General features: G+C 42.4%; 2 protein-coding genes across 2 annotated transcripts; both read left to right on the forward strand.

Annotated features, from left to right (window-relative positions):
• The first annotated feature begins 17,665 nt into the window (after window positions 1-17,665).
• On the forward strand, window positions 17,666-22,032 carry LOC147619656 (uncharacterized). Its single transcript, XM_086773475.1, has 5 exons — window positions 17,666-17,782; window positions 19,588-19,872; window positions 20,069-20,428; window positions 20,488-20,999; window positions 21,504-22,032. The coding sequence occupies exons 1-5, from the start codon at window positions 17,666-17,668 to the stop codon at window positions 22,030-22,032; spliced, it is 1,803 nt and encodes a 600-aa protein (XP_086629601.1).
• A 9,524-nt stretch (window positions 22,033-31,556) lies between these two features.
• Window positions 31,557-35,333, forward strand: LOC147619657 (ADP/ATP translocase 1, mitochondrial-like). The gene is made up of 4 exons (XM_086773340.1): window positions 31,557-31,758; window positions 32,997-33,498; window positions 33,669-34,040; window positions 34,720-35,333. Exons 2-4 carry the CDS (start codon window positions 33,007-33,009, stop codon window positions 35,014-35,016), a joined length of 1,161 nt encoding a protein of 386 aa, XP_086629466.1. The 5' UTR covers window positions 31,557-31,758; window positions 32,997-33,006; the 3' UTR covers window positions 35,017-35,333.
• Window positions 35,334-53,862: the final 18,529 nt, after the last annotated feature.

Genomic DNA, 53,862 nt, shown 5'->3' on the forward strand with positions numbered 1-53,862 from the left:
GATCCTAATCTTTATGTGCTTATTGTGGATGATGATATATGCATTCTTGTGCTTTATGTGGATGATTTGACACTCACTGGCTCTAATTTGGACCTACTCAAATGGGTTCAAACTCAACTCACAACATCATTTGCCCCCATGACTGATCTTGGACTACTCCACTATTTTCTTGGTTTAGAAGTGTGGCAATTTGCTTCTGGCATCTTTCTTTGTCAAAAGAAGTATACTTTAAGGTTGCTTGAGAAATATGGCATGCATGATTGTGCATCACTCACTTGTCCCATGGATCCTAATTCAAAATTATCCAAAGATGATGATTCCCCTGAGGTTGATTCTACAGAGTATCGCCAACTTATTGGTTCTCTACTTTATTTGGTTAAGAGATCTCTCCTATGCTATGAGTATTCTCAGCCAATTCTCTTCACAGCCTCGTCGATCTCAAGCACTTTGGCTTCAGCAAATTTTGAATCACCTTGGATGCTCATCTACTCCGACACTCATCTACTCAGATTCACAGAGTGCTATTCCACGCCCGTGTCATTCTCTTTTTCCCCAGATCCAGAAAGCGTACGGCCGTTCCACTTATGCCATGCTCATACCAGTTGTCCTATTTAAAGCGTATGCCCATGGCAAACTTGCCATGCCCATACCATTCACTTTCCACGCCTGTGCCTTCTCCATCCAAAATCATATGCCCATACCATCTCAAAACGTACACTCGTGCCATCTGCTCCTTGAGAAGCATACGCCCGTTTCATTCTGAAGCGTATGGCCATACCATTCCCAAAAAAAAAACATGTTATTCACAGGGGGTGTCTGCACAGTAGTTCCACACTTCCATGCACCTACGTTTAGGTAAATTGGTACAAAAAACTCTCTTTTTGACGACGTAAACCCTCTTAAAGCTCCCTCGCTCATAAGGTCAGACCCATCCGTCATCTTGATACAGAGTGAAGCTAAATGGTGTTCGTATTTGATAGCACTAGTGAGAGCAAAGACCATCACAACACGGGATGAGAAACTCCTGACCTCGAGACAGGAGAACCTGAAGCTAAGTGTATGAACAGACCACCTGTCCAAGAGCAAGATCCTACCTCTCACACATATTCACAAAGAAGTCTTACTTCGAGGCTCCACAACTTTATCCTAGGAAACACATAGTTAGAAGAGCCACAGCCCAAGGTGAGAGGTATGGAACATCCACAAGAAAGTGAGCCCACACCATCTCTAGATCCTAGAGCAAAAATTAAGCAGAGCGAAAGTCATCAGACCCAGACCCAACCACCATTCAGGAGAGCCATACATGTCTCAGGAGTGGCTGATTCATTTAGGCCCAAAGACATACAAAACCTAGGGCCAAGTCCATCTTCCCAAGGACTAGAAACATCATACCAGAGAGAAGCCCTGCTCCTCCTCCAATCATTCCTCAACCAACACCTGCTCTAGCCATGGCAGGACTAACATGAGAATTGTTAAGATTAGCCATGGAAATAGGGAGGGGGTGTGGCTATGGGCATCACGCCCCTAGCTCTAGTGCAACCTACACCAAGACCTAGATTAGAGCAGAATAAACCCCCCGCAAACATCTCAAAGCTAATCACTAAATTTGATGGGATTGGAGACCCCATCCCACATTTGGAGATGTTCAACCAAATTTGTGAAGCCTTTGGCCACATGGAAGATCAAGTTAAGGTGAGTGCCTTTGACCACGTGGAAGATCAAGTTAAGGTGAGTGCCTTTGGCCTTACCTTAGGCGATAAATCAAGCCAATGGTTTAGGTCCTTGAAAGCTGAGTACAAGGCCACCTTTGAAGCCTTGAAAGAGACCTTCAAGGTCAGATATTCTCACCAAGGTACTAGATGGAGTCCGTCGGTGGGAGCAGCTGCACAATGTTAGACAAAGGGATCGTGAAACCATCCGAGACTATCTCAACAGAGTCAGATATCTCCACTCTTGCTGTAGTGCTAAAGACAAGTTCTCTGATGAAAGATTAATAAGAAGATTTTTGGAAGGTCTAGATGACAAACTCTTACACAAATCATTGTATGTCTTGGCCCATACCTCCTTTGTCTAATGTTGTAGGAGTGCTATAGACTTTGAGGACAACTTCAAGGAGCACGTTCCCGAGAACTCCATAAGGGAACATCAAAAGCATCATTCAAGACCATTAGCAAAATCTGACAAAAAGAGCAAAGAGTCCACTATAGACAAGTTCTCTAATGCAAGATTAATAAGAAGATTTCTGGAAGGTCTAGATGACAAACTCTTACACAAATCATTGTATGTCTTGGCCCATACCTCTTTGTGTAATGTTGTAGGAGTGCTATAGACTTTGAGGACAACTTTAGGGGAAGCACGTTCCCGAGAACTCCATGAGGGAACATCAGAAGCCTCATTCAAGAAACCACTAGCAAAATCTGACAAAAAGAGCAAAGAGTCCACATCTGGACAACAAGTTGAGTAGTTGGCCATTGCATTGATGGAGAACCAGACAAGGCCAGGATCGGCGGGTCGGCCAACCCCATCTTTATTCAAAGAGGGAGCTTGTATGGTACCCGATCTATTAATCTAACCATACCAGAATGGAATGTCCACATTTGCAACCCCATCATCCCACCCTTTATTGCACATATTGCCAAAGATGGGGCAATCACGAAGTTACGAACTACTATCAAGAAAGGGCTGCTCAAGCCCACTCTCTACCTCAAGCCCTTCCTGCAAACCTCAGACAACCGCTGGCTTTGCTAGCACCTGCTCTCCACAATGCACCTCAACCACAAAGAGGAATTCTTAGGGTACCTGAAATGCCCTTACCATACCTAGTTCTCCCACCTTAGCCCAATCACACCAGTTCATTAGCTAACCCTGATAGAAATCTTTGAAGAAGGAGATGAGGGGGAAATTCCTAAAGTTCCTAACTACGAAACCCTTGAGCCAACCATTCCACCCTCTCAAATTCTAAGCCACTACATAATGGAGGGTGACCAAATGTACCTAGTGTACTTAGCCGCCCCAATGCCACGGGGCCAAGACACAAATACAATGGCAAAACGACCACCTACACAATGCTATCATTGCGCATGACCTCACCCAGTGGTTGAGCGTCCTATCAAGAAAGGGATGGCAAGTACCTCTGTAGGTGCTCCCACATTAAACCCTTTATGCATTGGGTGTGGAATTGACCATATGTATAAGGATTGTCTGCTAAGACCTGGAACAACAGGGAAGGCTCGTGAAGCTAATCCCAGCACCAGCATTAACTTGTTGAGTGTAAGAGGTGGCTTCATCCACATGGTCCCTCTCAACGTCGTAACAAAATTACAAAATAGACATAGGGCCATAAAGCTCGTGCTACAGCAGAGGCACCAACCTCGCGAGACCAAGGACAAGCAAATATCTTATCCTCAAAGAATGTCCCTAAACAAGCATGGGCAACTAGACGCTCAAGAAAGAAAACCATGAAGATCGGTAAGGGAGACAATCGAGTAGTTATCAAAAGTGGTTCGGAAGATGGCACGACAACACATTCATCAATCTCTTCATTAGAAGAGGAAGATCTGCTATGCTTAGCTACGTGAGCTGCTTGGGAACCAATTAATGCTAACCAACTCTCAAAAAAGCTTGCCGAATATCCTAACCCCATAGAGGAGAAAGAAAAACTCTTGGTAGCCCAAGAATTAGTTAGGGACTGCGGAGCACAAATAGAAGACGAGCCTCCTACTGCTTACCTTGAGCCATGTCCATCGGTCTCCAATATGAGACGACCCACTAAAGATGCTCAGGTATATTCTAGAGAGATCCTTGACCAGTCACCCCCACGGAGGCCAACACAAACAGCAGCACCCACTGCAGCAACTACCCCCACCAAGGAAGCCGGCTAGCCAAATATCTCAGAAATTTGGGGGATGACCATCTTAAAATAACGGACACAGAGATCCCCATCCACATCCCGTATACACATCACCGTGGACATACTTCCTAAGATGCACGGAACAAGGTTTGCTATGGCAGATGGATAGGAGATCACATCTCTCTACATGTCACGACCCAAGAACGTGAACAAGCCATTAAAGCGGAACCATCTAGGGAAACTATTGAAAGAACGGTAGAGGGGGAGGAGACATGTTGAAATATACAAGTGAATAGGGTGTGTGTGGGAACAAGCTCTTGGATAGAGGAGGAGATGTAATTGTGAAAGAACCTGTGAAAAGGTTAGAAGAATCTACTGGGAGAGAATAATGGGTAGCATGAGGGAATTTAGGAGTGTGGAGTTATTCTGGGAGATAATCAGGGAAAAGAGAAGAGGTGGAGAGAATCAGGCAAAAGGTGGAGATATTCTGGGAGTAAATCATGGAGAAATCAATGGGATTTGATGCTTGATGTAAACTCTATAAATTGAGGCATAGCCCTAATGAGAATTTGCTGGTTTTTGAGTATCCATGCCTACATTAATCTATGTGCTAATTATTCACTAATTACGTCTTAATCTCTTGCTAATCACTTTGTTAATTATGTTGATTCTAGTGTTTGATCCACCATAGCTCATCATTTTGCTCAAATTTCAACATGGTATCAGAGCCATGCCTAGAATCAACCAGATTTATGAGCCCATTAGTGAATTAATTAGGATTAGTAGGTAATTAGCAAAAAAAATCAGTTTTTAGTGAGTTTTCACTCTTCCCCTTCACCCCCAGCCAGTGGAGGGTCTCTAGCATCTAGCACACATCAAATTAGGGCAAAAGCTTCTAACCATAGCTAGCTAAGCTCCTTGGCTTCAAGCCCATCAAGAAAACGCAACAAACCGCCGAGGGTTGAGGAGAAATCGATGTTTTCTTCAGCGCTGATTTTTCTGAGTATTCTGCAGATCTTGAGCTCATCAAATCAAATTGAGCTAATTCCTCTTAGCCCCGGGGGTTTTCAAGCATGCTCTACAAGCTGGTGAAGACAGAAATCAATTTCATCAAGTCTACAGAGAGATCCAAGCTCTTCATCAAATCTGCAGGTGAATTTGGTAAAACAGAGATTAAGCTTTCATTATTTGGTCAAATCTTGTGTTTCTTGGCTTAATCCTCTACTAGACTCATTGCTATTGATGCCTTTGAAAGCATTTGAGCTCATTTGAAGTGGAAGGCACCAGATCTGGGCTCCCCGCATACTCTGTTTTCTGCACACAAACCAGAGCATTAATTTGCTAATCAGTGATTAATCAATGCTAATCACTGTACTTTGGTGCAATTGAGGGTTCAAATTAACCATTAGGTATCTGATACAGATCCCTAAAGCTTCATATTGCAAATCGGAGTTGGTTTGATACTCCAACCATCCCGTACAAATTGGTTACTCTCAATTTAATGTAATTTCTAGTGATTTTATGCTGATAAAATTATTGTAATCATCTATTAAACACCAGATTGAGTTGTAAAAGGGTAGACACTGCCCTTGAATCTTGAATTTGGATCAAGAGGTAATACCCCCTTCACATCACCATGAATTTAGCACAGGAAATAGCCAAATTTAATGGAGAACAGTTTTATACATGGCAAACAAAAACCATGTATTTGCTGATGAGGAAAAATCTGTGGGGATTAGTTGAAGGGAGAGATGAATGCCCAGAGAGAGGGAAAAATGAGTGGAAGAGTAGGAATGAAAAAGCATTGGGGCTTATTGCACTCAGTTTAAATGATGAGATCATTCATCATATCACAGGGATACAGTGGGCAAAAGATGCATGGGATGAACTCAATAAATTATTTGGTACACAAGCAAAAAATTCCAAGATAAATCTATTAATGCAATTCTACAAACTGGACATGAAGGAAAGTGAACCTTTAATCACACACTTGAACAAATATAAAAGCATTAAGCAACAGCTGGCAGCTATTGGCAAAAAGGTAGAAGATGATGAAGCATTAGCTGTACTTTTGAAAAGTGTGGACAAAGGAGATTATGAAAACATTGTAGCAACACTAAAAAATGTACCTGAACTGAAGATACACGAGATAGAAGCAGCTCTACTGGAGCAAGAGAGCAGAGGCAAAGAGAAGAAAGAGCTCGACTCAACAGCAGGAGAGGAAAAAGCATTCTTCACCCGAGGAGGATTCTCTCGAGGACGAGGACGAGGAAGAGGCAGAGTAGGAGGGAGGACCTTCACTTGCCACAAATGTGGAAAGCCAGGACACATGGCAAGAGACTGCTACAGCAAACCCAGTGAAGAAGGAACGACATCGGCAAACTTCATGGAGGCTCCAAGGGAAGTGGAGTCGGATCATCTTTTCTTAGAGAGAGAGAGAGAGAGAGCCCACAACCCAATGTAACCTGCCCCAACAAAGTAAAACCACCTCTGAGCCACCGATGATGTAGGCCAAGTGGTAGATGTATGTGTGAGCACTTTAGTCAAGGTCGCGGGCACTTATAGTAGCCTTGGACACATAGAGAGAGAGAGTGTCAAGGACTATGGAGTTTAGGGACTTGAGGCACTGGTCGCGGGCTATCAAGTAAGAGGGAAACTTGATACAGGGTCCAGGTGTGTTAGGATTATTCACTTGAGGGGAGGTGTTGAAATATACAAGTGAATAGGGTGTGTGTGGGAACAAGCTCTTGGATAGAGGCTGTAAAAGAGGAGATGTAATTGTGAAAGAACCTGTGAAAAGGTTAGAAGAATCTACTGGGAGAGAATAATGGGTAGCATGAGGGAATTTAGGAGTGTGGAGTTATTCTGGGAGATAATCAGGGAAAAGAGAAGAGGTGGAGAGAATCAGGCAAAAGGTGGAGATATTCTGGGAGTGAATCATGGAGAAATCAATGGGATTTGATGCTTGATGTAAACTCTATAAATTGAGGCATAGCCCTAATGAGAATTTGCTGGTTTTTGAGTATCCATGCCTACATTAATCTGTGCTAATTATTCACTAATTACGTCTTAATCTTTTGCTAATCACTTTGTTAATTATGTTGATTCTAGTGTTTGATCCACCATAGCTCATCATTTTGCTCAAATTTCAACAAGACACACACACAGGAACAAACCCTAATGTATATTGCAAACCCTAACCATAGAGGGAAGCCATCTCCTCTCTCACACAAAGCATAATGCACTAATCCATAATCCACACAACACACAATGAGTTGTGTCCACACTCATCTAACCCTAGCTAATGTCCACACACTATGACCAGCTGGACACGCAGTCATTTATGTCTCACACATGTTCCTACCTTCTGCCAGCACATAGCATAGCTGGCTCATACTGACATCGAGCTTGAATCTCAACAGCCCCTCTCAAGCTTATGATGTACTGCCGATGAAGATGTAGATGAGCTTGGGATATCAAGACTCTCAACACTCCCCCCAAGCTCATCCCATGTACTCCCAACATAGTATGGAAGTACTAAACTTTTCCCTGCTAAGTGGCTTTGTGAAGATATCAGCCACCTGCTCATCAGTCTTCACATACTGAAGATCAACTGTACCATCCAGCACCTTTTCTCTGACAAAGTGATAATGGACCTCTATGTGTTTGGTCCTCGCATGAAACACTGGATTCTTTGCCAACTGTATAGTGCTCATGTTGTCACAATGAATGACAACTTTGCCATCAATAGGCTCACATAAATCTGCCAAGAGACTCTTTAACCATATAGCCTCACAAGTAGCAATGGTGGCTGCACCCCTGTATTCAGCCTCTGTACTGGATAAAGCAACTGTAGGTTACTTCTTGCTACTCCAACTCACCACGGCACTTCCAAGTGTAAAAGCATATCCACTAGTAGACCTCTTGTCATATGTGCCACCTGCCCAATCAGCATCTGTGTAGCCATGTATGTCCAAGCTTTTACCACTCTCATAAAGTAAACCATAATGTGCTGTGGTCTTCACATATCTCATGATGCGTCTCACTGCATCCAAATGTGGTTTCTTGGGGCTCTGCATAAACTGGCTTACTAGCCCCACAGCATAACTCAAATCCGCGCGTGTGATATTCATGTATATGAGACTACCAACCATCTTCCTGTACATAGAAGGATCATACAAATTCCTCACCATAATCAGCCCGCAACTTCACATTTTGCTCCAAAGGTATACTCATAGGCTTACACCCTATCATGCCATACTTTGCCAACATATCCAATGCATATTAGCGCTGTACTAACCATGTACCTGCATGATCTTTTACCACTTCAATTCCAAGGAAGTATCTCAACTCACCAAGATCTTTCATGTCACATTGCCCACTCAAAGCTTTCTTGACATGCATCACATCTACACCATGATCACCTGTGATAATCAAGTCATCCACATAGATGACTAGTAAAACGATCCCATGCTCTGTCTTCTTCACATAGAGTGAAGAATCTGCTGTAGAAATCTGAAAACCAAGTGAGATAAGATATCTGCTCATCTTATCACTCCAAGCACGAGGTGCTTACTTTAGACCATACAATGCCTTTTTCAATCTGCATACATGAGTGGGATATCTTGGGTGTACATACCCTTCTGGCTGTGCCATGTACACTTCCTCTTGTAGATCTCCATTCAGAAATGCATTTTTGACATCCATCTGATGCATTTCCCAGCCATTAGCTGCAGCCATAACAATGACTGCTCTCACTGTGCCCATCTTATCCACTGGACTAAACGTTTCATCATAGTCCAATCCTTGGGTTTGTGCATAACCCTTTGCTACCAGTCTTGCTTTATGTCTCTCAATAGAACCATCAGATTTGCACTTCACTTTGTAAACCCATTCACATCCAATAACATTCTTGTCCTTTGGTAATGCAACCAAATCCCATGTGTCATTACGGACCAATGCGTCCATCTCACCATCCATTGCTTTCTCCCATACATGCTCTCCAATAGCCTCTGTATAGCATGTAGGTTCCACATGCTTCACCATAGATGTCATATATGCATAGTGCATAGCAAAATCTCGATATGTCAATCTGTCAACTGGATATCTGACTCCCTGGGATCTCCGCAATGCATGCGGGTCACTCTGTACACCTGTAACTCTAGCATGCGGGTCACTCTGTACACCTGTAACTCTAGCATGTGGTGGCACATATCTATCCTGCCTAGCACCAGCAGGTGTGCGTAAAACAGGTATGCCAAGCTCCTCATCCAAACTCTCTGAACTAGATGACTCATAACCTGTGATTCCAATTCCTTCGACCTTCTTCTTTCCTTTGTCCATAGCACTACTCCCAGTGCTCACACTCTCATGCCTCAAACGTCCTGACCATGGACGTACACTGCTACTCTCAGCTTTCGCTTCTGCTGGCCCAAACATAGAAGTAGAACTAGAACTTGCTTATGGTGGCAAGTTCACAAGCACATCAGCCTCAAGTGACTCAATGACTCCCTCATCTTTTGCTTTGTACCAACTAGCAAGCTCATCAAACACCACATCACGTGAGATGAATACTTGTCTAGTTTGTGGATTATAACATTTGTATGCCTTTCGATCCTGTGCATATCCAACAAATACACATTTCTCTGCCTTAGGATCCAACTTCCTTCTTCTTTCATCAGGCACATGTACATAAGCTATGCATCCAAAAACTTTGAGGTGTCCAATGTCTGGCCTGTAACCTGTAAGCCACATCTCTAGCGTACTTCCATGAATGGCTGCTGTAGGTGTTTTGTTCAATATATACACTGTAGTAGCACATGCTTCTGCCCAATAGTAATCTGGCATGCTCTTTTCATTGAGCATCGCCTAGCCACTTCACATATAACTCTATTCTTTCTCTCAGCCACACCATTCTGCTGAGGTGTATACCTGCAAGTCAATTGTCTTCTTATTCCATGCTTCCTCAAGAAATGCTCAAAAGCCTTTGAGGTGTATTCACCACCTCCATCTGTCCTCAAACATTTAATCCAACAGCCATATTGCTTTTCTGCAAAAGCTTTGAAATCCATGAACTTTTCCAACACTTCACTCTTCTCTCTGAGAAAGTATATCCATGTCATCTTGCTGAAATCATCTATGAATGTCACATAGTATAAACTGCCTTTGATAGATGGGTTTTGTGCAGGACCCCATATATCACTATGTACGATCTCAAGTGGCCTGCAACTCATATTTCCTTCTCTAGGAAACCTCAACCTTGCCTGCTTTCCAAACTGACAGGCTTCACAAACATGCATATGTCCATCATATTTGAACCTAGGCAATCCATTCACAATGCCTCTTGTTTGCATGTTCTTTAATCTCTGTATATTGACATGTCCAATCCTCTTATGCCACATATCAATGTCCTGTACCACATTTTTACTTTTGGAAAACATGGCTGATTTTAGCTCAGGAATTCCAGCATCCAGCTTAAACAATCTGCCTTCTTTCTTGCCTTTAGCAATAACTCTACATCCATGTTTAAAATCTTCAACGAAGCATCCATGCTCGTTGAAACGAACCTGTAATCCCTGTTCCACCATTTGACCAACTGAGGCCAAGCTCTTTGTGATCGAAGGCACATACAGCACATCTGACATAGACTTTGTCTGACCATTGTGCATGACCAATGGTACACTTCCAACATGTGTAATGACATGCTGGGTATCATCACCTGTTTCCACATAGCCTTTCACTTCCATAGGCTTCATATGCTCAAACCATTCACCATGACATGTCATATGGTTTAATGCTCCTGAGTCCATATACCATGTGTCATCATTCTCAGCATTTGTTGTCATAGGACCCACAACATGCTTCATGGCAAAAACAAATGATTTGCAGTGCCATCATTACTGCTTGATGCATAGTTTCCACTATGTTGTACATAATTTCCACCATAATGACCACCACATTGTGCTCTACCCCCTCTCAAATCATGCTGTTTGCGGAAACAATCTTTCGCCATATGTCCAAATTTGCCACAATAATGGCATTCCACATCTTGCATAGAATTTTGTTGGCCTTGCCAACGTCCTCGACCATGGGGGTTACCTCTGCCTCTTTGAGGTGCATATCCATGAGCACCTCGAGCACCATATGAAGGCTAAAAATTCTGTTATGGAGGCATGTCCTGCCATCCACGACCATTACCACCACGTCCACGTGATGCGAATCTCTCCCTGCCTCTAAAGCCTCTCTGCGAGTAGAAGGCCTGATTTCTGCCATCATCATGGCTAGTAGATGCATCCAGAAATGAATCACTGAGTTTGATTTCCTCAACCAACAAGAGTGAAACCAACTCATCGAAGTCGGGTAAACCTGTACTCCTCACTGAGATAGATGTATCAAATGATTTATATTCCTTGCCAAGACCACGCAAGGTAATATCCACCAAATCATCATCAGGCATGGGGGCATTTATTGTGGCCAATGCATCTGCAAACTTCTTGATTTCTTGCACATAATCATGTATGCTCCTTTTATTCCTTTTCACATTATGTATCTGCTGTCCCAACAACTGAGACTTGCGAGCACTCGTATCTGTATCAAACATCTTGACCAAAGTATCCCATGCATCTTTGGGATTCTCAGCATCCTGTATGTGTATGAGCATAGCATCAGAACTACATATAGACAGATAATGCAGCACTTTGAATGCTCTCTCTAACCATTGCTTATGAGCAATAAGCTGCTGCTGTGTAGGTTGTCGAGGTAGCTCAGGCTCTGGCTCAGCACCTGTAATGAGATTCCAAAATCCTTTTCCTTTCAAGAAACTCTTTATCCTGTACTTCCATGCCTGGAAGTTCTTCCTATCCAGCTTTTCACCAACAATCTGAACTAGATTATCCGACATGTTTGCTCAATGCATACACCTTCTGCACACTTCAAATTTGTAAATGAGCCTTCCTCATCTCAACCACACTCCAATGAATGTTCCAGATACTTCAAGGTGGCCAACAAACTCCAAATTTGATGTAGAAAATCAACCTGTATGCATCCAAGATGAACTGTCTCACACAGTCCGAGATACCCTGTTTTGATGCGCTTCCACGGCTCCAAATCACAATGTAGTGGTGCAATCAAGTATGGGCAACTTGCATTGACACCTAAACAACCTCAATGTAGAGTATCAACACCATCTGACATGTGTACATATCAATTTTTGAAAACCCCTTTCTCTGTTTTGGGAAAAACCAGAAAAACCAATAGTAATTTGGCTCTAATTTCTTCAATATTTGTCCAAATTGAGCAACCAGGCATTCATTAGCTTAGCAATAGTGTCCATCAACTCCATGTAAGAGGAATTTGTCCAATTGTATAAGACCAAGGATTAATTGCTCAATTAAAATGACCCTGTTTCTTTGCAACCAGTGGATAGCCTGTTTTAATCAGCTCATTCCCAACTCAATTAGGCATAATTGACCAAACAAATCACATAGCCCTCTTCTCCAAAGTATAAAGCAACCAATTGCTAAAGAAATTGTGAAAGGAACCAAGCAACCAATGAGTAATGGATCTCCTCGTAGGCAAAAAATCAAAAAACTACTCTGTTTCCTCTGTTCTGGCTGCGCCGCCTGCATATGAGGGGTTTGGGAAGGTTTAAAGTATTAATTGAAGATGGGTTTGAGTCCCCAACACACCTAGGCACATGTGCAATCCATCAATGGTTGGATTTTAGCAAAAAACTCACTCCAAATGCATCAATTTTGGGCTTCCTTCTCTCTGTTTTGTGAGAGCTCAAAAACCAGAGATTTTCATACATCCCAAAATGCTCCAAAATCATAGTAGGGCTTGCATAGAAGTTTCGAATACATCTCTCATTGTCAAATACATGTTTGCTTTGCCAGATTTACATGTATTTCCACCATACATCAATGTTTCCAAGCTTTAATGGAAAGCTTTCAAAAACCAGAATTTTGCTTTGCTTTGATTTGCTCTAACTTGCTTTGTTTTTGCCTGTATCACCTGCAATCCGCTCAAGGATGTTTAGAAGACCTTACCCGGTAGGCCAAGCTCTCAGATCTGATAGTAGTTGGTGTGCTCCAAGCTTCACAGCTCCAGTGGCAAGCTTCACAGCTTCTCTTCACAGCTTCTTCTCCTTCTTCACTCACTCACTCATAAACCCTAATAAACAGCACAAGGCTTTGATACCATGTTGAAAGAACGGTAGAGGGGGAGGAGACACACACACAGGAGCAAACCCTAACCATAGAGGGAAGCCATCTCCTCTCTCACACAAAGCATAATGCACTAACCCATAATCCACACAACACACAATGAGTTGTGTCCACACTCATCTAACCCTAGCTAATGTCCACACACTATGACCAACTGGACATGCGGTCATTTATGTCTCACACATGTTCCTACCTAATCTGCCAGCACATAGCATAGCTGGCTCATACTGACATCGAGCTTGAATCTCAACAGAAACATGCTCCCACAGGACTCGTAAGCTCGATGGATTCCTTGGGCCAGAATGATATGTCTTCCTTGATGATTCAGACACCCACTGGCTAAGGTATGTTGGGGTAGTTGAAGCACATGACCACTTCAACCAAATATGGCAAAAGAAATTCACCAATAGCTCCCTTCTGGTCCATATGACCACTCAAAATCCAATGGAACCTATTGATCCCAAACTTGAACCAAAAAAGCTTTGTCGCTCTGCGTGTAAAGCACGCAATAAGAAGTTAGCATTGGCAGAAAAAAGCCAAAATGCTAGTGGAAGAAGAAAGTGCTAGGGTGGAAGAGACCAAACAAGTGCCCAAACACTTCAAGACCTTTCAGATGGCTGATAGATTCATGCAATATGACTTAGCCCAAAGGTCCCACAATGGACAACCAGGGACCTCGTATGATGGTCCAGCTAAGGTAAAAGAAATTAACATGGCAAGCCCGGACGAAGACCTAAGGCCAGTATACATTGGAGAAGACCTCTCTATAGAGGAAGAGACCGAGCTCATCGCTCTGCTTATAGAATTCCAGGATTGCTTTGCCTGGAAGTACACGGATATGAAATGTGTACCTTCCAAAGTAGTCAAGCGCACACCATCCCGATGGTTGATGGCGCAAGGTCGGTCAAACAAAGGGCTTATCCTATGAACTTGAAATATTCCAAGATGGGCCAAGAAGAGATCGACATACTCATTAACGCAGGTTTCATCTATGAAATATAGCATACGGAATGGGTATCACCCATTGTGGATAGTGCCCAAAAAGAATGGGAAGGTAAGAGTATGTGTGGACCTCAAGAAGGTCAATGTTGCGACCATAAGGGATCATTATCCCTTACACTTCACCGAACATGTGCAGCAGGAAAGGAAGCCCATAGCTTCCTTGATGGATTCTTCGGCTACAACCAGGTGTTGATTGACCCCAAGGATCAGCACAAAATAGCCTTCACCACCACATGGGGCACTTACGCATATCAATGCCCCCGGCACCTTCCAGCATCTAATGTGCAAGGCCTATAAGGAATATCTTCGAAAATTCCTTGAGGTCTTTATGGATGACCTATGCACCATGTGAAACTAAGTCTGCAGATGTGCCTTCTACATCATGTTTGTCAGAGGAACCAAGATGTTTCTCAATACCAACCACAACATTCCATAGCCCTTTGGCTATCAATACATGATGCATCATATAGGATCATAATGGGTAGTTGGTCCCGTCAAGCTTATCCTCAGCGGATAACATCCAAAATACATCACTGTGCCAGTTGGTCTTTAACGAAGAGTCCGGATGATATATTTTGTAAAATAATGGACTCAATATTTTGGAGGATTATGATCAGTAATACTATGATTTCATTGAGAAAGATTGTTTTAAAGACAGCCGAATCTGTTAAAATGGCAATTTCAAATTGGGTGTGTAAGTGGTATGACTATCTTGAATTTTGCTTGAAACGCCGACTAGGGGACCTGGGAACGCTTTTCCTCGTCGGTACCCGGGCAAAACATAACCAAATTTTTATAAAGGAATCCTACCAATACAATGCATAAGCTTCGGACCAAGAACTCCATTGGCATAACTGCTTCAGTACCATAGGTCAAACTGAAGGGTGTGGCATTGGTAGCAATTCTTCCCGTACCATCTTGGAATACTTCGGATTCATAGGGTAAGCACTTTGTTTGACCGATCTCACTCCATCGACCATGGGAATGGTGTGTTTGACTACTTCGGGAGGTACACCCTTCATATCCATGTACTTCCAAGTGAAGCAATCCTGGAATTCTATGAGTAGAGCAATGAGCTCAGTCTCTTCCATGGTAGAGAGGTCATCTCCAATGTATATTCGCTTCGGGCCTTTGCCCGGGCCTGCTAGGTTAGTTTCCTTCACCTTGGCTGGACCATCATATGAGGTCCTTGGTTGTCCATTGTGGGACCTTTTGGGTTGAGTCATATTGCACAAATTTGTCGGCCATATGGAAGATTTTGAAGTTTTTGGGCACTTGTTTGATCTCTTCTGCGCCCTAGCGCTGTCTTCTTCTATCAAATTTTTGGCTTCTTTTTCCACGAGCACACCAACTTCTTATGCGTGCATAGCGGCAAAGCTTTTTGGGATCAATGGGTTCCACTGGCTTTGGGGTGGTCGTGTGGACTAAAAGGGAGTTATTTATGAACTCCTTTTGCCATATTTGGTTGAAGTGGTCATGTGCTTCAACCGACCCTACATATTTTAGCTAGTGGGTATCATGATTAGTAGGGAAAACATAACGTTATGGCCTAGGGAATCCATTAAGCTTGCAAGTTCTGTGTGAGCATGTTCCCTGTGATAGTTCCGTTGTATTGACCTGTTCAGGTACCTGAGTGGTGACATCAGGTAGGTATGCAATGCTAAGTATGTAGAGAGACGTGATCTCCTACCTGTCGGCTGTAGCAAACTTGGTTCCCATGTGTCTTGGAAGTATGTCGAAGGTAGCAAGGATATGCATCCAATTCTCAGAGTCTTCTAGCTCCGAAAGAGGTGCACACTCCTCGCTATCCTTTTCGTCATTTATTGTTTTATGACACGTTTGACATAGGTGGGCTACAGTGGATCTGGTAGTTATTATTGAGTCCTCTACAAAGGGTCTACCGCTCATAAGACATACCTTCCACGTGCGTAGGTTGATCTTAACTGTATGATCTTTCCTTCGAATGTAAATGTGGTCGGTATCCCAATCGTGGGATCGTTTTAGTTTCTCTCATGAATGGTCGCCCAAGGATGTAGTCCTATGAAACTAGACTTCCAATGTTCATCACCACAAAGGTGTGGTGGAAGGTGGTTCCAAGGATCTTTATTTTCAAATCCTTTAATAGACCAATGGGTCTAGTGGTGACTCCATCAACAAGTTTTACCAGCAATGTTGTGTCATCCATGGCGGGTGCTCCCCATTTTTCCCAACATTGTTTGGTAACAATGCTCACTTCTGCTCCCCCATCCAAGATTGCTATGACCTAGAGGACGTTGAAGGTTATCGACAATGCAGCATTAAGTTCATCGCCTTTAAAGTATTATCGAAGCTTATTGACTCGAACTGTGGGAGTGGAGTGCTAGGTGACCTCGTGGGGTTCAATGAGTTTGTCTTCCTATGACTCATTAGAGATGTCTAGCTCTATGGATTCTTGCATGCCTACCCCGAGGCGTCCCTTCATCCAATCTTTTAGATCTTTCCATAAGCTTAGACTACCTTGAAGCAAGGTGCCAATGGGGATCTGGATCTGAGAAGAGAGGAAGGAAAAGAGACCAGCAATGTCTCTAGGAGTGGAGGCTATTCCTTAAGGAAGGTCGCCTTGGCTTGTTCTCGAGCTCTTATTTGTACAAGGTATTTGGATGGGGATCTTTGTGTCTATTCTTTTAAGATGGTCATCCCCCAGGTTTTTGAGATATTTAGCTACCCAGTTTCCTTGGTGGTTGGGGGATGGTTGTCTCACAGTGAATGCTATTGCTTGTGTTGGCCTATGAGGGGGTGACTAGTTTGGGAACTCTCTATTATATACCTAAGCTTCTTCAGTGGGTCTCATGTTGGAGACTGAAGAGCATGGCTCATGTTGGAGACTGAAGAGCATGGCTCAAGGTAAGCAGTTGGAGGCTCATCTACTATTTGAGCTTGGCAATCCCTGACCAATTCTTGGGCTGTCAAGAGCCTTTCCTTCTCCTCAATGATGGGGTTGGGTATTCAGCAAGTTTTTTAGCGAGCTGGTTTTAGTGTCAATCGGTTCCCTAGCTCGAGTGGATGAGTGTAGCAGATGTTCCTCTTCTGATGAAGAGGTTGATGCATGTGTGGTCATGTCATCTTCCAAACCACTCTTAATAACTACTCGGCTATCCCCTTTGCCAATTTTTGTGGTTTTCTTTCTCGAGCATCTAGTTGCTTGTGCTTGTTCAAGGACATTATTTAAAGATAAGACCTTTGCGTGTTCGTGGTCTCGCGAGGTCGATGCCTCTATTACAGCATGAGCTGCAACCCTCTATCTGTTCTACAATTTGGTCACGGCATATTGAGAGGGACCGTATGGATGAAGCCATCTCTTACACTCAACATGTTAATGCTATTGCTGGGATTAGCTTCATGAGCTTTTCCTATTGTTCCTAGTCTCAGGGACAATCCTTATACATATGGTCTATCCCACACCCAACCCATAAAGGGGTTAATGCAAAAGCGCCTGCAGAGGTACTTGCCATCCCTTTCTTTATTGGACACTCACCCACTCGATGAGGTCCTACGCAATAGTAGCATTGCATGGGTGGTCGTTTAGCCATTGTATTCATGTCCCAGCCCCATGGGATTGAGGCAGCTAAGTACAGTGGGAACATTTGATCGCCCTTCATCACGTAGTGTCTTAGAATTTGGGAGGGTGGATTGGCTAGCTCCAGAGGTTTGTGGGTGGGACCTTCAGGTACTTCCCCTTCTTCAAACATCAGGGTTAGCTGACGAACAGGTGTGACTTGTGGCAATGGGGGTTGAGGTGGGAGAATTGGGGGTGGTAAGGGCATTTCAGGTACCCTCAGAATTCCTATTTTTGCCACTTCTTGGCCTAGTTGAGGTACATTGTGAAGCGTATATACAATGGTTGCCTTGGATTTGTAAGCAAGGCTTGTGGTAGAGCACGGGCTTAAGCACCCTTTACTAATAGCAATTTGTGATTTCATGATTGCCCATCTTTGGCAATATGTGCAATAGAGGGTGGAATGAGGTCACTGATGTAGACACTCTATGCTGGTACCATACTAGCTCCCTCTTAGGATAGAGATGGGGTTGGCCAACCCGATCCTGGCCTTGGTCAGTTCTCCAATGTTGGGTCATTTGTTGTATTAATGCTGCGGCCAATTGCTTGACTTGTTGTCTAGAGGTGGACTCCTTGCTCTTTCCACATCAGGTGTTGGTGGTCTAGAATGAGGCTTCTGATGTACCCTCATGGAGTTCTCAGGAACGTGTTCCCTTGAAGTTATCCTCGAAGTCTATAGCACTCCTGCAACATTGCCCGAAGAAGGTATGGGACAAGGCATACAAGGAATTGTGTAGGGGTACGTCCTCTAGACCTTCCAAAAATCTCCCTATTATAACCTTTCATCAGAGAACTTGTCTCTAGCACTACAATGGGAGTGGAGATATCTGACTCTGTTGATGTAATCTTTGATGGTATCACCATCCTTTTGTTTAACATTACGTAACTGCTCACAACAGGACTCCATCTGGTTCCTTGACGAGAGTATCCAACCTTGAAGGTCTCTTTCAAGGCTTCGAAGGTGGCCTTATCTTTTGTTTTCAATGACCTAAACCATTGGTCGAATTTACCATCTAGGGTAAGGCCAAAGGCACTCACCTTAAATTAATCGTCCACATGGACAAAGGCTTCACAGATCTGGTTGAACATCTCTAAGTGTGGGATGGGATCTCCAGTCCCATCAAACTTAGCGATTAGCTTCGAGATGTTTGCGGGTTTGTTCCACTCTAGTCTAGGTCCTGGTACTAGGGGTGTGATGCTAGTAGCCACCCCCTCACTATTTCCATGGCTATTCTCAACATTTTCGATGTTAGACCTACCATGGTTGGAGCAGATGTTGGTCGGGGGAACGATGGGTGGAGGACATAGTAGCAATGAAACGCGTTTCGCATCCCCACTGAAGTACGAAACGTTTCGAAACGTTTCGTTAAATTTGAAACGAGTTTTTTATGCTTATTTTTTTTTAATGTCAAAATTGGGGATTTTTGCCGTTTGAAAACGTACGGCTCAAAATTTGGGCCTTTTTTAGCCTTGCGCACGCGTTTCACAGAGAGAGAGAGCTTACGTGCGAGTTTCACAGAGAGAGAGAGCGTGCGTGCGTGTTTGCTACAGCCTTGCAACTAGCAGGTTTTACCTCTCTCTCTCTCTCTCTCTCTCTCTCTCTCCTCTAGCTTTCTCTCTCTCTCAAGACTCTCTCTCTCTCTCTCTCTCTCTCACACACACACACACACGCACACACACACACACCTCAAATTTCAATTTTCAATTGAGAGATGTGTGTGTGTGTGTGCGTGTTTGTGTGCGTGTGTGTGTGAGAGAGAGAGAGAGAGAGAGAGAGATTGAAATTGAGAGAGAAATTGCATTGTGTAATTGAGAGAGAGTTTGTGCATGCAGCATAATGTGATTAACTTTCAACAGGAATCTTTTTTTACTTTCAACTTTCAACAGGGAGTTTTTTTTTGTTTCTTTTGCCATAGATGGGTCGCAATCGTGATGCTGTGTGGACACACGTCACCTCTCTTGGAAGATATGGTGGGTCTGGAGCTGAAAAATGGAGATGCAATTTCTGCCTGTTAGTGACTGGCGGGAGTGTAACCCGCATCAAAGCCCACTTGTCTGGCTTGAAGGGTGAGGGGATTTCTGCTTGTCCCAAGGTGCCAAAGGTTGTGCAGGACAGTCTACAAGATTGGAAGAAAATCCAAGAAGGGGTTATTGACTCCAACACAGGTACAGGAATCGAGGAAGAGGAGAATTCAGAGGCAGTGAGTGACAAAGAGGGGAAAAACACAGGTGGCCGAGAGCCAAGACTCATATGCAGGTGGTGTTTATGTAAGATCGAGCTCTATGCCAATAGCGGCTCGTTCTAAATTGCCGATTGTGGGGTCTCTCAAGAGAGGCAGCATAAAAGCAGGTATTCAAAAACAGGCAACTCGGGAGCTAACTAAGCTTTTCATACAGTGTGCCTTGTCTTTCAACATACTACGCACAAATCGTTGGAAATGTGCCATGCGTGCAATTAGCCGAATTGGATATGAGTGGGAGGGGCCCAGCTATGAGACTATGCGTACTAGAGAGCTCCGTAGAGAGCGTGCACAGGTGCATCATGAAATTCAGCCATTAAGGAAGACATGGGAAAAGTACGGCTGTTCATTGCTTTGTGATGGGTGGTCGGATGTACGCAAGAGGAGTGTGTACAACATCTTGGTGTCCTCCTGCAAGGGCACAATGTTTTTGCGTGCCATTGATGCATCCCAACCAGGGACAGTGGTGATGACAGGAGAGTTCATTCGGCGCCATTTGCGTGAGGCTGTGTTGGAAGTTGGGCCAAAAAACATTGTGCATGTTCAAACTATGTTAGTATGGGCCGCATGCTTCAGGATGAGTTCCCACGTATTGTTTGGACACCATGTGCCAGTCATAGTCTAGATCTTATGATGGAGGATATGGGCAAGCTAGGTTGGTTGCAGGATATATTGAATACAGCTCGCTTCATTGTCAAATTTGTCACAAAGAGGCCCAAGATACTTTCTATCTACAGGGCACAGGGTGAGTTGGAGTTGTGTAAACCCTCGACCACCAGGTTTGCATATATGTTCATAGTGCTTGACAGAGTAGTAAGAGTCCGAAAGGGACTCTTACGACTAGTGGTGTCCAAGGAGTGGTATGATTGGGAGGCTGAAAATAAGTGTCCAAAGTCAGATAAGTTTGCAAGCACTATTATGGGTGGTGGGTGGTGGGCAACAGCAGAGGGATTGATGAGAGTTTTACAGCCTTTCTACAGTGTATTGCGTATCACCGACATGGAGGGCAGCACCATGGGCCTCTTGTATGAGTACATGGACAAACTCGGGGAGTGCCTTATAAAGGCAACTGGTATTTCTGCTATTGAGTAAGTATTATATTTTGTCTTGACTCTTAACTCTTCAATTTCAGCTCTAAACTTGGTGCATCTAGATTCTAAATTGTAATGTTTAAAAAACTAGGAAGGACAGCCTTCGTGCTATTTGGCAAGATCGTTGAGATTGGTTTCATAGACCAATCCATGCGGTGGCCCACATTCTTCATCCTTTGTGGAGACACGAAGACTAGGCATGTTGTGAGGAGTTGGAGGATGGTTGGACCGAGTATGTGACAACATGGGTGGGTGGAGATGTGGGGGAGTTGGCTGCCTTGGAGGAGCAGCGGCTTGCCTTCCGCAACAAGACAGGAAAGCATTTTGGGTCACCAACTGCGGAATTGCATTCAGGGATGTTGCACCCCGTATCTTGGTGGGAGAAATATGGTATAAGTGCCCCGCAGCTAGTATTCATTACAATTTTGTGCTCATGTCACATGTGTCATGAATAATGAATCATGACTCATGTGTGATTTTTCATATTTGAATTTTGCAAAGGAGGCTTGCTATGAGAGTGCTCTCACAGGACTGCAGCTCAGGTCCTTGTGAGAGAAATTGGAGTACATGGGCCCTTTTCCACACAAAGAAAAGGAACAAGTTTACCACTGCACAATTAGAGCGGTTGGTTTATTGTCATTGCAACCTCCATCTACTTGAGCAAAGAGGCAATTCCATAGAGCCAATACAAGTAAATGTCGACAAAATCGACATCGAGAAAGTGAAAGACATCCCAGAGATCCCACCTGATGAGCAGGACATTTACACCATGTTATATGAGGAGGCGATGCAGGGAACCAGGCAAACCCGTAGCCGCTCTCGAGCCAGGGTTGGAGTTGTTGTGGGTACACATGGTGCTAGCACGAGTGCTGCACCTTGCACAGATGGTGCTAGCACGAGTGCTGGACCTGAGGCAGCGGTGGCAGAGGGTGCACATGACTCTTCCGATTGGGTCACAGCTTCTGAGGCATCTGATGTTCAGGATGAGGACGAGGATATTGAGTTGGATGATGCAGAGGAGGATGACTAAGCTTCTAGAGTCTAGTATCTACTTAGTCATTCTCGTTTTTTTACAGCTTCATTTATGATTTATGGTCATGACTCATGTCTCATGTTGACATTAGACATTGTTGACAGTTGTAGCTATTATCTTTTATGTCGGTTTTTTTATGTATCACATGTGTCACATGTGCCAGACTCTCAGCTGCTTTGGCCATGGCCCATGGCTCATGTCACATTTATGATTTTATGGATTGCCACTCTTTGGTCTTTACTATTTAGACAATCTTATTGTCATTTGGTTACTTGTAAGTTGTTAAATTCGGTATCCAGGGGCCAAGGTTGGCATGTCATGAATCATGATGTCAAATATTGATATGATATTGTGATTCGTAAATCAAATTTCAAATTGCAATGTCTTGCTTTTATTTACACATTTTTAAGTCTATAAGATCAAGGTGACATGTTGTTTGTTTGCAGTCTTAGAAACTGATATGAAACTTGTTGAGGGTCCCTATTGTTGGGTCTCCTCCCCCCCCCAGGTACCCCTCCTGTTTCATACTTTTGGGTCGGGCAATGAAATGTTTCGAAACGTTTCGAAACGCGTTTCAAAAACCTTTTTTATGAAACTCCTTGGCTACTATGGTGGAGGAGGTAGGCCAAGCAGATAATGGAGGTCCTTGCTTCATGGGTGAATTGGGATGTGCCTCATGTGGCCCCATGTGGTACCCTGGCTATGCCCCCCGAGTAGGACCGGGTAGGCCCTTTCTCTTTGATATGACGTTTTAGGCCCTTGGGGAGTTGGATCTAGCCCCGGGTTTTGTATGGGTCTCTGGGCTCGAAATGAATCAGCCACCCCTGAGACGGGCATGGATCTCTAGACTGGTGGATGAGTTTGGGTCCGATGGCTCTCACTTTGCCCTATTTTCGCTCTAGGATCTTGAGGCAACGTGGGCTCTCTTTCTTGTTGGTGTTCCATACCTCTTACCACCCTGGGATGTGGCTCTTCCAACTATGCGTTTCCCAGGATAAAGTTGCAGAGCCTCAAAGAAAGACTTCTTTGTGAATATGTAGGAGAGGTATGGTCTTGCTCCTAGACAGGTGGTCTACCCATACACTGAGCCTCGAGTTCTCATGTTTCAAGGTCAGGAGTATCTCATCCCATGCTGGGATGATCTTTGCATCACTGGTGCTATCAAAGACGAGCATTATTTGGCTCCAAGCTATATTGGCCGATGGGTCTGACCTTATGAGCGAGGGAGCTTCAGGAGAGTTTATATTGTCAAAGAGAGGGTTGTTTCACACCAATTTTCCCAAACATACGTGCATGAATGTGTGGAATTACTGTGCAAGCCCCCTATGAGCAACCTTTTTTGAATGGTATGGTTGTATGCTTTAAGATGGTACGAGCATACGTTTCCTTGAGAACACGAGCGTACACTTCTCATAAAGAAGATGGCACGAGCGTACGTTTCCTAGAAGACACAGACATGGCTTCAAGAAGGAACGGACATGGCTTCAAGAAGGAACGGGCGTGTGCTTTTGGATGAGGAAGGTACGGGTGTGGTAAAAATGACACGAGCATGGCAAGGTTGCCACGGGCATACGCTTCAAAAAGGAGAGATGGTACGAGCATGGCAAAAATGGCACGAACGTACACTTGCAATAGTCGGAGCAAAAAATGATCAAATGGGCATGGCAAGGGAAAGGGAACGGGTGTACGCTTCTTAGAAAGGAACAGCCGTGCACTTCAAATGGTACGGGTGTACACTGTAAATGGTACAGGCGTTTACTTATAGTTTTCAAAGATTTTAATGTTGTAGATCTGACTCCTACCTACAAATATTCTCTGACAGTGCAGCTATACCCCTTGTTTAAATGCAATTTATGCTTAATGCCATTATTCCCTTTTTAATGTCCAAATTAATGGCTAGAGATCTCACAAGATTTTCCCACCAAGAGAGATGGAACGGTCGTGGCAGAATAGAACGGGCATTCACCTCTCAGAGGTTCATCTTGAATACAATTTTCACCTACTTTCCTCCTCTGCTTTTTTTGTAGATTCATGTCTTCCAAATATTTTTTTGAATTTTTGTTTTTACGAGAGACTAGAGCTAGTCTCTAGTTACCTATTGATACCTAGAATGCGTAAAGAAACCTAATAAATTAAGATTAATTTGATGATTAAACTATTGTGCAAAATTAACAAAAGTTGAGCAAAAAATCAAAAATTGTATGAATGTCAAGAGCAAAAATTGATCACCTACTTGTGTATTCCGCCTTTGGTGAAGACTTCAATGCTCTAGTTGACCTCTATAGCTCCATTGAACATAATCAATCAAACAAGAAACAAACTCAAACAATATGCAACCAATCGGGCAAAATGAAGACTCTAGTACATGAAATATGTGAAGGACCCTAAGCTAAGTGGTGCTATCCCCCAGCAGCGACGCCAAAGATGTTAAAGCTAAACATACAACCTTGTACACAAGAGAGGGAAGAAGAAGAGAAACAACCATGCAAGGTTCAAGTCAGAGATTGGCACTTAGTCAATCCTAATAAGGGTTAACTCCTCTTTGTGATGCTGCTAGGGGCTCACTCCACCACCACTTATATAACCTAAGTGGAGATTCACAAGCTAGGTGAAGAGCACAGAAGGAGGGAGCTATGGAAATCTCAACCTTCAATCCATACCAACATGAATGCAAAAGGAATCTTGGTAGAAAGACAAGAAAGGGGAGAGGAGAAGAGAAGCTAGATTAACACCATCCTTAACATGCACACACAACAACAATCAAGCATGCAAGTATCTATAATACAAGTAAGCATCCACAAGGGAGAGAGAGAGAGAGAGAGAGAGAGAGAGCAAAACTCAATTGAGACTAATGGGATTATCCTTTTTCTATTCCATAAAATGCCTTATATACAAGAGCTCTCTTTCCGGCCACCCATTTATAGTTGGGGGGCTAAAACTAGCTTCCTAGCTCTATGTACATCTCATTCCTATGATCGGCATTACACAAGCCATAAGGTCGGTCATCCCATAACTCTTTTACCATTTTAACGCTTTGCACAGTTACAAAAAGATAAGTTACAAGAAGCATGACCACACTTGGAAAATGATGTTAACCGGAGTGGTTAACACCAAGTATATATACAAAAGGATTCACAAATTTTGAAGATCGATCTCCATATGTGGAAGGCACATCCCATGAAAGGGCAATTGTTTGGAGATGATTCGGTCACAATAGAATGAACCACATCCTTACAAGCCTGCCAACCAGTTAAAGAACACTCATGCGAAGAGGAAGAGAACAAGATGTACGCATCACTTTCACCTCCAGACTTTAGTGAAAACTAGATGCATGTACTTGCCACCATAGATGTATTGCCCCCCCAGAAGAGCAAAGTATGTTGAATCGGCAACCATTCCCACTACCTCTGTGCGCATGGTGAATGTGCAACTCATGGAAGAGCAAACAAAGGATGAAGCCTCGAGCATAGAAGTGCCTGGGCCACAAGGTTGTAACAACACTAAACGCCTTAGGAAGTGGTGAAAACAAGAGGTATATCGCTCGACGCAATGCCCTGTTGCAAAGTAAACCCGCGAATGCCCAATGGCTAAGATATCTCAAGGTCACTAAGGTGCACGATGAGTTCTCTAAGAACTGGGATGAGGAGTTGAGTATGATCATTTTGGAATGGAAACGAGAAGAGAAATCTACTCTTCAAGAGCCTAATCCACCTAAACTTACTAAGGTTGGAAGAAGTAAACAAAATAAGGCTCTAGCTGAAGCCAATCGAGAGGCAAGGAAGGCGATGGCTTGAAAAGAGGATGATCATGAGACGACAAGCTAGACTTGCACCCAGTGCTAGACCATTTCAAAACTTACACCATTGATGAGCGAAAAGTAGTCCAATTGATGGCTAAAAGAGTGACGGAGAATGGCCATCCATGTCTTACGATGGACCAACCGAAGTTAAAGAGGTAGACATTGCGGAGCTAGGGGAGGATTCCAAACTTGTCTAGATTGCTAAATGACTTGACTGTTGCTGAAGAAAAGGAGCTCATTGCTCTCTTAAAAGAGTTCAAGGATTGTTTTGCTTGGAAGTATACTGAAATAAAGGGTGTACCACCCGAGGTGGTTCAACACACTATTACTATCATGAAGGGATCGAGACCATCTAGGCAGAAAATTTACGAGATAAATTCTAAATACATAGCTATTGTAAAGGATGAAATTGATAAACTCATAGCTGCGGATTTCATCTACAAGATTGAGCACACAGATTGGCTATCACCAATCGTGATCGTGCCAAAAAATAATGGGAAGCTAAGAGTGTGTGTGTTGATCTCAAAAAGGTCAATGCAGCTACCAGGAAAGACCACTATCCATTACCATATATGGAGCATGTATTAGAATGGGTAGCATATGAAGCCTACAGCTTTTTAGACGGTTTCTCAGGCTAAAAACAAGTGTCCATTGCACTAGAGGACCAACACAAGACGGCCTTTAACACAATGTGGGGAACCTATGCTTATAAGGTTATGCCTTTTGGTCTCACTAATGTTCTTGCTACATTCCAACGACGATTGATGTGCATGACTTTCAAGGACTACTTCCAAAAGTGGCTTTAGGTATTCATTGATGATCTTTATGCATACTCTCAATGGATTGAATATCTGGCTTGCTTAAAGCAGGTGTTTGAGAGATGTTGATTATATCGCATATCCTTAAACCCTCTAAAATGCCAATTTGGGTCAAGCACGGTGTTATATTAGGACTCATTATGTCTAAGAATGGTATCTCTACCAATGAGAGCAAAGTGAAGTTGATTCTAGAATTACCCCCACCAACAAACTACAAGAGTGTACAACGGTTTATGGGACATGTTGGGTACTATCAAATATTCATCGTATTCTATGCTGAAATCATTAGACCATTGTATAGACTGCTCATAGTCTTTGAATAGAAGAGTGCCAACAAGCATATGATCAGTTGAAAAAAGCACTGGCTAGTGCACCAATTTTGAGACCACCCAGCTAGGACCTTGTATTCCATGTGCACATTGATGCATCAAATTTTGCTATAGGGTACTTATTGACGCAACCTAGGGAATTCAAATTGGATTACCCAGTTTGCTTTGCCAGTTGTTAATTAACTGATACAAAAATCAACTATACCACAACTAAATGTGAAGGGTTGGCCATGGTATATGCTATTAAGAAATACAGACATTACTTGTTGGTGGCCAATAAATTTGTATTCTATGTGGATCATCAAGCCTTATTGTATCTGGTGGTGAATAAGCCATGCACCATGGGAAAGATTACACGTTGGTTTCTCTTATTCTTGGAATTCGACTTTACGATCATGGTACGGAAAGGATCACAACATGTTTTGACAGACCATATGTCAAGGATTTCCAAATGGAGAACCTGCAAATTGGTGTGGATGATAACCTTCCAAATGCATGTCTATTCAAGATCGATATGGTGCCTGAGTGGAGCGAGAAAATATCCAAGTACCTATCTTATAGTTTTCCACAAGATCAGCCTTATTAAGCTAGCTGCACCATATCAACTAATTCCAAGAGAACTATATAAGCTGGGTAACGACAATGTCCTCAGAAGATGTGTGCTAGAAGATGAATTCGTTACGGTGTTGGAAGAAGCACACTTGGGAATTGCCGAAGGATATTTTGTTGGAGAAGTTACAGCTCTCGTAAATAAGGTTCTTCAAGCAGGACTATGGTGGCCTACATTGTTCGGAGATGCCATAGAATTTGTAAAGAGATGTAAAGAATATCAACGATTTTCCATTCCGCAACAAAAAGACAGGATACTACTTACCCCTGTAATTGTGAGACAACCTTTTGAGAAATAGGGCATTGATTTTGTTGGACCCATTAGTCCAGCAACGTATCCATCACAAGCTTGATATGTGATCGTGGGGCCACATATTATTTCACCAAGTGGGCAAAGACGAGAGCCTCTAAAAAAGCTGATGCTCAAACTACGACTAAGTTCTTGTATGAACACATCATTTCCGGATTTGGCTACCCCCGCTAGAATTAGTTAGTGATTGGGGTTTGCATTTTATCAATGGGGTGATTGAACACCTCACGAGATTCCTTGTAGTACATTGTAAATCATCACCTTACTATCCATAGCACTAACAAGATTCTATGTGCTATCTTGACCAAGACCTTAGAGGCCAGTCAAACAGATTGGGAGCACAAGTTGACTACAACATTATGGGCCTATTATACGTCGCATAAAGTAGCGGCCGGATATACTCCCTCTCGTCTAACGTATGGCATCAATACGGTAATGCCTATGGAGTACTTAGTTCCAAAAAGCCCACGTATTGTGGTACAAGAAAGACTCAACGGAGAATGCATTAGCCCCAAGAGGTTGACTGGCTTGGAAAAACTTGACGAAACATGACTAATTGCATCGCATGGGCTTATGGTCGAGAAACTACGAAGGAAGCATTGGTTTGAGCATAACCTAAAATACAAAGAACTTGAAAAAGGGGACTTTGTCCTAGTGTATGATGTTGGAAGCACTATGAAAAAGAAATTGAAATACTAAGGGTTATGACCTTTTAGAGTGTCCGAGATCACCCCGCAAGGGTTAGTCAAAATTGAGACTATCGATGGGGTAGAAATGGAGGGATACATCAATGGAAGCAAGTTCAATAAGTATTACAGACCCCTGACCCGAGAAATGCTCGCACAAGAGCATCTTTTAAAACAAAAAGAAACAGCTATAAAAAGAATAAATCAGACAAGCTCAAGTGGAAGCCAAGGCTAGGGAAGACAAAATAAAACAAAGACTCTAGGGAGGAAGAACACTACATGTAAACATGGCTTTGCTCACATTGCTCAAAGATGATGACCTAGATATTGAACCTGCACACTTAAGTGTACATGTCTCTACAAAGGGTAGTCAAACAAAGAGCATTACATTGATTAATACTACGGGATCAAGTCATAACTTGATTTCCTATGAAACTTTGGTAGCACTGGACAAACCCCACTTAGAGGCAACTAGCGCCCAGGTTCAGAGTGTGCATCTGTCAGTTACGTAAACCATGGGGTTTTTAAATGTTAACATCTCCATTAAAAATAATCCCTTGGTTGGGAAGGTATTTGTTATGCGCCTGTAGGTACAATGGAAGAGGAGATGATACTAGGAAGGTCCTGGATTTGCGCCATCAACTGTATCATCAAATGGGAGGAAAGCAAAGTGCAACTCAACCATGGCAATGAACCCCTGACCATCTCATTATGGAGTCCCTTGAATAAAGAAAAGCAAACAATTGAATTCGACATGGAGCCATCAGTAAAACAAGCAAATTAGGAGAATCCATAGAGGCATCAACCTTTAACAACCCTCACCACACAAGAGGACCACCACAAAAGCACTATCTATATCCAGCAAGGTAACAGTGGATTCCCAAGTCCTAGCTCAAAGCCCAAGGCTATTATGATAATGTCAACACCTCAAGGGTGTCAAGGTAGCGCAATAGGGATAAATGTAAGAGCCAAGGGAACTAGATCATGGAGAGAAAGCAACAACATAGACAAGCCCGTGCACCATTAAGCATTCAAAAAAGGTGGGTAAGAAAAGACATACTAGTTGCCCAGGGATACTATCAAGGATACTACGTGCAAGTACCAAGGGACAACCACAAAAATCTAGTGCGGGGTTTATCTCCAAAAGAAAAGACAAGAGCCACAAGCACAATAAGGATCAATACCCAGCTATATTATGAGTTAAGGCAACACCGAAATTGGTTTGGAGGAAGAAAACCATTCACCCAAGTAAAAAAGAGAGTGCAACACCACCAATGTCACCCACCAAAGAGTCAAGCGGGACCAAGTTCTACACAAAGGTAACGCAGAAGTGGACCCACATGCACAAGAAAAACAACAGGATATCGTTGATGTTCTCCTTCATTGGATGGAAAGAAACCTAAGAAGTTCTCATTTTGAACTAAGGCATCTACAACAACAAATACCAACAAGCTCCAAAGTTCCAACTTGGTCCCCCTGGAAATAAGGTAAGAGGAAGGTGACAAAGGACAAGTACCTATATACCAAGAAATGACTTCAATTTTCAATGGGTACAAGATAAAGGGTTATGCATTTCACGTCGTGAAATGTCTAGCCCATTTCATGCCGTGAAACAGGTTCATACATTTCATGAGCTCAATTTCTATTCCTGTACATGCATATTTTTTGGACCTGGACTGAATGAGTATATAGGACTATCTAGGGTATCACAAATTGCACGAATAAGGGAAAGCAACCATTTCACGACGTGAAAACCTCCGTTTGGTAGCATTTCACGCTATGAAAAGATGTAGACCATTTCGTGTCATGAAACGGCCAGCAAGATCCAGTTAATCACATTTCACCACGTGGCATCCCCCCAATTAAGATGACCGCCATGCCGACGTCTGGACCGTAAAAACGAAAACCTTTTCCCTTTTCTTGCACTTCACTCGTATTGATCTTCAAAAATCTGCATCTCAATGCTGCCGATTGTGTCCATTGCATTAGCCCGGCACTTCGCCACTTCCACTCCTCAGGTAGGAGCTCATATGCTCTCACATGTTAATGCTTCAATAAATTCTTATCATTAACATGTGATTGATGAATCTTTAACATGTTTCTCGCATGTTAAAGATTCATCAATCATGCTTCAATCGATTCTTATCATGTTTCTCGCATGTTAAAGATTCATCAATCATGCTTGCAACCCTGCTAAATGTTTAATCGATTCTCTTCATGCTTGTAATTGATTCTCCTCCTTTTTGTTTGATTGATTCTCCTCTTTTGCATCCTATAATGTCATACACTCAATTGCTTAAGATCACAATCACTAATGACGAATAGATCTCAAGTTGTGAAATAGCAATATGCTATTTCACGGCATGAGATCCAAACCTTGCCATTTCACATCTCATGACTCCATCTGATGTTAGCCCTTGCTTTTACAAATGTTCTAGATCAAAAGATAATAGCTAATAAAAATCATCACTGACCGCTTGACCATTTCATGCCGTGAAATGCTTGAAATCGTGCGTGACTGTGAAATAGTAGAGTGTAGGATTTCACGGCATGAAATGGTGCTTCACTCTGTCATTGCACGATCAAGCACCATTTTACGTCGTGAAATGCTAACTCTGGTATTTCATGGTGAAGTACCATTTCACGACGTGACATGCTAATTCTGCTAAATCACGACTCCACTGCACTTCTGTTGCTGCTCACCATACTAATCCCCTTTCCATCATACATACACCTCTTAGAGGATGACTTACATGTTCACATCTATAAAAAAAAAACTGCCATTTCATGCTGTGAACTAGGTCGTATTTCATGTCGCTGACGGACCCGTAAAACACTTGGCCAAACGTTTTAGATGCCAGTTTCAAGCTTTTGCCGAAAAACTAATACACGCATACGTAGCATCATACAAGTCAAAAAGTTCACACGGTTAGCATTTTGTGGCAGCGAGGCCCTTCGCATGATTTTGAAAAGTGTGAAATGAAGTCGCCCACTCAATTCCTAGCGCCCGGCCCGCAGTGTGAACTGTGAAGCACACAGCGGACTGTGCCCTAAAATCTCCCAATAGTGATTCAGATCTCCTCCTCTTTCCTCGCTGAAGGCCGCCATTGCCAGGTCAAGGAGATTTCGTCTTCGCTGCAGAGCGCAGGTCTAACGTCGTATGCTCATCCAGGTGCTCTTCCTCTCTCTCCGTGTCTTCTGTTTGTTGTGTGTTCCTGCCTCCGTGTTAATGTTTATTGTCGATCCAAGGCTTGACCGTGCCTCTGTAGCTCCGGCATTGCCGAATGTGAAGGTGATTTGCTGGTAAATTTCAGACGTGTGAAGTTGCGAAGGATGATTGTTCTGGCTTTTCTTAGTTTCTAGATTCTGAAGCTCATGCAATTTCCTGACTCATCTAGAGGCAAATGAGCAAGACAGCGAACCTAATGGCTTTTTTTTTGCGTCTTCCTGTGTTAGGCGCGGGGTAGTTATCCTGCAAGTGTTTTTAGGGCTTGAGATGGTGTGCCATGGCGGCTTTGGTACGGTTGTTTCTTTTGGCTGGAATGTGCTGTTCTTTGATCTTTGATTCCATGCGTTGACGATGTTCCGCTGGAAGCTTTGGAGAAGCCCGTTTGCCGTCCGTCTTTCTTAGGGTTTTGTGTTCAAAGATCTGAGAGCTCAGTGACCTACGATTCTCTTTTGTCATTGACGACAGTGCTTTCATCTTCGTATTCGCAGTGTCTCTTTGAAGCGTGTCTTCAGTTTCCATGTGCGAAGTCTGGTTTTGCTTCCTAGTACGCTTTTTATTCGTCTGTTTTAGATGTTTGATGGTGCTTTCTTGCTAGTCTATTTATTTTAACATCATGGTTGTTCCGTCAGTGTTTTTTGTCATCTTCCAGCATACTGCTTTTCTGCCGCAATGTCGAGTAGTTTCTTTTACCTGCCTAGAAGCGACAGCTTGATCTATTTTAAAACTAGGATATTTTGTTAAGGTCCACGCTTTTTAATTTCGCCAGTGAGTTTGATACCAGTATTTATGCTTTCAAGGGTATGATAAATTATGTACGCTTGTAAGCATACCTTGATTTAAAAGTGTTGCTTATATGTTGATAGCTAAAGGTGGTGATCTTGTACGCTGTTAGCTTTAGCTGGTTTTGGACCTTTTGTTTTAGTGATCTTGAATATTCCCGGCTAACAATGGCTCCAGCTGTGGAACAGGGAGTTTAAGAACTAGAGCCACCCTTGGGGTCTGTGCTGATATGTGTCAGCCTTTTTGTTTGCATTCTGTATTAGATGTTTAGATATAATGGTTTGGATGCTTAGTAATGGCTGCTAGCTTTGGATGGAAGTTAAGGTGGATCTGTGGTGTTTGCTTTTATTTACTCTGGAATGTAGTGATTTAAGATCATGCATATTGTTTGTGCTTTGCAGTGAGGTGGCAATGGCAGATAAACAGAAGGCACCGACTGTCTTGCAGAAGCTTTCAGGGTATCCTTACCTTGGGGCCAAAATGGTGGACAACAAGAGAATGCAATACGGAGCTTTGCCATCATCCTGCCTCCCTTATCATTCCAGGAGAACAAGTCCCTGGTCATCCAACATCTGCTCCATGGATCTTAGTGAATGTTCACAGGCTTCTGTGCCGTACAACCCTGTGTTTGTGGCGGCTCCGATGGAGAAGAAAGGCCCCTATGCGTTTGCCGTTGATTTCCTCATGGGTGGGGTCTCTGCTGCTGTTTCCAAGACTGCAGCTGCTCCTATTGAGCGTGTCAAACTGCTGATCCAGAATCAGGATGAGATGATTAAGTCAGGCCGACTTCAGGAGCCTTACAAGGGGATTGCCAATTGCTTCTCACGTACTGTTCAGGAGGAAGGTTTTATCTCTCTGTGGCGTGGTAACACAGCCAATGTCATCAGATATTTCCCGACACAGGTAAGTGAAAAGCTTTGCTAGTTGTCTTGTTTCTTGTCTGCACTATCATTTGTGCCATGAACGCTTGTTTCTGATGCTGTTTTAACACTGAAGAGATGCAATGAAGCTGTTCTTCTGCAGAGTTTCCTTTCCATTTGATCTTCTGATGTGGCTTTTTCTGGTGCTTTCAGGCTCTTAACTTTGCTTTCAAAGATTATTTCAAGAAGCTCTTCAACTTCAAGAAGGATAAAGATGGCTATTGGGCTTGGTTTGCTGGTAATCTGGCCTCTGGTGGTGCAGCTGGGGCTTCCTCACTGCTTTTTGTGTACTCACTTGACTATGCAAGAACACGTCTTGCTAATGATGCCAAAGCAGCAAAGAAAGGAGGAGAGCGCCAGTTCAATGGGTTGATTGATGTCTACAAGAAGACCTTGGCTTCAGATGGCATTGCTGGATTATACCGAGGCTTCAACATTTCCTGTGTGGGAATCATTGTGTACAGAGGCCTCTACTTTGGGATGTATGATTCATTGAAGCCAGTTGTTTTGGTTGGCAAGCTAGAGGTAAGATATCTTTGCTGCTGTGTGGACAAGGAGCTCAAAATTTAGTCATCGGTTTGTGTAGCGTTCTGATTTTGTCTAAAAGTGTAGGTGTATCCTTTTCAGAACCTGAATGTGCACGTAAGTCTATAAATGCATTATACTGGCGAAAAGTTATGCTTGCCAAAGTTCAACAATAAACTTTATCTATGGTCAATATGCTTTTAGGGTGCTAGCAGCTACATATGCTAATTCTTGCAACACGAGTATAGGCTGGATGCACACGAATCGCTGTCTGTCGCAAGTGAGTACAGTCTTACCTGTTGCAAACGGGTATAGTCTTCAAGTAAACCCTGTCGCAAGGTTAGGGGGGGTTCACTTGCAGGATAGCTTTTAAGATTCGTATGCAGGTATAGTGTACATGTAACCAATCACATTCTGACATGTGAATAGTTTCAACTGATCGGTATGCTTTCAACGTTTGTTTGTCGGTGACGCGTGAATAGTTTGAACTTGATATTAGGTTTCAGTGTTTGTTTGTCCGTGATTTCTGATCAGAGTGTTTTCACTGTTTGTTTGTCGTTGGTTTTTCATGGAACTAAGTCAATTGCTTTCTTTGGTTAGGTACTAATTTTCTCATTTGCAAAGACTTTGTATTTTTTTCTGGGATGCTTTTTCTGAGATGATGTACTTGGTCATGCAGGACAACTTTCTTGCTAGCTTCCTGCTTGGGTGGAGTATTACCACCGGTGCTGGGCTCGCCTCTTACCCCATTGACACTGTGAGACGTCGCATGATGATGACCTCTGGTGAGGCTGTGAAGTACTCTGGCTCCCTCGACTGTTTCAACCAGATTATTAAGAAAGAGGGTGTGAAGTCCCTGTTCAAGGGGGCTGGTGCTAACATTCTGAGAGCTGTTGCTGGGGCTGGTGTGCTTGCTGGCTACGATCGCTTGCAGTTAATCTTCTTCGGTAAGACCTATGGGTCTGGTGGTGGCTAAAACTCCAGGAAGTAGGTTTAGTGTCCTTTCAGTAGTCTTAGTTGCACTAGCAGGATAATGACGAAATCAAGTGAAATGTTCATGATGAATCAAATGATCAGTAGGTGTCTGTTGCAGCAAGAAGTGAGAAGACGTTGATGAGAAATTTGATTTCTTTTTACATTGGGTAGATTGTCCGCAAGCCAAAGCTCTAGATTTGTTTAATAACACAGCTACTTGTTTTACTCAGTCATGACTGTGTCATGATTGGAGTTAGACTAAATGCATTTTTGCTTGATCCAGTCTGTTTTGGCAATAGAAACACATTTTAGCCATAATAGCTGCTCAAGGTGTTATCTGTTAAGGGTTTGTTTTGGCTATTTAGGTGCTATATATTTTGTGAACTGCTTTTATTTTACTTTTCTTTGCTATGTGATTCATCTGGTGATGAAACGATGAGGGTAGAGAGAGAACTTGGTTTGTTGGTTGGGGGATTTGGCTTTGATCATCGTTCAGCTTTTTCTTTTTCATGTGGAATTTAGCCATAAGGCTACTAACTCTCATATTTCTAATAAGTGGGATACAGTCTAATATCTTCTTTGAAGTTTCAATGCCTGATTTCTCCCGGTTAGTGTTATTAAATTGTATGTTGATGTCAACATATATTGGGTAAATTTACCCCTTACTTGAGGGGATGCTAGTAGCCTGCATATTACAAATGCCTTGCCTGCTTCACGACTAGCCAAGGGAGGTGAAGGGACAGTATCGTGTAAGAGTCTGCCGGGGTTGATGTTCTCGGCCAGCATGGACACAAAGCTGGGAAGTTGCTCCAGCTTCTTGGTGTAAGTATTGCTGAAGAAAAGAAGGCTTCACGTAGCTGAGCCCGTCAGCATCTCGAACAGCATGGGGCCTAGACCTTGGGGCTGTAATCTGGGGCCAGCAGGTAGCCACGGGATCCCACCTGGCTACAGTAAGGTGGACAAGCCCCAAGTGGCCCAGCATAGTGGACCAAAGTCCTCCAAATGGAGGAAAAGGTGGTGTTTTGCTTGTTGTCGCAGTGGACCACTGCTGCTGTGGCAATCAAAGTATGCACTACGCAGTTCAACACCACGGGCCCTCGTGATGTCCAGCAGGGTTCCTCACCTGTTACTGACCAGCCTTGTCATCAAACCCCTTGAGCCGAGAATGGGTCTTGTGACTGTCGTCTGTCTCACCCCTGGGCCCATGCTACAGCCTCTTTGTTACAGCCATTTCTTCTCTCCTGGCCTATCGCCCCTCATCTCCATAATAGCCACGGCCTTCAAAAAGCTCATCCTTTTGCTAGGAGCTATTTTACTACAAAAATAACGCCCCCCCCCCCCTTCCCCCTTTGAAAGAATTGCAGTTCCTATAGGCCATGTTGAAATAATTGACACCATTTTGTTGGAAAAGCTCCCAAAAATTCTGGCAGTGCATTTCTTTCCCTAGAACAAGCATGATACGCTCACTAAAGGGAGACCCAATTGCAGAAAGAGAACAACTCCTGACACTACTTTGCTCTTCTATGATGAGATTACTGCCATTTGAGCAAAGCTGGCCTAGCTACTCAAGTCAGGTCCATTGTGACTAGATTTCGGCAGTCTCCTATTCTACCCTCGGTGGGGGGGGGGGGGGGGGGGGGGGGGGGCGGGTGCGGGAGAAGAGAGAGCTCTGAGCTCAGAGCTGAGAGAACCTTTTTCTGTGCAAGTCGAGAGCAGAGTAGCAAACTGTCAATAGACAGTTTTGTATCCTTTTTAATGAATGCTGACTAAATATGTGCATTAACTAATGGATGTACTTTTATCCAACTGCTGTGCACTAGATCCTATGGAAGCGCACCAGCTCCCTGACCTCAACCCAGCCCTGGGGAGAGAGTCACTGTTGTTAGCGCCGTTACCTCCGTCTCAGCCGTCAGCGCTGCCCTCCACCACCTCTGCCAGGGAAAAGATTTGCTAGGATTTGATCCTAGAAAAGAACTGCTCCAAAACCTTCGCAAACTACTCTATATTTTTGTTAACACGCAATTTCAAAGTAGCAACTATCAAAACCTACAATGGTAACACAACAACAACGCAACAAGACAACCGGGAAGAAAAGGGTGTTTGAGGCATCATCCTGACCTAGAAGAGATGCTACCTGAAGGTGAGGAGGAAGCTCCTGAGGAGGAAATACTCGGTTATCAACTAAGAGAACACCTGGCCTATGTCCTGGTACGTCTTATTAGGTGTATTTATTTTGAGGTTCAAATCATGCCAAAGGAGTAGGTATGGGATTCAATGTCTCATTAGGGGTAGATTGAGGTCTCATTTCAACCTCATAAGGTTTTTTTATCTTTTTATTTTAACGAAGACTACAGATATTTGTTTTTGGAAAATGAATTTTCATCTCGGGCAGCTCTCTCTATGGCTTAAAGTTTTTCCTCATTTTCAACAGGGTATCTTTCAAATCTTCATAAGAGTGAATGGAAAGATTTTATATTTATAACGTCTTAAAAAGAAAAAATTTGAAATGCCAAAGAAATTTGAGTTTTCTTCTAGACGCGCCAAATTTAAAACATCAATTATACAAAAGTTGTTGCATTCCCTCTTTCTTTCTAGGTTCTTTGCTTCTCACTATTTCTTTCTTCTTTTTAAGTTCTTGGCTTTTCTCCTTTCTTGCAGATAAATATTTCGTATCTACTTATTATGCTACTTACTATTTAGTTATACAAAACTTGGAATTCAAGGGCATTATTATTCTTCAAATAATGAGATACAGTAGGATCCACAATAAACCATTCCTTTTACTCAAGGAGTGCTAATGAATTACGATACAATAGGATCCACAATAAACCATTCCTTTCACTCATGGGGTGCTAAAGAATTATGATACAAGAGGATCCACAATAAACCATTCCTTTCACTCATGGAGTGCTAATGAATTGAGAATATGCCTTTTCAAATAATGAGATATAGTAGCATCCACATTAACAACCATTTCTTTTTCTCATGGAGTGCTAATGAATTGAGAATAAGGCTTTCAACGAGGGAATAAATTAGTAAGCTAGAAAACAAGTAAATAAAGCCTTTTGAAATTGTGATAATAGAGATTTACCTCAAACCATAATAAAGGCTACTATATCCTCTTCATCACACGCAGTATTTTACAGCATGTCTTGTCGAGAAAAAACTCCATATATCCTCCTCCTTGAATTTGTGCAAATCAATGAAGAGTGTAATTGTCCTCCTTACAAAATTTTGAAGATCTACACAATTGTTCAAGCATTGTTCCATTAGTACTTCTTGCAATTATTTAATCATGAAATACTTTACTAAATATATTCTCAAGCTTTTTCTTGACTATACTCGTAGATGGAGCTTCTCGTTGTGAAAACGCCACTCTTCATAGGAGGGTGTGTGGTGGGTGTAGATTGAGTACGTTTTATAGGAGTAATGGTGGGTGTAGATTGAGTATGTATTATAGGAGTAATGGTGGGTGTAGATTCGGTAGTGAATATAGAAGGAATAAATATAGAATGAATAATAGGAGATTGAGAGAAGGAATAATAGGAGTAATGGTGCATATAGAAGATACGAGATTGAGTAGTGACTATAGAACGAATAATAGGAGATTTGAGTAGTGACTATAGAAGGAATAATAGGAGTAATGGTGCATATAGATTGAGTATGTATTATAGGAGTAATGGTACCTACAGATGGAGTAGTGACTATAGAAGGAATAATGACCATGGGTTGATAGGAGTAGACATAGGCATGGTTAGACTATCATCACATTCCTTAAGAGTTATTAACAAAATTTTTGATCATTTTATTTATGAAAATTCTCAAGTCTAATTGTAAAAAATCACTTATATACAAATGACTAGTTTTCACACTATGCTGGTCAAACTTAAAAATGGTCAAGCCTTTATTACTAGTCTTCAACAACTATGTACACTAAGTCTACACTTTCCCTATTTGACATTAAGATTGCTTTATATATTCCAACAACGTCTTACAAAAGTTAAGTGCTCGTTCATACAGGTAAGATGGCAAAGCACCTTACGGTAGGTCGGACATGCAAATTAATCCCAACGGTTAACACCTTGAAGAACAAGATAAAAAAAGGATCTGTATTTTGGATCCTCTTGTTTCTTCTTACCTTTCTAGAGGAAAGAATGAGAATATTATGCACTTTTTAGAAGGACTTAACTATAAGGATACCAAAATACTTATTTTCAATTTGTATATAACTCTCTATACCGTAGAACTTGATAAGTTTAGCTAGAGTAGTCTTTTTAAGTTTAACTTACAATGAACATTGAAGCATATGTGGTGTAATACACTTAGAAGATGGCTTTTAAACTCCATTCACAACACACAAACAATTTTCAAGGTGAGTATCACATACTTTCAAATTTTAGTATCAACTTTTAAGACTTTCAAATACTTTAAAATTTTGGTGTCAATGGTGAGGCATTGATAGGCTAGTAAAGAATCTTTTAACTCTTCATAGATGAACATAGAGACCTTATCTCCACAATAAAGATAAAGCATCTGGTGTTATATATTTTGGGATATGTATGTAATTTGATTTTATAAAATAAAAATTTTCTTTACAATTTTACATTGAGTATAGTAAAGGGGTTAGAATTCAAAACTATGTGACTCAATGAAAACCATAATAAGTAGCCATAGTACAGTAAACATAGTACATTTAATTTTAACATGTATTTTCTTGTATATAGATTACATTTATAGTTTACTTGTGAGCTCTCCTTCTTCCTTATCCTTGCTTGCTTGCATGCTATTGTGTTGTTCTTGTTGTGAGCTCTCCTTCTTCCTTATTCTTGCTTGCTTACATGCCATTGTGTTTTTTCTTGTGATCTCTCCTTCTTCCTTATTCTTACTTGCTTGCATGCTATTGTGTTCTTACTTGCTTGATGGATGCTTGTTTGAATAGAGTGATTGTACGTTTCTTTCTTTTGTTAGCTTCCTCTTTTCCTGCCTTTAGTAAGAGAGAACCATCACAAAAGACCATCTCTTCTTGCCTCCATCTAGGCATTGAGAGCTCTCCCTTTGGTAAGGAGCATTCCAATTCGACAACGGAGTGAGAATGTGATGGATGAGCTAGCACACACCCATATGGGAAGTTGCAAATTATGGCTTTAAGATAAAACCCAACGCTTTGGCAAGGCTAAGGTAAGATGTTGACTTGAACATATGTCAAGACTAAGGTAAGCTGTTGACTTGAACATATTTGGCGTCGCTACCATGGACTAGCCAAAGGCTTCACTCTTTTTTTCCATCTATTTCAACTATTGGAATCACCCAATATTTCTCGGTGTTGATTAGGAGGTCACACTACTAAAAACATATGGTTTTGGAGCATTGGATGTGTTTGTTTGTTGCTTAATTTGAAGTTTATTTTGCATTAGGGCAATCTATGTTCATCTATTGGTAGAATAAAACCTTGATTTTAGAGCCCAAGAGGCTTAGATTTCATTGCTTTGATCCAAGAATTAGCTTGTGATTAGGAGTGGAATCCACTCCAAAAACATGAGCATTGAGCTCTATTAGGTCGAATTAGAGTGAAATTATCAAATTTTATTCATGTATTTTGTATTTTAATTCATAATTTATTCATGCATTATTGAATTGGTAGAGTAGAAGCATGTAAAATCATATAAAAATAATTAAAAGCACTTAATTAGATGCATCACAATCATTAATTAGGAGTATGAACACTAAACACACCCCATCTCAAAAAGCTAAAAAATCACCAAAAACTAGGCCAAATCAGCTCTCGGGTAAGGGATGTGAGCCCAGAGTCCTGTATAAAAAGATGCAAATCTGGACACGTGAGCCTACATATGTGAGCTTGGAGACATGATCTCTCCACTGTGAGCCTGGACACGTGAGCCTACATATAGCCTAGAGGTAAGTATACCTAATATAGTACAGATCAATTATTACAGCCATCAAGACCCATTATAGACATAAGCCTATAGACATAAGCTTGGAGACGTGAGCCATGAACCTGGACATGTGAACCTATAGACGTGAGCCATGAACCTGGACATGCGAACCTATAGACGTGAGTAGAGGTAGGTATACCTAATATAGTATAGACCAATTATTACAGCCATCACTTGTTAGAGACACACCTACCCATGTCCTTGGAATATTTTCTTATCACATAACTTGTACCAACTACAAATTCAAAGAAAATTTCTTGTCCTTCACGAAATATTTTCGTGTCAAACAATCTATACAAGCTATTTCAAGGAAAATTCTTTTCCTTTGAAATATAGTACTTACCAATTATTATAGCCATCAATACCCATTATAGACACACCTACCCATGTTCTTGAAAGATTTTCTTGTTATATAATCTGTACCAACTACAAATTCCAAGAAAAATTATTGTCCTTCGTAAGTGCACACCAACCCTATTATAGGCCCAGTTCCTAAATTTCCATGCCCTAGATAGTCCTATTTCATACAAGGAAAGTATGTAAGATGAGTTCACATAAAGTAGCAAAAGTAAGACCTGGAAATTCAAGGGTTTCTCCCACCACAAGAAGCATCCTGAGAAGCAGCCAAACAATGTCACATGCCATAATGTTTTAATTTGTTGGGTGTTGACGATCCACAGTTGGCTTTATCCCAAGTTGACCATTACTGATAAGCAGCCCAAGAACTGCAGTAAACATGACATGTCTCTTTTATTGTACTACTAGAGAAAAATGTTCCACAATACACACAATAGCAAGTACACACAACACAAGTAGGAGTCCTGCTTTCCATAAGAGCCCATTATAGAAGAGCCTTTACCACACGGAATCTAGTTCTAGTTCTTCTCCGTTTGGACGAGGAACATGGAACACGAGGAAGAGTAAAGAGCCAATGACCAAGACTACCTCCAACCAAAAGGATCCACAAGAGTAATCTCATAGCATGCCCTCAGTTGTGGTGAGACACTGTAGCCTAAAGGCCAAACTTGTGGAGTGAAAGTACCATTGAAAATTTCACAACCCAAGCCCATAGGGTAAGAGATCTCATACTTTGAGATAGAGGGTCTCGCGTAACCAGACCTCCTTAGGTTCCACCGCCCACATCAATATGCAGAAGACATGCTGAGGATGCCATTTGAAATGGGAAGGGGGGTTGCAACCAACATAGCACCTAGAGGCTCAGAGTTGGTCAAAACCAAGCTAATCCACATCTCAAGGATGATGATTGATTGAATTTGACGGAGCTAGAGATTCGATTCAGTGAAGTTTGATCAAAACTATGAGGCCATGGGGTGGATTGATGATCCCACCAAGATCTGCTCATTCAAGCTATGTCTTGATGGAAAAGCATGCCAGTGGTTTAGGTTACTAAACCCACTTGAAAAGGTCAATTACTACGAGGTCTTAAGACACATGTTCATAGTAGGATTCTCACCCAGTGGATCTAGATAGAGCCCAATTGCACAAATGTATAAGCTCAATTAGATGAAGGGAGAAACCATGCTGGACTATGTTGGCGGCCAATCATCCTGTTTGGCCACTGCCTAGATCGCCGCCCGGACTGGCCGTTGTGCAAAAAACCGAGCCTTCTTGTTTTGTAACAAACTTGTAACAATTTCTTGAAGAATGGGTAGTACTCATGTAGTTGTAAAGGAGGATTAATCGGATAAGAGGATTAGAGGTTAGAGAAGATTTGCTCTACCCGGTTGAGATTATAGCAAGAGTGTGTTTCACCTGGATGGTTTGAGTATCAGGTGGGTCTACTTGGGCCCGAAGGAGAGAAACAACACTGAATAGGAAGATGGGAGAGTTGAGTGAGAAGTTCATGAACACAGCTCTTGCTAAGGCATTGAACTATATGATTCAAACTATTACTCAAGAATGACACATGGGATGGTCTTTATCTTAATTTTGTTTCATTCAGCATTCATGTGTTAAGTGTAGTCCTATCTGGATATGGACTCTTGTCTGGATTCAAGACAGACTCTGGAACTAACCTGCTTGTAATTGTGATCAACTACTTGAGCTTAGCAGACAAGTAGCGCAACATCCTAGCATTGACTTATTGCATTGGGCACAATTGCATTAGTCGCTGCTCTTCTGGAGTCAACTAGGTGGTCCAGAACCATGTAAGTGCCGGGTCTTGACCGGACACTAACACTTTTTGCTGATCGTGCTGAGGAACTGGTACACCAGGTAGGGAAGCAGGAAGATAGAGGCTAGTTCTAAGGTCAGTCGTGCATAGTGAGTCAATAGAGTAAAAAGCCAGTTGAAATAGATATAGAAAGAAAATGCACACACACTAGTGTCAGGAATGTTCACGAGAAAGTCATAGGAGAGAATGCATGGAGAATGACTACCCCATATTTCTAGAGCCATCAAGAACTGTAAGAGGCAAGCTCGCAAAGGGAGGCAAACCCAATAGGAGCTGATGTAACTGTAAACATGGTAAAAATGGACCAGGGGTAAGAAAAGAATAAGAAAAGCCACAAGAAGTGATGGATATGAAAAGATCGCAAGGACTTGTCAAGACATCGACAAGCTGGAATCTCAAGCCAGAACAGAAGCAGAAGCGAGAATAGTGGGCAGGACAACAGAGAGTCCATGAGCAAATCACCAAGTTGGTGTAGAGTACACAAGGGATGGTGCGGACAATACAGGAAAGCCCGCTCTTGGGAGGGCATTCTGATGAGAGTTTGGACAGAACATGCTTGGTCAAGAGGAGGGAAGAAATTATAGTAGGAAAGAAGCCGGTGGGAAATGATAGAGCAACCAGAGAAAGGATGCTAAGGTGCCAACTAGAGCCAATTACAAAACCCAGAGAGCAGTGGAAGTATCTTGAGAAAGGAGCTCGGATAAGAAAGCTGACAAAAAGGGAATGTTAGGAAAAAAGAAAGGAAAGCAATGGAGGAAGAAGGAAGAATGTATAGAGGCCAGAGTGTGCCCACTGAGTAGAGCAGCAACTCCGTGAAGGAATATGACCTCTAGGAGGATCTCAGCAAGATGAAACTGAACATCACACTGGAACAAATGCTGAATCTAGTTCCCAACTACAAGCAAAAGCTGCTTTAGGCCATAATACGAAATGAGAGATTGGTGCATATGCTTGTGCAGGAAATGGAGAATCCGGCAACAAAATGCAGGAATGTGGAAACAGTCCAAGACTGTGACACATCCATTTAGGAGGTGACCATAAGATCAGAGGGGGGACAATGGTGAGGGTCATCCTGGATGGAGGATATAATATCAGCCTAGCCAAAAAGCTAGGAATTATGGACATGCATCTGACTTTGTTCCAAGTCTGCATGGTTGATCAAAGAAGAGTCTGACCAGTTGAAATAATAAGGGGAGAACAAATCAAAGTGGCAAGATGCACTTTCACTATCGTGTTTATAGTCCTCAAATGATTGAGATGGCGGGTGCATATCCCATGCTATTGATGAGACGACCGTGGCTCAGAAGTTGAAGGATAAAGCACAAGAAAAGATAAGTTGAATCTGGCCAATTGACCGCTGCATGATGCAGAAGGCCTAAATTACCTAGAAGGGGTAGGAGACGATGAAGAAGAGCAGATCCTAAAAGAAAATCTAGATCTGCTGTCACTATTTGAGGTGGATATTGAGAGAATTGTATAGAGATATGATCCAGATGTCCTGAGGCTACCCATCTTGAAAGAAAATCCAGATCTGTTATCACTATTTGAGGTGGATATTGAGAGGATTGTACAAAGATACGATCCAAAAGTCTTGGTCGCCTATCCTAAAGTGATAATGAATGAAGAGAATGCAAAAGAAGATGAGGAAGGCACTCAGGACAATATGGCAAAAATGCAGGCTGAGCACGAAAATGCTGTGATGGCCAAGCAGGAGGAAGCCCAACTGAGGAAGAAGAACATCAGAGTCCAGGAAGATGAGCTTGAAGAAGTGAACCTGGGAGACGAGAAAGAGCCCAAAATAGTGAGAGTCAGTGCTAAACTGAATCAAGAATTCAGAGGAAGATGTGCCTAGAACTGTTAAAATCCTACAAGGATGTTTTCGCATGGAACTACTCCGACATGAAGGGGATTGATCCTAGCTTCTACCAACACAAGATCAACCTAAAAGAGGATGCAATTCCTATCAAGCCGAGCAGGTATAGGATGAACCCCAACGACACCAAACAGGTGAAGGAGGAGATTGATAAGCTATTAAGAGTAGGGTTCATCTATCCAGTGGGGACATAGCGGAATGGCTTTCATCAATAATCATTGTCCCAAAGAAGAATGGGAAACTAAGAGTCTGCATAGAATACCGCAAATTGAATGCTTCCACCATTTCGGATCCATTCTCGCTACCATTCATCATAGATTCCCTGTCGGGGATGCGATGGTTGTGGGCATGAAACATACTCCTTCCTAGATGGGTTCAGTGGGTACAACCAAGTATGGGCGGCTCCAGAGGATAAAGAAAAAAAGCCTTCGTGATAGGGATTTTGCTTCCATGGTAATGACTTTTGGGCTAAAGAATGCTCGAACCACATTCCAAAGACTGGTTCAAGAAATATTCTACGAATATTTAACCTCCTTCATGAGGGTCTTTGTGGATGATTTTAGTTTGTTTGGGAAGAAATAAGACCACATAACACCTCATGATGTGCTTGGAGAAGTGCAAAAAATCAAGACTGAGCCTTAATCTAGCCAAGTGTGCCTTTATTGTAATAAGTGGATCCCTATTAGGGCACATAGTATCTATAGGGGCTATAGAGTAGATCTAGCCAAGGTGGAGATTATTGAAAAATTAAAACTACCTAAAAATGGCAAAGAACTTGCCATATTCGTGGGACTAATCAAATAGCATAGCAAATTCATGAGGTTCCTGGAAAATGTGGCAATACCCCTGTACAGCCTGACGGTGAAAGATGCATAATATGTATGGTCAGGATCTTGTGAGGAGGCATTCCAAAATCTCAAGTGGATACTGTCATCGGCACCCATTCTTCAATAGCCAAACTTTGATTTGGTATTCCATGTATTTGTTGATGGTTCTGATTTTGCCATTGGCAGTGCTTTGATGCAAGAGTCACAAACAAGAGGGCTGGCTCCGGCCAGTTTACTATGCCAGCAAAAGGCTATCCAAGACAAAAAGGAATTACTCCACCATAGAAAAGGAGTCATTAGGGATGATCTACTCGATCAAGAAATTCAGGCACTCTTATACCTGGTGAACAAACCAAACCTGGTAGGAAAATTAGCCAGATGGATGTTGCTGCAAGAGTTTCAGTTCACTGTCAAACAAGCAAAACAACCACATAGTAGTAGTAGATTTCCTATCAAGACTGGAGTCACGAGAAGATCTAGAAGGGGTGGAAGATGACTTCCCATATGTGCAACTCTTCATCATAGATGGAGAAAAGCCCAGCTGGCATGATGAGATGCTGCAGTTCCTGTCCGACTTGTCCTTTTTTCTAGAGTATATGTTCAAAGATCAGAGGAAAAATATGACTCTCCGGAGCAAGTCGTTCATGGTGGTGGCAGGGAAGCTCTACAAGATGGGCATTGATAAAAAAATTGAGAAGATGCATCCCTGAGCATGAACAACAAGCTATGCTAGCTAAAGCACATCAAGGAATAAGAGGAGGGAACTTTTTCGGAGAAGTCATGGGGCAGAAAGTACTCCAGGCAAGATTATGGTGGCCGATAACCTTAAAAGATGCACACAAGTTCACTAAGGAGTGCAACATGTGCCAGAGGCTAGGGCAACCGAACGATATAGATAAAATACCTCACAACCCAATACTTCCCCTAGAGCCATTCTAGAAGTGGGCTTTGGACTTTGTCGGGCCATTCAAGCCAATAGCTCAGCGACATGAAATAAGTACATTCTAGTGGCTACGGATTACTGCACAAAATGGGTAGAAGCCAAGGCTCTGAGAGAGACTGGAAGGCATTGTCAGTAGCAAAGTTTCTTTATGAAACTATCATGACAAGATTCGGATGCCCAATAGAGATAGTCAGTGACCAAAGGAGCCACTTCCTCAATGAAGTGATCAAGAAGCTAACAGAGCAACATACGAGCATACATAAGAAGTCAATAGTTTACTACCCGCGTAGGAAAATGGGCAAGTAGAATCCACTAATAAAATCCTGAAGGGAATTTTGATCAAGATGGTGAACGACTGATAGGGACACAAAGCTGCACTCAGCATTATGGGCATTCCAAACAGATTACAAGAATGCAACAGGACTTATGCCTTTCAGTATGGTATATGGACTGGAAGTAATGGTGCCCATGGAGTTCCTTACACGGAGCCTTAGGATACCAGGACAGAAAGGTTCTCTTTGGAAGAATCAGAAGTGCACAGGATTGAGCAACTCCTTAAGGTGGATGAAAGAAGACTACATAGTGCATGGATAACCAAAATTATATAGAAGAGGAGAAAGCTCCAGGAGGACAGAAACACAAAATTTAAAATATTTGAAGGATGAGATGCAGTCCTGCTTTTCTCATCAAGAATGGGACCCCACCCAGGAAAGATGAATATGAGATGGACGGGCCCATTCAAAATTGTCAGAAAAATGGGGACAAAAACCTTCGTGCTAGTGAGCCTGGATGGTGAAAAGCTAAGGAAACTGGTGAATGGGTATGGCTAAAGCCTTATCATGCATAGATCCCAAAAAAGAAAAGAAAAGTGTGTTCAGATCCAGATCCAAGGAATTTATAACAAGTAGACTCCGAGTCTAGTCAGGATCGAGAACTAAAAGGCGAGCAAGATTTTGGAGAAAATGAAAATAGAAAAGAAAAAAAATCCAAAATTAGGCATTACATATGTAAATATGATTGTAGTGTGCATAAAGAACAAGGAGCCAGGTGACAGCAACATGAATATGCCAGGAAAATCGAGGTTGTTGCCTCGAAAAAGGGTGCATGGATGGAAAGGGAAATGTGTCACATCATTGCCACCTCTCCTCAACCTGGCCATTAATGACCTCATGACTAGTGCAGTAGGCACTCATGGTCAAATTTTGAAAGGGATTTAGGAAAATCATGGAGACACCGAGCAGTTATGGCCGTACCTAGGGGAGGCATGCATCAGGACGATACCTCTCCATCGAAGGCCTAATTCACATGTCACTATTGTGCAAAAATTTATTGCTTCGCTGTGCTCTCAAACCTTGCTAAACTCTACTTTCACCCCTGCTTCTATCCCTCAAACCTAACACTTGAAGCTGAAAGGATGGTGGAATTCGAGTACCTCTCCTTCACCCTATACAAGCAGGCAGGCAAGCATGCTAAATGGATGGACATGATGGGATCAAAACAATTTGCGGAGCTGTCTTGGGAGGGGCTCCAACACAACTTCAAAGCTGCGGCACAATTGGAGCAGCTATATAGAAGTCCAATATCATCACGCTTCCATCAGGTGAGAAGAAAGTATTTAACCCTCTGTATGTTGCTGAAGTATTCAAATTACCGGCTGAGGGGGAGGCTGAGATCAAGCCAAGCTGATGACGAAGACCTAATTAAGAAGTTCGGCCCATTGGAGAGGCAAGGCCAAGGAATTTAAAATCACAGGCTCATCAGACAAAGACCGACAAAAACAAATACATTTTGTGGTGGAGATGATCAATCTCGCCCACAAACCATACTGCATGTCAAGAAATACCTTCGGGATGGTGAAGGCTGGTGAGGTTGGAACAAAGTTGGCATGGGCAGAGGTCTTGTATCACAACTTGAAGGACCACTTAGGGAAACTCAACCGCCTGAACACAAAAACAAAAATTGGCCCATATATGACACCCCTGTTCAAGGCACAAGCAGGAGTCGAAAAAGATAAGGAGGAAGGCCACAAGGAGGATGCATGCCACAAGGGGGATCCAGGCCCCAAGGAAGATGCAACAAAAAAACCCAGGGAATAGGTAAGTTCTGGATAGGCAAAGACAAGGCAACACTAGGGAAGAAAAGAGTCTTTGAATTCGAGGAAAAAAGCGTAGGCAACAAGAAGGGAAGGATTGCCAAGGAGGGGACCAGTGGGGCAATGATGGCCAGGAGGGAACAAATGACTGTGCAACTGCAAAATGACTTGGACAGGGCTAGGAAAAGCCAAGCAAGGATGGAGGGCCAAGTCACCCTGATCAAAGAGGAGAAGGCCATTAAAGAAGTGTAGGCAAGGGCGAACAAAGTCAAAGTAGATATGCTCAAGCAGAAGCTAGGTTGGCGGTCCTGGATGCAGAAGACTTTCCAGAAGTATATGAGCAATATGGTACGTAGGCCACCTCTTCAGTGTTTCCATTGCAAGGGCTCGCATCTTGTTAATGTCCTCATAGAACCATCACACCTAGTGCCCAAACTCCATTCCTAAATCCAATGCAATTCCCCGATGTCATTTCATACGGAGGCACATGTATAAGTATGGATTTGAACATGCTTTCAAGGATTGCCCCAATAGAGTGAATCTCGCTACTGGCAGGAGCATCACCCACTTTGACGAGCCTTAACTTGTTAAGGCTACAAGGAGGACTTATTCATATAGTCCCCCTTAATGCCATCACAAGGATCCAAACCAACTCGAGGGCAACTCGCCAAGGAAACATCCACCAAGGAAACGAAGAAGAAGAACGCTTAGGATTTGACCTCAAAGACAGCAGCCCAAGAGCCCAAGGATGCAAGTCCTAAAGGGTGCAACAATCCCTAAAAAGGCTAATGAACTAGCCAAAACCAAACCGGGAGGTCCAAAAGAAGACCTCAAAGAGCCCACGGAAACACACCACAATCAGTTGTCAAGGGTAACAACATCATGACCATCAAAAGTGGTTCGGATAATAGCTCCGAACCTGCCTCCCTCATGGGACAACGAGTGAACTCTTGTTCAAACTAGCTCTTCCCAAAGAGAAGAAACCCATTGACTATGCAAACCTTTCAAAGAACTTCAGTACAACCCCATGTTACATAAATTGAATGAAATAAGCCCAAGAGCATGTGAGAAAGGTGCAAACTAAACAACCAGAGGCGAGTACTTGAGCAAGTGGTTGAGTAAGATGGTACCACTGACCCTACGTGAGTTGACCCCTAACCCCATCCCAGAGCAATACCTAGAACCATGAGGGAACCTCAGAGCATGCCAAAGACCTTGAGTGAAACTATAACCATTCTGAAGAAGCTGCAAAAAGAGCCAGCTCTAGAGCCTCTACCTCTCTAGAACTAATTCGCCCAAATTCCATATTGCTAGATGTAAGGAGGTGAAAGTTGGCCTTCCATGGGTTATTATAGTCACCATAATATTTTCTCTGATGTGATAGGTGATGACTTCATTTCAACACCATTAGAGGCATTGCCTCCTAGGGAAGGATCTGCACACATCCCCCCTTACACATTAGCAGGTCCAAGCCTATCTTCGAGTGAGTATGAGCTAAGTGAGAATGAATATCACATGAGGGAAATTGGAGGCCTCATAGCCTTCTTATCCTCGAAAATTTGAGTCTTGCCCAATTCTCTTCTCTTTTACAAGGAAATTATCAAATTTGAAGAGACTTATCTAACTGGATGAATGGTAATTTAAAGCCTACACAACTGAACTTGAACTTGAAGAGGAGGATGAGCCATGTCATAGTGAGCACTCCCCTTCCATACCCAAGACAAAAGGACAACCAAAAGTGCCCATAAACAAGATGAGGGACTACTTCAAGAGTGATGAAATGAACACCGTGTTATCTATCATTTATAATGGGATGGTAGTCTTCACAATCTTGGATGGTGGTGTTGATGTCAACATAATTCACCATGGGGGGAAGCCCACCACTTATAGACACAAGCCTTTCAAGCTTGCCAAGACGATAACACTCCAAACCCTTAGGCATTCAACAAGTTGCAAAGATTAAGACCTTTGGGCTAAGCTTCCACCATACAATCATGGTGATGGATTTTTAGAGAAGAGGGTCATATACAATAATCCTCTCACAAGACGAAAGGCCTTACATGAGAGATGTCGTCTTTTAATTTTCTTATGATTATATGAGCTTAGTTATTGCTAACAAGAAGACAAGTAACACATAATGAATTCAATGATTGATACTCATCCTAAAATAGAAGAGTAAGCTTTATTCATAGCATTGCTTTTGTAATGCTCTTTATGCTTTGGTCTCTACTTGCCTCATTTTCTTTTTAATACTAGAATCTTTTATCACCTTACATTGAATTGTAGATTCCTTTTTTTGGGTACCTACAAAAACTTTCAAGTCAGATCAAAATACTTGATTTTGAGGCTTAAGATTAGGTTTACCAAAAAATAAAAATAAAAAAGATAAGAAATCTACATTTCTATCATTAATAATGAAGAAAAAGTTGGATGGAATTTTTATTATTATATAAGTCTATTCGTTAGTTGAGCTAACGAGAAGTTCTCTTCTATGAGAATCTTAGTAAGAAATTAATCTACATAAGGTTGTTGACATTGATGGTTTTGATTGTTTTTTCTTCACTAAGGTCCTCCATTCACTTTCTGCCAAAACAAATATAGGAAAAAGACATGTGCAAGCTTTATTTTCTAATAATGTCCCTAAAAGATATAGAGGCTTTGTTTATTCATGCACTCTTTTCATTTTCTACATTTTATATCCCATCCTTCATCCAAAATCTCTAATATGTTCATAGTTCTAGCTCGCTTGAGATTCGCGGCTTTTGTAAAGGAGTCTACAAATATGGACAATGGCATAGTCCAACTAAGCCTCACTTTCTTAGCTCTTGCACTAGGTTTCATGCTACTATGAATATTGTTACCATAATCTTGTTTTTATGCTTTCTTTATGTCCAACTCTCGCAAAACATAATGTTTTATCAATTATGTTGTGTAAAACATTAAGGATAAAAAATGGAGATCAAATATCCCAAAAAATATCTAAGGGTTCTTCTTCAGAGTAAGAAGAGAAAGAGGACATTTGTTGACAATTGGAAAGCTAGAGTTATTGACTTCAATCTTTTAGTAGGCAAGTTCACGATTGGGAGACCAATTGCATTTACATATGCAAAGGAAGACTCGTCCCATGGATAGAGGCACTCTCACCAATGAATCTTACACACAACCACTTAGACTGCTTTAATCGATAGATCATGCAATGTAGAATCTCACACCACATCGATTGGACATCTGTAGAGCTTGTAACAAGATAATGGATGGTGAAGATGAGGACCAAGAATATGAGCCCCTCCCAACATGTACCGACTCCGAGGACTATATTCACATTCTTGCAACCATGGACACTCTTCCGCAAAAGCTTGGGACAAGGTTTACACGATTAGATGGTGCTAAAATACATCCCTTATTGTGCTCAATGCATTCAAGATAGACCCAAAAGTAGAACGTGCTTGCCTCGAGCCAGATTACCCCTAGGAAGATCATCTAGCTGCATGGCCCACCTTGGTTGACATTGGGGATAGCCACCATGTTTTTTCTTGGGAGATGGGGACCTCATTAGGCCACTCACCCCTCGCACCATCTACAACAACCATTATCGGAGTAAATAATTCCCAATCTATTACTGTCAGTTATTTTGAAACAAATTTTTTTATTAGATCTAAACTTGTGTCATGTACGTTTTACGTGACCACTGTAGGTACATTGAAAGAGAGCATCATCCTTGGAAGGGAATGGATTGCTGACGACAACCCACACCCACCACAGATTGCATCGTCAGTTGTGGTGAAAGAAGGCAACACTCGAGCTCCCCTTCAGAATGGTTATTTTACCCTTGGTGGATGAGGGCACCCCAAATCTATTAACACTCCAAGCCTCATCCTCCACTTACAAAAACCACCACATCTGAGTATCCTCTAACACACGTCCATGGGCTCACGCCTCTAGGTTCATGTTTTGTAGGTTTACATCTATTGACTCTACACTCACGTGTTGTGTGATATGGTCATGAGCCTCTTGCTCTTAACACTAGTCATGAGAATTGGTCAATGAGTGATCATCTAGCCTTTCCTTGGGGCTTCATCTCATATGAAGATATTTGTTGGCTGTGGTAATAATGTAGTCTCGAATGGATTCTCCCTCTGCTTAAGGTTATAGATTTGAGCAATGAGGCTCCATTGGTCCAACAATGAATGCCAATTATGAAGTGTGTCTCAAGGCCTCATAAGTGGCCTTTTCAAGTGGGTTTAATGCCCTAAACCACTAGCCTGCTCTACCTTCAAGGGAAAGACCAAATGAGTAGATCTTGGTGGGATTATTAGTCCTTCCCATGGATTCAGAAACTTAGTTGAAATTCTTTAGGTATTAAATGGAATCTCTAGTTTCATCAAATTTTTCCATTAGCTTTGAGATGTGGATTGGCTTACTTTTGCCTTGATTTGGGCCTCTTGGCACCTAGAGAGGTGGTGGATTGGCTTGCTTTTTCCTTGATTTGGGCCTCTGGGTGGATTGTCTTGCTTTTGCCTTGATCTAGGCCTCTGGGTGTATATTATGGCAACCCTTCCCATTTTAAGTGCTATCCTTAGCATATCTTTTTCATATTCATACGGCATTGGTCTGGGTTTGGAGATTTAAGCAAAAGAGGGTTGGGTTAAATAGTTTCCAATGGCACTAACCCCAGCTCTCTGGTTGCAAGGCTATGGCACCTCAGGGCTCATCTTAGGTGGTCGCCCTGATGGAATATGATCTTGGGACCAAATAGAGGAACTAAATCTTGGTTGTTCTACGGTGAAGAAGTGTCCAAAGTGTGCTCCTTTGAGAGGTTGTTATGATGCTCAACACCAAGGGATTATCCACTTGGACCTTCACCGAATTATAGCCTTAGTTCAACAATCTACTTCCAACGATCTTGATTGTTTTGCAAAGGGATCACGGAGGTGATGATTGGGCACATTTTTGTTGTAGTGCAC

The sequence above is a fragment of the Cibotium barometz genome, chromosome 33 (assembly GCF_041138505.1).
Source record: "Cibotium barometz isolate CiBa-2024 chromosome 33, ASM4113850v1, whole genome shotgun sequence".
Taxonomy (NCBI): domain Eukaryota; kingdom Viridiplantae; phylum Streptophyta; class Polypodiopsida; order Cyatheales; family Cibotiaceae; genus Cibotium; species Cibotium barometz.

What these genes read in the sequence shown, in the direction of transcription:
- LOC147619656 (XM_086773475.1), top strand. Translation starts at nt 17,666, where the DNA reads ATGGGATTGAGGCAGCTAAGTACAGTGGGAACATTTGATCGCCCTTCA. An exon ending in TGCGTGAGGCTGTGTTGGAA is followed by an intron (nt 20,429 to 20,487) that starts GTTGGGCCAAAA and finishes CGCATGCTTCAG; the next exon opens with GATGAGTTCCCACGTATTGT. An exon ending in ACTGGTATTTCTGCTATTGA is followed by an intron (nt 21,000 to 21,503) that starts GTAAGTATTATA and finishes AATTTTGCAAAG; the next exon opens with GAGGCTTGCTATGAGAGTGC.
- LOC147619657 (XM_086773340.1), top strand. Translation starts at nt 33,007, where the DNA reads ATGGCAGATAAACAGAAGGCACCGACTGTCTTGCAGAAGCTTTCAGGG. An exon ending in TCAGATATTTCCCGACACAG is followed by an intron (nt 33,499 to 33,668) that starts GTAAGTGAAAAG and finishes TGGTGCTTTCAG; the next exon opens with GCTCTTAACTTTGCTTTCAA. An exon ending in TTTTGGTTGGCAAGCTAGAG is followed by an intron (nt 34,041 to 34,719) that starts GTAAGATATCTT and finishes TTGGTCATGCAG; the next exon opens with GACAACTTTCTTGCTAGCTT.